A 72,089-nucleotide genomic window follows, 5' to 3' on the forward strand; every position below is an offset into this window, starting at 1 on the left:
ATTATTTTCTTACCTTTATTATTGCATCTTATATAGTGCGATGGTTTTGGTATCTGCCCCCGTCGGCCCTCGTCCTGTCTATGATTCGGATGTGGTATATATTATCTTTTCATAACTATTGGTTCATTTATTGTTTATGAAAATTATGCCGACCAACGTGACATAGATTTTATTTATCTAGGAGGTTGTTGAACCGGAAATTCCAACCGACCCTATTGTCGAGAGGTTAAATTTAGTTGAAGAAGAAAACAATTTCTTGAAGGAAAAAATAAAAAAACTTGAGGAGGAGAAGATGATATTGGAGTTGCATGTTGCAGATGTCGTCGATGATCACAAGATCAAGATGGATGCAATGCGCTTGAAGATGAGAAAGATTAGAAAATATGCCATCATACCGAGGCTTGATATCATTATGCCGTTGGATCAGTTGTTACCTTGGTTGCGATTATGATCGCATTTGTCTTCGCATTGAAATGTTTTACATAGTTTCAATGTATGGTTTAATTAATTTAGGTGCTCTGCAGAGCTTTATGTTGTTAGATGAGAACTATGTATGTACTTTGGTTTTTATGTGATGATGAACTTCTATTAATTTGGTCACTTAATTATCTATTCATGATGTTCTGTAATGATTTTTGACACACTTAATTATATATAATGCACGCAGATGAACCGGCAATGGATGTACGGTGACAGACACACCTCCGAGTACATTAAGGGCGTGCATGATTTTCTCGAAGTGGCTGAGGCAAACAAGAAGAATGGTTTTATGTGTTGTCCATGCCCTATATGTGGGAATACGAAGTCTTACTCTGACCGGAAAATCCTTCACACCCACCTGCTTTACAAGGGTTTCATGCCACACTATAATGTTTGGACGAGGCACGGAGAAATAGGGGTTATGATGGAAGACGGCGAGGAAGAAGAGTATGATGACAACTATGTGCCCCCTGAATACGGTGATGCTACTGAAGATCAAGATGCACCAGACGATGTGCACGATGGTGCTGAGCTGCTGAAGATCAAGAGGAACCAGACAATGTGCCCGATGATGATGATCTCCGCCGGGTCATTGTTGATGCAAGGACACAATGCGAAAGTCAAAAGGAGAAGCTGAAGTTCGATCGCATGTTAGAGGATCACAAAAAAGAGTTGTACCCAATTGCGAAGATGGCAACACAAAGCTCGATACCGTACTCGAATTGCTGCAGTGGAAGGCAGAGAATGCTGTGCCTGATAAAGGATTTGAGAAGCTACTGAAAATAATGAAGAAGAAGCTTCCAAAGGATAACGAATTGCCCGACAGTACATACGCAACAAAGAAGGTCGTATGCCCTCTAGGATTGGAGGTGGAGAAGATACATGCATGCCCTAATGGCTGCATCCTCTACCGTGGTGCCTACAAGGATCTGAACGCATGCCCGGTATGCGGTGCATTGCGGTATAAGATCGGACGAGATGACCCTGGTGATGTTGACGGCGAGCCTCCCAGGAAGAGGGTTCCTGCGAAGGTGATGTGGTATGCTCCTATAATACCATGGTTGAAACGTCTGTTCAGAAACGGAGAGCATGCCAAGTTGATGCGATGGCACAATGAGGACCGTAAGAAAGACGGGAAGTTGAGAGCACCCGCTGACGGGTCGCAGTGGAGAAAAATCGAGAGAAAGTACTGGGATGAGTTTGCAAAGGACCCAGGGAACGTATGGTTTGCTTTAAGCGCGGATGGCATTAATCCTTTCGGGGAGCAGAGCAGCAATCACGGCACCTGGCCCATGACTCTATGTATGTATAACCTTCCTCCTTGGATGTGCATGAAGCGGAAGTTCATTATGATGCCAGTTCTCATCCAAGGCGCTAAGCAACCCGGCAACGACATTGATGTGTACCTAAGGCCATTAGTTGAAGAACTTTTACAGCTGTGGAATGGAAATGGTGTACGTACGTGGGATGAGCACAAAAAGGAGGAATTTGACCTAAAGGCGTTGCTGTTCGTGACCATCAACGATTGGCCCGCTCTCAGTAACCTTTCAGGACAGACAAACAAGGGATACCACGCATGCACGCACTGTTTACTTGACACCGATAGTATATACCTGGGAAGCTGCAGGAAAAATGTGTACCTGGGCCATCGTCGATTTCTTCCGACCAACCATCAATGTCGAAAGAAAGGCAAGCATTTCAAAGGCGAGGCAGATCACCGGAAGAAGCCCGCCATGTGTACCGGTGATCACGTCCTTGCTATGGTCAATGATTTACACGTAATCTTTGGAAAGGGTCCTGGCGGACTAGCTGTTCCGAATGACGCTGAGAATCACGCACCCATGTGGAAGAAGAAATCTATATTTTGGGACCTACCCTACTGGAAAGACCTAGAGGTCCGCTCTTCGATCGACGTGATGCACGTGACGAAGAACCTTTGCGTGAACCTGCTAGGCTTCATGGGCGTGTATGGGAAGATAAAAGATACACCTGAGGCACAAGATGACCTGCAACGCTTGCACGAAAAAGAGGGCATGCCTCCGAAGCAGTATGAAGGTCCTGCCAGCTACGTTCTTAAGAAAGAAGAGAAAGAAATATTCTTTCAATGCCTGCTCAGTATGAAGGTCCCGACTGGCTTCTCGTCGAATATAAATGGAATAATAAATATGCCAGAGAAAAATTTCCAGAACGTAAAGTCTCATGACTGCCACGTGATTATGATGCAACTGCTTCCGGTTGCATTGATGGGGCTTCTACCGGAAAACGTCCGATTAGCCATTGTGAAGCTATGTGCATTCCTCAATGCAATATCTCAGAAGGTGATCGATCCAGAAATCGTACCAACGCTAAGGAGTGATGTGGCGCAATGTCTTGTCAGTTTCGAGCTGGTGTTCCCACCATCCTTCTTCAATATCATGACGCACGTCCTAGTTCATCTAGTCGACGAGATTGTCATTTTGGGGCCCGTATTACTACACAATATGTACCCCTTTGAGAGGTTCATGGGAGTCCTAAAGAAATATGTTCGTAACCGCGCTAGGCCAGAAGGAAGCATCTCCATGGGCCATCAAACAGAGGATGTCATCGGGTTTTGTGTTGACTTCATTCCTGGCCTTAAGAAGATAGGTCTCCCTAAATCGCGGTATGAGGGGGGACTGACTGGAAAAGGCACGCCTGGAAGGGACTCAATAATATGCAGGGACGGATATTCTTGGTCTCGAGCACACTACACAGTTCTACAGAACTCTACCTTGGTGACCCCGCATGTCGATGAACACAAGAACAGTCTGCGCTCCAAACACCCGGAGCAGTGCGACGACTGGATTACATGTGAACACATCAGGACTTTCAGCAGTTGGTTGGAAACACGTCTCAGAGGTGACAACACTGTTTGTGATGAGTTGTACTTGTTGTCCAGGGGACCATCTTCGACTGTAATGATTTGGAAAGGATATGAGGTAAATGGGAATACATTTTACACGATTGACCAAGATGAAAAGAGCACCAACCAAAACAGCGGTGCCCGCTTTGATGCAGCAACCGACAAGGGAAATGACACATATTATGGTTACATAGTGGACATATGGGAACTTGACTATGGAGTAGATTTTAAGGTCCCTTTGTTTAAGTGCAAGTGGGTCAATCTGTCAGGAGGCGGGGTACAGGTAGACCCACAGTACGGAATGACAACAGTGGATCTGAAAAATCTTGGGTACACTGACGAACCGTTCATCCTAGCCAATGATGTGGCATAGGTTATCTATGTGAAGGACATGTCTACCATACCGAGGAAAAGAAAAGATAAGGAAGCGAATACATCATACAATGAGCCAAAGCGCCATATAGTTCTTTCAGGAAAAAGGGACATCCTGGGAGTGGAGGGCAAGACAGACATGTCTGAAGAGTATGAAAAGTTTCATGAAATTCCCCCCTTCAAAGTCAAGGCTGACCCAAGCATCCTGATAAACGATGAAGATTATCCATGGTTACGGCGCAATAAGCAAACGACACAAGCGGAGAAATAGTGAAGACTTTCTCCCGCAACTATTATGATGATACCATGCCAACTTTGTAACAGACGAGTATGATACCATTTTCCGTTTTGTACATGCACATGCTATGCCAACTTTTTCAGAGTTCATTTGAAAACTATGAATTTGAAAACCTCGCCAACCGAAGGGCGCTCACACCGGTTTGTAAACCCGTCCCTCTACACGCCTTGTTGAGCTCACAAACTTGTGATTGACACAAATTTCAAAGAATTCAAATTTGAAAACTAATGGCACAAACAGAAAGTTTATAATTTTGCTGACCTAAAAGCAAAAAGAATTAAAAAATAAAGCAAAAAAACCAAAAGAAAATAAATAATGCAGAAAACAAAACAAAAAAAACTTGAAAAAAAATAAAAATAGCAACAATAAGTATTTTGTTGTAAGTAGAAACAAAATAAAATAAATAAAGCAACAAAGAAAACAAAAAAAGTGTTTTCAAATTTGAAAACTAATGGCACTAACAGAAAGTTTATAATTTTTCTAAAACTAAAAGCAAAAAGAATTAAAAAATAAAGCAAAAAACAACAAAAAATAAATAATGCAGAAAACAGAACAAAAAAACTGAAAAATAATAAAAATAGCAACAATAAGTATTTTGTTGTAAGTACAAACAAAATAAAATATATAAAGGAACAAAGAAAACAAAAAAGTGTTTTCAAATTTGAAAACTAATGGCACTAACAGAAAGTTTATAATTTTTCTAAAACTAAAAGCAAAAAGAATTAAAAAATAAAGCAAAAAACAGCAAAAAAATAAATAATGCAGAAAGCAAAACAAAAAAACTGGAAAAAAAATAAAAATAGCAACAATAAGTATTTTGTTGTAAGTAGAAACAAAATAAAATAAATAAAGCAACAAAGAAAACAAAAAAACAAAAAAAAGTGCCACCTACTGGGCCCCCACGACCTGAATACGACTAGAAACCCTACCATGGGCCAGGATTCAGGCCCGCGGGAGGCCCAGTAGGCCCACAGGCACAGATTGCAGGTTTAGGCCCGAAAGCGTGCTTGAGAGAGGAGTTCGAGAGGGAAGGCGCACCGCACCTTATAAACAGGTGCGCCTCCCTCTCAACTAGCGAGGTGGGACTAAATATTTGGGTTCGGGGCAGCACAGGCCTTTGGTCCCGGTTGGTGGCACCAACCGGGACTAAAGGGTGCATTAGTCCCGGTTGGTTCTACGACCCGGGACTAATGCCCCCCTTTAGTCCCGGTTGGTGCCACCAACCAGGACCAAAGGCTTTGCTTCCCGCCCTTTGGGCTGCTGAAAAGAGGCCTTTGGTCCCGGTTGGTGGAACCAACCGGGACTAAAGGGGGGCATTAGTCCCGGTTTGTGCCACGAACCGGGACCAATGGCTTTGCTATATAAGCCAGCACTTAGGAAATTTCAGATTTCCCTCGCCAGTTTCCCCCCGACGACGCCGAGCACATCGACGCCGCCAGGCTGCCCTGACGCCGCCCGTCGCCCCCGTCGTCGCCGTCGCCTCGCCCGTGCCCGTCGTCGCCGTCGCCCATGTCCTCGCCGTCGCCCGCGCCCCTGCCCGCCCCTGCCCCGACGCGCTCCGCCCCGGCCCACCACCGTCGCTGTCGCCCGTGCCCCTGCCCCGACGCGCGCCGCCCCGGCCCGCCCTCGCCGTCATCCGCGCCTCTGCCCCGACGCCATCCTCGCCGCCGACCCCGCCATCCTCTCCTCAGCTTGGTCCGGCCGCCGGCGCCCTCCTTTTGCATTTTTTTTCATATATATATGCTTGTTTTATATATTTTTTGTATGAATGTATGTATTTTTTCAATTGTAATATGCATGGTGTTTTAAAAATACATTAATTTTAGTACATTAATGTTCTCTGATTTAGTACATTAATTTTAGGTTAGTTTCATTTTTAGAAAAGTTTTATATATTTAGGAAGAAGGAAGAGAAGGAAGAAGGAAGAAGAAGAAAAAGTTTTATATATGCAAAAGTTACATTTTTAGAAAAGTTTTATATATCTAGCTAGAAAGAAGGAAGAAGAAGAAAAAGAAGGAGAGGAAAAAGGAAAATAAGAAGAGGAAGAAACGAGAAGAAGAGGAGAGGAAGAAGAGGAGAAATAAATAAGAAGAGGAAAAAAGAAGAAAAAGAAGAGGAAAAGAAGAAAGAAATAGAGGAGAAGAAGAAAAAATAGAAAATATTCTATTTTTTCTTCTTCTCCTCTATTCCTTTCCTCTTCTCCTCTTTTTTTTCTTTTTTTTTCTTCGATCTTCTCCTCTGTCATCGTCAATATACCCCTCCCGATAACTTCAACACGAGGGGGGGGGTCCATATACCCCCTCCCGATAACTTCAATTCGTGGGGGGGGTCGATATACCCCCTCCCCGATAACATTAATTTCCCATGTATGTATCTCGTCGTTTTCGATATTACCCCCTTGAAGCGTTGTCGATATTATCCCGGGTCGAGGGTTCTAGGGTCGAGGGATCGAGGGTTCCAGGGTCGTCTAGGGGTCGAGGGTTCCAGGCTCGTCGAGGGTTCAAGGGGTCGAGGATCGCCGAGGGGTCGAGAGGGTTCCTAGTGTCAAAGTATTGAAGAAATCCATGGCTTCATCATTAGCCGGAAGTAACCATGGCATGATGGTACGAAGTCCTCCAAAGTTATTCTGGAATGGAGTCCCGGATAGGATAATTTGCCTTTTTGTACGAATTTCAGGAAAGGCCTTCCAAATAATGATAATCGGAAGGTTCTTGCTGAACTTTGTACCAAAAAGCGAATTATCCTATCTAGGACTCCGTTCCAAAATAACTTTGGAGAGCTTCGTACCATCATGCACCTGTTACTTTCGCCTAATGATGAAGACATGGTTTTGTTGAATCCTTTGACACTAGGCAACCTCCCGACCCCTCGGCGATCCTCGACCCCTTGACCCTCGACCGCTAAGCGATCCACGACCCTCTACCCTACCGCGGGCGTCGATGCCCACGTCACTTGTGGGACATAGATGTAGTGTTCAACGCCGACCCCCTCCCGATAGCTTCAACACATGGGGGGGGGGTCGATATTACCCCCTCCTTGAAGCGTTCTCGAGGCCAACCCCTAACCCTTGAAGCGTTGTCGAGGCCACCCCAAACCCTAGAGAAGCAGCATCGAGGCCACTAATATATCCATATCTGTCATGTTTGAATCATAATTGCCATGTTGTAAATATTTGTAGAAACTATGGACACCCCCCGAGACAAAGCACAAGAAGCGCTGTTGAGGGACATAATCGCACAAGGAAGTGATGTCGTCTGCTCGTTGATGTTTCTCAACGACAACGATGGTCTGGAAGGAGAGGGTGAAGAAGCAGCTGGCTATGATTTACATGGCTCCGATGACCCAATGCCGGTGCAAGAAGGAGAGGGTGAAGAAGTAGACCGTGAGGACGGCTTCGGTGATCACCAAACCGAGTCCGGCCAGGTATATATTAGTTAAGCCTGTGCTGACTAGCTAATTGATGCATTCATTGTTTTGGTATGTACACATATTAATTAACTCTCTTCTTTGTTCTTTTTCTAGCCCTCCGGATCGAGCACAACTTCGATAAAGAGACGAGGCCCGAAGAAAAAGTTGAGCTCGGATGAAAAGTTTGAGATCATACAAATCGTGTGCGACGGCCAACCGATTGAACCCTACCGGACAAAGAAGGCATTTGTTGCTCAGTGCGGGGTTCTAGTTAGGGACAAGATCCCGATCAGCATCCACCAATGGTATAGGCCTAAGAACGAAGACCCTGAGGTGTCTTATGTCAATGATATGCAGAAAAATGATCTTTGGACTGAGCTGAAGTCAAATTTCACCCTACCGCCAGAGGATGATCCGGAGAAGCCAGTTATAGAGCCATTAATCAAGTCTTTTGCTCTGAAGAAGATCGCAGACCTATTCAGGAATTGGAAGAAAGACCTCAATAGGTATGTCGAAAAAAATGAGACACCAGAATTCAAGGGCAAATATGAGAAGATCAGAGATGACTGGCCCGCATTTGTGGCCCACAAGACATCGGAAAAGAGTAAAAAGATGTCGGCGACAAACAAGAGAAATGCTCCGAAGAAGAAGCTTCACCATCTCAGGGGGTCAGGTGGCTACCTCGTAGCCTGGCCTAAGTGGGCCAAGGATTGGAATGATCTGCTTGATAAAGGGATCGAACCAGAGACAATGAACTGGCCAGACCGTTGCCGGACTTGGTTCTTCGGGGCCGGCGGATCCTTAGACCCTATAATAGGGAAGTGAATTGGACGGACGAACAATTGGACATACCAGTCAAGAGGCTTCAGCAATATATCGAGGCAGCACAGCAAGGGACGTTCGTTCCAGACAGGGAGAAGGACGAGCTCACAATGGCCCTCGGCAATCCTGAGCACCTTGGACGGACACGAGGCACACCACGCTCCGTTTCGTGGAAGGCTGGATTTACGGAGGCACTGGGTTACAAAACCCAGGAGAGGAGGAAGAAACTGGAGCAGAGCCAACTGCAGGCGCTGCACAAAAGGGTAATGGGGCTAGAGGAACGAGAAGCAGATCGCAGCAAACGACCTGCCGTAGTTTCCCCCGAAGCTACCCCGCCATCTCAGCGGAGAAGCAGCGTGGCTTCCACCGAGCTACTTCAGCCAGAGCATGCCTTGACGGCTCCTGCCAGCTATCCCGTGGATGCTATCACGGATGCTAAAAATTGCCACCTTATGGCGCAATGGATGAATTTGAAGGTCAAGGCGGCTGTTGGCTCTGTTTATCCTACTAAACCCGACTCAACTTTTCACTGCCGGCCGATTCCAGAAGGATATGCTAAGGTGATGGTCGATGAAATAACGGAGGGATTTGAGGACCTCCGGCTTGACCACCCTACCGGTGAAGGGGAGTATCGGCTAGGTTCTGCTCTGAAGACTCCATGCCTATGGCGGAAGGATCTCATCAACCTTCCGAACTGGACGCCTCCGCCTCCTCCTCCTCCTCCGGCGAGTCAGGGCACTGCGCCTCCTCCACCGCCTCCTCCTTCGGCGAGTGACCATCAGGGCACTCGGCCGGCTCCTTCTCCGGCGCGTGGCGGCACTCCGCCTCCTTCTCCGCCTGCGCCGGCGCGCCCGAGCAGCCAGCCTCCTCCTTCTCTGCCTCGTCAGCAAGGGCGGAAGAGACCCGCCGCCGCTCCGGCTGCTCCGGCGCGTCGTAGTCCTTCTCCTCCGCCTCGTAAGCAAGGAAAGAAGACATCCGCTCCGTCTGCTCTGCCGGCGTCTAGCAGTACAGCCAAAGGCGGGAGGAGATACAGATTCGGTCCTTCTCTGAAGACTCCAGAGAAGTTACCGTACGAGAGGAGCGAGGAGGAAAACGCGAAGATCGCGCAGACCGAAGTGGATGACTGGTTTCAAGGGTTGAAAGCAAAGAGACATCCACCTCCGGAGGAGAAGGTAGATCCGGTGAAAGCGAAGCGCACTCTGGCTGCCCTGACAAAACCACCCAAGTCTGCGCCGAAAGGCAACTATGAGCGCATTATTGGAAAGGCATTTGCCCAAGCGGAGAGGTCGGGAAGTACTAAAAGTGATCAAAGGATGAAAGAACGACGAGCTGGGAAACAAATTGCCCAGCTCGGCGAACAAGCGAAGCAATCGTGCCCCCCCGCTCAAGGTGCCTGCTAGCGACATCGTCGATCCGAGGATGGTGCCCGGTTATGGCAATCCTGCAGATTACCTGCCCGACGATGTACATTATGATTTCTTGGAGGTGCAGATACAAAGATGCGAGTACGGGAAGCCTCTCATCAAAGATGAAAGTTCTCTATCAACGATGATGCGAAGATTGCATGATTGGTACATGAAAACCTGCAAAGAGTCTGAGGGGAGGAGTACTTTGTATGTGAGAGTTAAAAACAAGCATGACCTCCTTGGAATTGAACTATTGCCTATTCCATTTGAGGAGTTCTATTAGTTTGTCAATCAATTGGCCATCGATAAAGCAACAGTCACCTGCTACTGTCTGTAAGTAGTACTACTTCTGTCATTAAGTCTCTCTATATAACTCAGCCCTTTCATTGCATGTATTTATAATTATCCTCACTATATTATGCAGATTGAAGATCGCCGAATTGAAGAAAAGACAAGTGGGTGATATTGGGTTCATTAACACATATCTCATAGATAAAACTGAGGTTGAATTTCGTAAAGAAAATACCGAGGCCAACTTGCTACAATCGTTGGTAATAAATGAACACAAAGATATAATACTCTTTCCTTACAACTTCAAGTGAGTGTTACTGTCTTGTGGCATATTCGGTTTCCTTATTAGTCCAGGTTATAGTAATGTAATATTGATGAGTTATGCATGTGTGCGCCGCTACCACTATATTCTCCTAGAGATTAAGCTTGAGAAGGGAGTAGTAACTGTCTTAGACTCCAAGCGAAAAGATCCCAAGGAGTATGCAGACATGACTGAAATGCTCGAGAAGTAAGTTAAATCGATCATTATCCACCATATCAGCAACTTTGTTCATTTCTGATATCAAGTAATTGTTTTCTTTGTATGGCAGGGCTTGGAGAAAATTCACCAAAAAAGCTCCGGGACTACCGAAGAAGCTGCAATTTAGACACCCGAAAGTAAGTACTATATAGTAGCATATTCCACGCATCTCCTAGTGATTCAAGCGCTAGTTTCATCAATACCATTTAGCATGCTTGCTAATTATCAGTTTGATTGACCTCTATTTCTTGTAAAGTGGTTGTGGCAGGAACAAGGGAATGCTTTCTGTGGATACTACATTTGCAAGTCCATCCGCCACACGACCTGTGAGCGGGGCTACTCCGACAAACAATATGAAGTGCGTAAATAAAAATATTCACAATTTTATTTTATTACCATCATTTGTGTTGAGTTTCATTCATTCATATATATATATATATATATACATATATATATATATATATATATGTATGTATGTATTGACCCCCTTCTTAAAATTAGATGTTTCGGATGCGGGATGAACTCCTAGCACCAGATCGCATGCGAGCAATTCAAGAGGAATTGGCGGCATTCTTTCTTGACCACGTGATCGCTGAAGACGGAGAATACTATGTGGACCACGCGTCCGTATGTTCGGAGATTATATATTTGTAAAAGATAATTATTGTATATATGTAGCCGGTAGTGTCGGATAGATATACGAGAACTTGTTGTTCGACCAATCTCTCGGAGAAGGAGAGGTGGTCGATATCACTTCTCTCTGTATGCATATATGTTCATGACGATCTTCTGTTTTCTTAATTACTAGCTAGCTAGCGTGTCTAGCTAGTCCTCTCTATACGTATGTATAGTACGTAGTGTCGACCAAGCACGGACAAAAGAGAGGACACTTTTCTCTATTAATTAGCTAGCTATAGCACAATATATGAAACACCTAAATTAACCCCCCAAAACCCCCCAAACCCCCCCCATTTAAAAAAAAACAAAAACCACAGCCATAGAAATGCTGACGCGTGGATGCCTATTGGTCCCGGTTGGTGCCACCAACCGGGACCAAAGGCCCTCCTGCCTGGGCTCAGCGGACAGGCCACGTGGAGGCCCATCTGTCCCGGTTCTGGATTGAACTGGGACTAAAGGGTCAGGGCATTTGTACCGACCCTTTAGTCCCGGTTCATGAACCGGGACTAAAGGCCCTCACCAACCGGGACTATAGGCCCTTTTTCTACTAGTGTCACCTAAATTAGCTCTTAAATGATCCATTTCACCTAAGTTAGCTCAAAAACGATCCATTTCACCTTAGTTAGCTCAAAAACGTGGCATTTCACCTTAGTTAGCTCATAAACGACCCATTTCAACTAAGTTAGCTCATAAAAGCTCATAAATGATCCATTTCACCTAAGTTAGCTCAAAAACGATCCATTTCACCTTACTTAGCTCAAAAACGATGCCCTTCACCTTAATTAGCTCATAAACGACCCATTTCAACTAAGTTAGGTCATAAATGATCCATTTCAACTAAGTTAGCTCATAAACAACCCATTTCAACTTAGTTAGCTCATATATGATCCATTTCACCTAAGTTAGCTCATAAATGACATATACTTCTTGTTCTAGTCTTCTTCTTGTTCTAGTCACCTATTTCTAACTTTCTTATTTACCATTTTGCAGATTTCATTGACTTCATGGAAGCTAGCTTGCTATGATGGAGTGCTTGATTTTCCTTTGATGAAACTTTGCATTGTATCTAGCTTGCTGTGATGGAACTTGCTATCTTGATGAAACTTTGCATTGTAATATGTATATGGATGGAACAATGTGTATAGATGGAACTTGCTTATGTATGAACAATGTGTATGGATGAAACTGATGTGATATGGGATATGTGATATGAAACTTGTGTGCTGGATATGTGATATGGAAATATATCTATATATGTCATATATATTTGCTGTGAAAATTGTTGCATTAAAAAATAGAAAAAAAGAGACAATATGCAGGCTCTTTGCCGTCTGCCACCGACGGCAAAGGGCTCTTTGCCATCAGCAGTGGACGGCAAAGAGGCCATGTGGCAGGCAACTATGCTTCCTGGGAGGCTGACCAATTTGGTCAGTTTGCCTACAGTGGCTGAGGGCAAAAGGCTTTGCCGTCCGCAGCAGACGGCAAAGAGTAAAAACTTTGCCTACATCGGCGGACGGCAAAGGCCTTCCGAAGTTTGCCATCAGCGGGGGACGACAAAGGCCTGCCGTTAACCACCTAACGGAGTAATAGTGCATTTATTGCCGTCTGCATTCTTTGCCGTCCGCTGCTGATGGCAAAGGCCCCTTTGCCGTCAGCCGCCCGAAGCGGACGATAAAGTAGCTCTTTGCCGTACCTTACTTTGCCGTCCACTTTTGCCGTCCGCCATCCATGCCTTCGCCGTCTACCGTGGCAGATGACAAAGTAGCTGATTCCTGTAGTGTTACCTGTTAAAATTGAATAGCTGTTAAGTATCTGGTTAAAACTTTACGATTGGTAATGTAATGTGAGGATTGTCCTCAAGAGTGCCGAGAAGGACTTTGTCCTATCGCATGCTTTCCGTATACTCCCACTAAATGCTATGGATGATGAGACTCTCGTCCTTCAATCCAAAAGCTAGAATTCCGTTGCGGTCAAGTGCAATACGTTTGCTTCCATGAAACTCGAACTTCGGAAGTTTGGGATAGTTATGTGATATTCATGGAACTGAAAATTAATTTTCAGATACAAACAAAGGCTAAAAGATATGAAATATCCAAAGCAATGTTTGTTTGCAAATTATTAGTAAAGTGTTTACTATGCATTAGACTGATAAGAGAGGGATCCAGAAGAACACATGTCATATGATGAAAGGTGAATAAAACAACAACTTAAAGAGAAAGGAAGTGTCCAAAGGGTGTTAGTATGACTTACACACCTAGGAAGTCCGGGGCTCACGCAACTCTTAAAGTTGGGTGCTTCTTTTGCGAGTAGGAGAAATACAAAAAGTTAAACTGTTAAAAGTATAAAGGCAGAAAGAAAGATGACTGGAATATCCAGCTCATGTTTGAATGGCATACAAGTTTTTGATCTATAGTAGGCTAGTCAAAGATATAGTTCTCGGGAATTTTGGTTAAACATGTTAATCACTAATTCTAGGGTATAGTGAGTTAATCACAAAGATACCTGCTCGATTGCATTCTGTTACGAATTAATGTAAGATCTACTAAGGCCTAAAAGGCTAGCCGGAAATGATGTTAAGGTATACACAGGGAACATAGTAAATGTTACTATACCCTCCATCGGTGTATTGACGTCTGTATTCATTTACATAATTCATTTAGAGTTTTACAAACTCTAGCCCATTGCATAAGGTATCTTGCAAGAACGTTGTTCATAAGAGAACTTTTTATGTTCGATGTTATGAATAACACAAGGGCCATACTTTCATTATGAATGAGATGTATGTTATAAATATTGATAATAATACAATACCTCTGGGTTTACTTTCATAATTCTTTTTAGAGTTCCATACACTCTAGCCCATTGCACAATGTTTGTTGCAAAAGAGTTGTTCATAAAAACAACAATTTTTGTTAAGTATTATGAATAACATGAAGGGCCATGCTTCCATCCAAGATGGGATGTATGTTATGAATATTGATGGTAATATGATACATCCATAACATTGACCCTAAATGTCGCAAGACTAAAAGAATACCACACAAGTGTGGCACAACATTTGGTCACACTGGAGAAACCCGCATGGAAAATTCCATTATGATGGATTTTGAAGTCTTTTTTATTTTGAATCATCTGACACTTGCAACTTTCCTCCAAAAAGTGAAGTGACTAAAATACCGTTCATAGGCCATAAAGAAAGAACAATAAACTTATTAGTGATCATACATTTGATGTGTATAGTACGATAAGTGTTGTTAGTGGTGGATTTATTTATCTTCAGAAATGACTCAAGTAGATATATGGATATTTACTTGATGAGACGTAAGTCTGGATCTTTTGAAATCATTCGAAAGGTTTTCAAAAATGAAGTAGAAGTTATTGTAACAAAAAAATTATGTTTCTGCAATTTGATTGCACAAAGGAATATTTGAGTTACATGTTTAGCGAATGTCTGATGAGTTGTAAAAGGGGCTTCATAACTTGCACCTCCCGGAACACCACTGCAAGTGAAAAGTCCGTGAAGATGTAATCAAACCATTTATGACATGGTAAGATCAAAGATGACATAAATAAATTTGCCATTATCACTTTTAAAGAGTAATGCTTTAGAGACTGCGGCTTTTACACTGAAAAGAGCTCCATCGGGTTTGTCGAAATGAAGCCATGGTATGGTATGCCCGACCATGTTATATCTTTTCTTAACATTTGGAATATGGGGCTTGTGTAAAAGGATACAAACCTATTCCAAATCAGACAAGTGCTACTTTGTAGGTGATACCAAAATGTTGGGTATTCCCCCCTCACTATACCGAGGCAAATAGTTTTGCCGCGAAACAGTGTGCTTTTAAAGAGAATGGTTCTTTCGAAAAGGTGAGTGGGAGAATAGTGCAACTCGACGAGATAAACAGATCAAAGGAAAGAGACCTTGGAAGTAATTCCAGAGTTTCCTACTGCGACTGATACGGAAGTCTCTACAATAAAATGTATGAGCTTCAGTCGAACTTGCAGCTGAACCATGTAGGCAAGGCTCGTGCAAACCTCTCAGGTGCGCAAACGAGATATTGTTGTTAGACAACATTATACCTACGATACACAAGGAAGCGTTGATGGGCCCTGACTCCGGAATTGGCTAAATGCCAATACAACCGAGTTAGTTTCCATATAAGTGATTCAAGATTAAAACCTTGATACACCTTTCGGAAGACTTAGAGTCTAACGAATATTTACGGAACTTAAAACTGATACAGATAAAAATGGTTTATCCATAAAGCTCGACTTGTTGAAATAACAAGTTCAAGAGTTGACTACGATGAGGTTGTTTTCATAGTAGCGATGCTTAAAGTCGGTTTGGGTTGAACTAGCAATTAATACATATTTCAATCATGAGATATGAACATGGATGACAATAGGATCTCCATCTGATGGAAATGAAACCAAGAACTTGCATGTGTTACAGTCCAAGGCATTTTTGTCTATCCAGAGGATGCTAGTAAGGGTGCAAACTTCAGAGTTCCAGCGATGGACAGAAGAGAGCAAAATGGAGTTGGAATCTTCGTGCTTTGATGAAATGGTCAAAGGGGTTTGACTTCATCAATGGGTAACGAAGATGCTTGTAATTCAAGAAAGTAAGTGGGAGCGTAATAATATTTCTAAAAACCTTGTGTGCTTGACACATTGTTAATTGGAAATAAATTTCTTGACATGAATTAGGACTTCATTTGAAAATAGTTTTTTGATGAAGTGCTTAGGCTAAATAGCCTCAATATTAGGCATAATGATCTATGGAGATAGATTTACCTAATAGGGCTAAGCAATGAATACATATCGATAAGGTGCTAAAACCTTTTAGCATTTAAAACCGCCATGGAGTGATTCTTGCCGGAGTCACATGGAAGAGTTTTTTGCAAGACTCGGTGTCCCAAAACACTGATGAGCAAAATACATGATTCCACACACTTTTGTGCTTGGATTAATCATGTATTCCATGGTATGTAAAACAAGCAGATATGTCCAATACTCCCAAGCTGTTGCGAGTATAGATACCAAAGTGATCAAAAGTGCTGATCATGGGACAACAATGAAAAAGGGTGAATGAGTACTAAAGTAGTACTGATGACATGTTTTCTCGCAAGTGGATATCATGAAGAATTCGTTGTAAAAGGTGACGTCGATACAGTCTTCATCATTTCTCCATGCGATTTTTGATTTGAATTGAGGGTTTTGTGTAGCACACAATATGGTGGCACAGTTAGTTGGAAATTGTTCCAAACAAGTTACTGTGGCGAATTCTATTACAGAGGTGAAGTATGTTGCCGCTTTAGAAGCGACAAACAAGATGTTGAATCATATAGTTCATTCAAGAACTTAAGTATGGTTCCAAGAAGGTTTGGTCAATGGGACACTATTGCAGATAGTTGCTCCATAGCTCAGTCTGAGGAATCAGGTTTCGACCAATGATTCACATATATACAAAGCCAGGTCCGCAAAAAATATGAATTTTGTGAAAGTGTGAAAGTGCGAGGATATACACAGATACATACGTTGCTGAAGTCGCCAGTTCCGTTGGACATCAGGCTATACCACAAGCGAAGCATATTTACACCGGTGTGCAACAGGTGTGAAGTGCATTAGCATTAAACTAGATTATTGACTCTAGTGCAAGTGGGAGTCTGTAGGAGATATGCCCTAGAGGCAATAATAAATGCTATTATTTATCTCCATGCTCATAATTATGTTTATGTTCCATGCTATAACTGTTGTGGTTCCCGAGCCTGTATATCCATAAAGGCTCTGGGGAAACCCATGTGCACGTGTGGAATAATAAATGGGAAAATGTATCCTAGTCATGCCTCTAAGACTAGCTCAAGTGTTGCATGATGATTATGTTTTCCCAATCATGGGCATGTCTATGCCAGCAACTTTGAGGGCACAATATTAAGAGATCATTTGTGTTGAATCGACCCGGTTGTATGTTATGCTATGAGATTCATTCGTCATAAGTTAATGGTAAATAACAAAAAGATGGTTAACGTTCGAATGATTCCTTAGACCATGAGAGTATTGAGTTTCTTCATGCTTGCTTCATGAACTTTGGGGTTTGTTAAACGTCATCCGTAAATGGGTGTCTATTACGGCGGCTTACGGGTTCATGGAAAAGTATGTCAAGTAACTTAATAGCTCAAGATTGGGATTTGCTCCTCCGATGATGGAGAGATATCTCTGGGTGCTCTTGGCGTTACGGTATCCATCATTGTCTGGCCAGACACTTTGTGATTTGATCACGAGGATGCCGGAACAATACCGGTAACGATGTAACTGGCATAGTGGACAAGTTGTTGATACACGGGAATGCCAACATGTCTCACCTCGGGTATTTGTAACATATCGTGAAGCAACGGGAATAGCACACGACAACTGGAGGTTCACTCGAATATTCATTCGTGTGGGTATAGGGGTCAATATGAGTGTCCACGGCTCCGATGTTGATCATTGATCGGAAGGGGTTCCGGGTCATGTCTATACTTCACCGAACCTATGGGGCACACACTTAAGGGTCATCTATCTGCTGAATACTAGAAAGGGAGTCTGAGAAAAAATCATCGAAAATGTTTCGGACATCGGAAAAGTTTGGGACAGCGGAAAAGGTTCCGCAAAGAGAGTTCATCAGATGAGTTTCGGTGAAACTCAAAAGTTGTTTCAGGGGATACCATTAAGTCAAATTGGTTTCGGTACATGCCTGATAATTCTTGGAGGGTGCCAGAATCATTCTGGAAGCTTTCTGGAATTTTCCGGGATAATAACCAGATATGCTCCGGAGCTGCCGGAACCACTTCAGATGCTTTTCGCAGATGAAAATCACTAAACCGAAATTGTTTCGGAACGCGTTGAAAATCATTTTGGTGGGTACTAGAAATGTTCTAAGCCCACATAAATATTTTCAGTTCGAACGGACGCTGAAAAATGTCGTCGTGAATAGTGGAAGTGCTTTTCGGGATATTTATGGAAAGCCACTTTTTGGGGCTTTTCCCAAATGGCTTCTAGAAGGACTTGGGGATCAAGGAAGCCCCTTTGGGGGGCCCCGTGAAGGTGGGACATTGGAGGGTGCAGCTCCTACATGGGGCTCCACTTGACATCCCTTTATGCCCTTTATGTGTGACATAAAGTGTGGTCATTTTGGGGTTTTTCATGTGCCCCTACCCCTTGGATTTTTCCTATAAATAGAGGTGGAGAGGCACTCTCCACACTCATCCCTTGCTCTCATACAAGTGCCATGCAATGATCTGGCTTCTTCTCTCCCTCCCAGCCAAATAGTTTCGTAGAGCCGAAAGGCTGTCTGGGTTCCGGCAGGAACTAGTTCTGGACGGCGAAGCCCTGCCGGATAGATGACACCATATGTGTGCAACTCTGTAGAGTGATCGTAGTTTCGGTCTTAGTTCGAGAGTGCCTCCCGAAGGGCTGTCCGAGTGACCGTCCGAGTTTTGAGGGTCCTCCCGAAGGGCTGTTCGCCATACCATCTGAGGGACTGTTCGACTGCCTCATAGAGGGCTGTCCGTGCGGCGGATGAGGGTATACATCCTCGTGGTTGGGAGGTTGTAAATCCTAGCTGCGGGGATCTGTATCGCCGATCGTCATCGACTCTACTTCCCGCTGCGCTACGAGTCGGTAACGAAGAAGATGAAACCATGTATGCAGTCTCCATAGTGGTCCTGGGCTGGTGCGTAGGTTGGAATTTTTTTGTTTGCTGCTGCGTTCCCCTACAGTGGTATCAGATCCGTGCTATGCATAGGTGCTGGTTACGATCTAGAAAACATGGAGATGTATGGGTATTGCATAATATAATTTTGGAGTAGATGAGATCTATTGATGAAAATTATTTATGCGGGTGACAGATGAAATCTGTTACCCGACGTTCTTGTTGCTTCCCTAGTATTTGTGTTTGCTCAATCTCGAGACAGCATGGTGGAATTTGACAAAATTCTGGCAATTCGTGATCCTGAATGATCATGGAAGTGCTATCAGTTCTTTGGGTTCTGCCGTAGTCAAAAGAATGATGAAATTCGCAGATGAAAGGGCATTGCAGATATGATCTGCACGGGGGTCATGCATATGACGTAGTTTAGTATGGGGCTCAAGATTTAATTATCTCATGTTTCATACACCCTGAGATGTTAATCTAGGAACTTGAATAATCATACTTGGTGATAAAACGTTGGTAGCTGCGGTTTAAGTCAAAAGCTTAGAAGCCACGAAAAAACAGTTTTTGCATGAACCGATTAGAAACGTCTAACTTGGTTTTGCAGGAGGGCTTGCATGTGCATGTGATGTTGTATAGCAATGCTCATATTCAATTTGATTATGTATGAGATGACTATATGATGTAATTAACATGACCTGCGTGTCATGATTCGGCATGATGGCTGGAGCCATATGATTGCACTTTAATGAGCTGCGTGTCAACCTTAAGTAATGCATTTATTTCATCCTTTATGAAGATAGCGATATTATATGGTGCATCGACAAGGTGGTGGCAATCTTCGCGAAGGTGAACACCGACGCGAATGCCAAAGATGAAGAAATGAAAGAATCTTCTCCGTCAGAAAGGGTTATACCATATCATGCTAATTATTAATTTCCTGAGATGTTAATCCCTTTGGTGCACCCTTCTTGATTGCGCGGTAGTTGCTTTTTATTAGGGTGATCTCTCACAAAAATATCAAAGTAGTTAGTGTTCACCCAAGTGTAGCACCATCTGTAATTCATATCTTTTCGGGGTGCGCCATGTCCAAATGGGTACGAACGAATCGAGAGGAATGAGGTGGGTGAGGTCAGACCTCGCAACAGGATCACTTGGTTGTCTTTGACCACTGTCGCGAGTATTCACATGAAGATTGGGACTTTTGGGAGCGCATGGTGCCCGCCCACTCGGTTCCCTATAAGAAACGCATGACGACAGTGATGCGAGAGGCACTACAGTTCAAGTTCAGGCGCCCCAGCGGACCTGCGCTCGGCGTGGCACGCGCAAGGTGGCCGGTGGCGGAGTGCCAACGCACTACATACTGCGGCCGAGGGACTATGTGAACGGCAGCTAGTTGGTGTCGTGTGTGCCGCAGCAGAGAGAGATGTTGCGGAAGTTAGATTAGTGACGCAAGGGCAGGCCACACGCGATGGAAGGAGACCAGGCCTACCGCGCGACAAGGCGAAAGCTACGCCTTGGGGCAAAGGTGCTTGTGGAGACGGGGCACTGCAGGTGCAGATGCAGGCGGCTCAGCACGACGGCACACTCAGACAGCCGGAGGTGCGTGCGTGAGGGTGCAGCACCTTTTGCCAGAGATGGCTCGCCGTATGCTTGACTGTGGAGGTGCGCCGGCGGGTTGGGGGTGTCGCCACGCCGGCGCGGAGAGATGCAGGGCGGTGGCGCGTTGTAGGGTAGAGGGGCGGCGGCGGCGAGATGCAGGAGGCGGTGGGAGGCGATCTTGGGATGGAGAGAGGCTCGCTAGGGCCGGGGCGACAACGGTGAGAGGCGCATCGAGGGATTGGGGCCGGCGGTGGGAGGCACGCCAGTGGCGGGGCGATGGTGGTGGGAGGCACCGGATCCATGGGAGGGACGCGCCGTCGCGGTGGATCGAGGGGCAGGGGATCGTTGGAAGTTGGGGACGAGGGGTCGTGCGGTGGGATTTTTTTTGCAGCGGGTTTGGTAGTTCGGGAGGATCTCGTCGGGCCCTTAAAGGGCTGGCTGTGATCCAAATAACTATTCTGATCCTGGGATTAGAATAGTGCTGTCCTATATATATTAATCCAATATATGAAAGCTGTGTTCCTTATGCATTTGAGAGAAATATTAATTCAAATGATTTAAGTTGGGATGTGTGCATGTTGAAAGAGTATAAATAGCCATTTCCATGCACGTTAAGAGTAATAATTAGTGGGGTGACCAGGTGACATGTGTTGTGAGGCGGCATATGTGCATGTTCGGAGTGTAGGTCCATATCATAGAAGGTTGTAATCATGATGCATGCTTTTTTTGTAGTACCATTCTGATGGTTCCGACTTTTGTGGTGACTAGATGATTACCCCGCGCTTTGCTGCGGGAATCTCATTTACATGTATGAAACACTTTTGGGAAATTACTTGGATGTACTAAACAGTCATTGGAAAACGAAGAGATGTGGCCAGTGTGTCAAATAAGATTGTATCTGTTCTAGGAAAATGTATCTATAATAGTTTGTCCTGTTAATTAGAAAGTGTAGTCTTCAGTACACCATTGAATAGCATGAATAATCTAGACATGATTGCATAGATAATTCTGAAACTGACAACGCATGCACCATCACTAAAATAAATGACACATACAAATTGCTGTTCTCATGGAATTTCAATCACCAAGCATATGAGATATTTATGCATATAACAAAAGATTTATTCCTGCAAGCAAAAGCAAGCAGAACTGAAGAAGTACACTGATTCAAAATTATTGGAAGGCAGCCTGTGTATTTATTTTTTGATAAATGTCAACATGAGATCTAGCAGATACATAAGATAGTAACAAAAAGCTTTGTTTTTCAACATGACAACAATATATGAAGGCTAGTCAGTGACAATGTTGGCCAGATGTCAAACGATGGTAACATAGAACAAAAGTGAGGATTCCTCTAAGAGGACGACAAACAACAAATAAGCCAGAAAACTTATGTAAACCTTCAATTGAAGAAGTAGAGGGGGGATACGAAGGATCAAATTGCTTGATATACAAATTAGCTAGAAGTGGATTTACGCCACAGCATTTAGTCAAAGCCTTGCTGGGCATGAGGAGCGTCACCAATAAACAGATTGCTGTCATCAGATTGATAGGCATCGGCATGAATGAGTTTCAAAGTAGAAAGAAGACAAAATAAATATTTGAGCACACACGCGCACAGAGAGAAGGAAGAGAATTTTGGAGCCTTGCAGTATGCTATCGTCGCTAGTGCTTCACCAACGTTGAAGCTGGTGACCACTTGAGTTCGTGCAGGCAAACCATGGATTGATGTGATGAGGCGATTTCGATTTGAGCTTGGAACAAGGCGCAGACAACCAACTATGGCGGAGAGGACAATGTATTGGAGCAACTACGCTTAAAGACAATAGCAGTAGCTATAAGCGCACACATCCATCGGTTACTCTTGGTTGAAGAACATGAAGAGGCAGAACAATTATCAATGTCTATTAATTTTATCCGTCAGTGGAACAGTAGGAGACAAAGAGATAGAGGATCGCATTGGATGAAAAGGAAATTAATTTTCGATGTGCCTTGATGGCGGTGGCGAGGAGGCCAGTGAGCTTCTCCTTCCCGATTCCGCTGGAACACGGGCCGCGCCGGGGATGGCCATGTCCTGTCCGTCCGAGGCCGGCGACACGAGGACGGTATGGAGTGAGCAAGGACATGAGGGGGCCCCTCTGACTCTCCGGCGCAAGGAGGGTTCGGAGCAGACCATCATCATGAGCGACCTCCTATGTGTCCGACCGCCGGCGTGGGGAAAGATCTGGGAGAAGATGGATCTGGGAAAGGCTAGCAGTCCTTTTTTGAGAGAAAAATTAACTCCATCGGTTCTGGGTGGGCTGAATTGAGAGATAGAGGTATGTAGGGGTGGCGAGCATGTAGTCCGGCCTTGTGGCTGGTAACTGAACGCTCACGTGGCCCTTATCATGGAAGTCTACGCTGGTCAACCTATGCTTGGTCCCTCCTGTAAGCCAGTAGAGAAGCAATGATGTGGCTGACCTGATGATCTGGATAGGCTGCATGTCAAGAGAAATAACATAGTGGGGATAAACTATTTAGGTATTATGTCCGTCCGAGGCCGGCGGCACAAGGACGGTATGGAGCGAGTAAGGACATGAGGGAGCCCCTCTGATTCTCCAGCGCAAGGAGGGTTCAGATCAGACCATCGTCATGAGCGAGCTCCTATGGGTCCGACCGCCGGCGTGGGGAAAGATCAGGGAGAAGATGCATCTGGGAAAGGCTAGCAGTCCTTTTTTGGGAGAAAAATAACTCGATCGGTTCTGGGTGGGCTGAATCAATGGATAGAGGTCTGTAGCGGTGGCGAGCATGTAGTCCGGCCTCGTGGCTGGTAGCTGAACGCTCATGTAGCCCTCGCCACTGGATTCTTGTTTGGTCACCCAACTGCATGTCTGTGCCCGGGATTTAGGAGCTGAAGTCCAAAGGATCGCGACCATGCCATGTGGGGTTACATGGTCTCCCCGTCAAAGAAAAGGGTTTATTCACTAGTAGAAAAGGGGGCAATGGTCCGGCCGGGTCAGCCCATTAGTCCCGGTTCAATCCAGAATCGGGACCCATGGGGGCATTGGACCCGGTTCGTGAGCCCCGGGGGCCGGCCGGCCCACGTGGGCCATTGGTCCCGGTTCGTCTGGATCTTTTGGTCCCGGTTGGTGGGATGAATCGGGACCAATGGGCCTCGCTCCTTGCCCACCACCATTGGTCCCGGTAGGTGGCTTGAACCGGGACCAAAGGCGGCCCTTTAGCCTCGGTTCATGCCATGAACCGGGACCAATGAATTGCCTATATATACCCCTCGCCCGCGAGCAGAGCACTTCACTGCTCTGTTTTTCTGCCAGGTCGTTGGAGAGCTTTAGGGTGCTCTAGCTCACCTCCTATGCACACGAGGTGTTCGATGGAATGCTCGAGCCACACTACTTAACTTTCTCCTCTCCAAGCTCGACCTCCAAACTCCATTTTCTTCAATATTTTTCTAGGTTTAGCGGTCTGTCACGTCCCGTCTCTGTCTTCACCGCCGTCGATCGCCCGTGCCGATCTCATCGCCGGCACCATCGTGGTGAGCCTCTTGTTCTTATCTTCTTTCTGAAAAGAAAAATATTCTTACTTGTATGTTTAAATAGATACTTGTGTTATTTTTTTACTTTTACTATGTATGTACTTTGGTTTTAATGTGATGATGAACTTCTATTAATTTGGTCACTTAATTATCTATTCATGATGTTCTGTAATGGTTTTTGACACACTTAATTATATATAATGCACGCAGATGAGCCGACAATGGATGTACGGTGACAGACACACCTCCAAGTACATTAAGGGAGTGCATGATTTTCTCGAAACGGCTGAGGCAAACAAGCAGAATGGTTTTATGTGTTGCCCATGCCCTATATGTGGGAATATGAAGTCTTACTCTGACCGGAAAATCCTTCACACCCACCTGCTTTACAAGGGTTTCATGCCACACTATAATGTTTGGACGAGGCACGGAGAAATAGGGGTTATGATGGAAGACAGCGAAGAAGAAGAGTACGATGACAACTATGTGCCCCCTGAATACGGTGATGCTACTGAACATCAAGAGGAACCAGACGGTGTGCACGATGATGCTGCAACGGGCGAAGCTGCTGAAGATCAAGAGGAACCAGACGATGTGCCCGATGATGATGATCTCCGCCGGGTCATTGTCGATGCAAGGACACAATGCGAAAGTCAAAAGGAGAAGCTGAATTTCGATCGCATGTTAAAAAAGGGTTGTACCCCAATTGCGAAGATGGCAACACAAAGCTCAGTACCGTACTGGAATTGCTGCAGTGGAAGGCAGAGAATGCTGTGCCTGACAAAGGATTTGAGAAGCTACTAAAAATATTGAAGAAGAAGCTTCCAAAGGATAACGAATTGCCCGAGAGTACATACGCAGCAAAGAAGGTCGTATGCCCTCTGGGATTGGAGGTGCAGAAGATACATGCATGCCCTAATGACTGCATCCTCTACCACGGTGCGTACAAGGATCTGAATGCATGCCCGGTATGCGGTGCATTACGATATAAGATCAGACGAGATGACCCGGGTGATGTTGACGGCGAGCCTCCCAGGAAGAGGGTTCCTGCGAAGGTGATGTGGTATGCTCCTATTATACCACGGTTGAAACGTCTGTTCAGAAACGGAGAGCATGCCAAGTTGATGCGATGGCACAGTGAGGACCGTAAGAAAGACGGGAAGTTGAGAGCACCCGCTGACGGGTCGCAGTGGAGACAAATCGAGAGAAAGTACTGGGATGAGTTTGCAAGTGACCCAAGGAACGTATGGTTTGCTTTAAGCGTGGATGGCATTAATCCTTTCGGGGAGCAGAGCAGCAATCACAACACCTGGCCTGTGACTCTATGTATGTATAACCTTCCTCCTTGGATGTGCATGAAGCGGAAGTTCGTTATGATGCCAGTTCTCATCCAAGGCCCTAAGCAACCCGGCAACGACATTGATGTGTACCTAAGGCCGTTAGTTGAAGAACTTTTACAGCTGTGAATGAAAACGGTGTACGTACGTGGGATGAGCACAAACAGGAGGAATTTGACCTAAAGGCGTTGCTGTTCGTGACCATCAACGATTGGCCCGTTCTCAGTAACCTTTCAGGACAGACAAACAAGGGATACCACGCATGCACGCACTGTTTACTTGACACCGATAGTATATACCTGGGAAGCTGCAGGAAGAATGTGCACCTGGGGCATCGTCGATTTCTTCCGACCAACCATCAATGTCGAAAGAAAGGAAAGCATTTCAAAGGCGAGGCAGATCACCGGAAGAAGCCCGCCATGCGTACCGGTGATCACGTACTTGCTATGGTCAATGATTTACACGTAATCTTTGGAAAGGGTCCCGGCAGACTAGCTGTTCCGAATGACGCTGAGAATCACGCACCCATGTTGAAGAAGAAATCTATATTTTGGGACCTACCCTGCTGGAAAGACCTAGAGGTCCGCTCTTCGATCGACGTGATGCACGTGACGAAGAACCTTTGCGTGAACCTGCTAGGCTTCTTGGGCGTGTATGGGAAGACAAAAGATACACCTGAGGCACGAGAGGACCTGCAACGCTTGCACAAAAAAGAGGGCATGCCTCCGAAGCAGTATGAAGGTCCTGCCAGCTACGCTCTTAGGAAAGAAGAGAAACAAATATTCTTTCAATGCCTGCTCAGTATGAAGGTCCCGACTTGCTTCTCGTCGAATATAAAGGGAATAATAAATATGCCAGAGAAAAAGTTCCAGAACATAAAGTCTCATGACTGCCACGTGATTGTGACGCAACTGCTTCCGGTTGCATTGAGGGGGCTTCTACCAGAAAACGTCCGATTAGCCATTGTGAAACTATGTGCATTCCTCAATGCAATATCTCAGAAGGTGATCGATCCAGAAATCGTACCAACGCTAAGGAGTGATGTGGCGCAATGTCTTGTCAGTTTCGAGCTGGTGTTCCCACCATCCTTCTTCAATATCATGATGCACGTCCTAGTTCATCTAGTCGACGAGATTGTCATTCTGGGGCCCGTATTTCTACACAATATGTACCCCTTTGAGAGGTTCATGGGAGTCCTAAAGAAATATGTTCGTAACCGCGCTAGGCCAGAAGGAAGCATCTCCATGGGCCATCAAACAGAGGATGTCATCGGGTTTTGTGTTGACTTCATTCCTGGCCTTAAGAAGATAGGTCTCGCTAAATCGCGGTATGAGGGGAGACTGACTGGAAAAGGCACGCTTGGAAGGGACTCAATAATATGCAGGGACGGATATTCTTGGTCTCAAGCACACTACATAGTTCTACAGAACTCTACCTTGGTGACCCCGTATGTCGATGAACACAAGAACAGTCTGCGCTCCAAACACCCGGAGCAGTGCGACGACTGGATTACATGTGAACACATCAGGACATTCAGCACTTGGTTGGAAACACGTCTTAGAGATGACAGCACTGTTTGTGATGAGCTGTACTTGTTGTTCAGGGGACCATCATCGACTGTAATGATTTGGAAAGGATACGAGATAAATGGGAATACATTTTACATGATCGACCAAGATCAAAAGAGCACCAACCAAAACAGCGGTGTCCGGTTTGATGCAGCCACCGAGAGGGGAAAGGACACATATTATGGTTACATAGTGGACATATGGGAACTTGACTACGAAGTAGATTTTAAGGTCCCTTTGTTTAAATGCAACTGGGTCAATCTGTCAGGAGGCGGGGTATAGGTAGACCCACAGTACGAAATGACAACAGTGGATCTGAAAAATCTTGGGTACACCGACGAACCGTTCGTCCTAGCCAATGATGTGGCAAAGGTTATCTATGTGAAGGACATGTCTACCAGACCGCGAAAAAGAAAAGATAAGGAAGCGAATACATCATACGATGAGCCAAAGCGCCACATAGTTCTTTCAGGAAAAAGGGACATCGTGGGAGTGGAGGGAAAGACAGACATGTCTCAAGATTATAAAAAATTTCATGAAATTCCTCCCTTCAAATTCAAGGCTGACCCCAGCATCCTGATAAACGATGAAGATTATCCATGGTTACGGCGCAATAAGGAAATGACACAAGCGAAGAAAAAGTGAAGACTTTCTCCCGCAACTATTATGATGATACCATTGTCCGTTTTCTACATGCACATGCTATGTGGGTGAAATTATGAGTCCATGCCAACTTTCAACTTTTTCAGAGTTCATTTGAAATGCTTTATTATGAATTTAGGTTCAATTTTCTCTATAGGCGCACCTATGTTCATTTTTTAGTAAAGTTAATCACAAACTTGTGATTCACACAACTTTCAAAGAATTCAAATTTTAATTATTCAAATTTGAAAACTAATGGCACTAACAGAAAGTTTATAATTTTTCTAAAACTAATGGCAGTAACAGAAAGTTTATAATTTTGCTGACCTAAAAGCAAAAAGATTTAAAAAATAAAGCAAAAAACAAAAGAAAATAAATAATGCAAAAAACAAAACAAAAACTTGAAACAAAATAAAAATGGCAACAATAAGTATTTTGTTGTAAGTAGAAACAAAATAAAATAAATAAAGCAACAAAGAAAACAAAAAAAGTGTTTTCAAATTTGAAAACTAATGGCACTAACAGAAAGTTTATAATTTTACTAAAAATAAAAGCAAAAAGAATTAAAAAATAAAGAAAAAAACAAAAGAAAATAAATAATGCAAAAAACAAAACAAAAAAACTGGAAAAAATACAAAAAACTGCCACATGGTCCAGGATTCAGGCCCGCAGAAGGCCCAATAGGCCTACAGGCAGCACAGTGTAAGATTAGGCCCGTAAGCCTGCATTTGAGAGGAGCTCGAGAGGGTAGCCGCAGTGGGGCTTATAAACCACTCCGAGCCCCTCTCAACTAGCGAGGTGGGACTAAACTTTTGGCCGCGGGCAGCGCAAGGCCTTTGGTCTCGGTTGGTGGCACCAACCGGGACTAAAGGGGGCACTGATCCCAGTTGATGCCACGAACCGGGACCAATGCTCTTGGTATATAACCAGGACTTGTGAAAATTTAATTTTCTCATCTCCATTTGCCCCCGACGACGTCGAGGTCATCGCCGCCAGGCTGCCCCGACGCCGTCCGCCGCCCCTGCCGTCGCCCCCGCCCGACCGCGCCGTCGCCGTCGGCCGTGCCTCGCCGTCGCCTTGTCGTCGCTGCCTCGCCCCGCGTCGCGCCCCGACGTCGTCGCCGCCCCGCGCGTCGCCCCGACACCATCGCCGCCCCGACGCTGGCCCCTGCCCCGCGCGCCACCGCCTCTGCCTCAGGCCGGCCCCGACCTCGCCGTCGCCGAGGCCGCCCATTGTGAGCCCCCGCGCCCTGCCCTGCCCCCTGCCGCCACCGCCGCCCTAGTGATGCTTTTTTTGCATAATGTTGATGATATTTTTATGTATGTATGCTTTTTTGCTAGCTAGGAAAGTATGTATGCTTTTTTTGTATATATGTATCTATGTATGCTTTTTTGTATGTATACATGTATGTATGTATGTATGCTTTTTTGTATGCATATATGTTGATGAAATATGAACAATGCATTAGGCAAAACCTTTACTTTTTTTGAAATTTTCTGTTTGAACATTTTTTTAAAAACAAGCAATACTAAAAGAATGAGATCAAAATGGAAAATAAGAAGAGGAAGAAAGGAGGAGAAGAGGAGAAATAAATAAGAAGAGAAAAAAGGTGAAAAAGAAGAGGAGAAGAAGAAAGGAATAGACGAGAAGAAGAAAAAAATATTCTATTTTTTCTTCTTCTCCTCTATTCCTTTCTTCTTCTCCTTTTTTTATTTTTTTCTTCGATCTTCTCCTCTATTCCTTTTTTCTTCTCCTCTTTTTATTTCTTCTTCGTTTTCTTATGTTTTATCGGGTCTGTCGTCGTCGATATACCCCTCCCGATAACTTCAATACGGGGGGGGGGGTCGATATACCCCCTCCCTGATAACATTATTTTCCCATGTATATGTATGTCGCGTCATTGTCGATATAACCCCCTCCCGGATAACTTCGACATGTGGGGCGGTCGATATATATACCCCCCCTCGACCGTGATAACTTATACCACGACAGCACCCCCCTCGGCCCTCTCGCTCGACCAAAACTCTCGAGGACACCCAAACCCTAGAGAAAAAACAATGTTGGTCTCCTACCCCCTCCCGCCGCGCCCCTACCCGACAAACTCTCTCGGGGCCACCCAAATTTACCAAATTAAAAGAGCGTTGTCGTCGAGGCCACCTCAAACCCTTGAAGCGTTGTGTCGAGGCCACCCCAAACCCTTGAAGCGTTGTCTAGGCCACCCCAAACCCTAGAGAAGCAGCGTCGAGGCCACTAACATGATTCCTTATTGTGATTAGCTAGCTAGTTCTACGTTTGCCACTTATATATATATATATCCATCTGTACCATGTTTGAATAATAATTGACATGTTGTAAATATTTGCAGAAACTATGGAGCACTCCCCAGACGAAGCAACAGAAGCGAAGTTGGGGGACATAATCGCACAAGGAAGTGATGTCGTTGCGTCATTTCTCAACGACATCGATGGTCAGGAGGGACTGGGTGAAGAAGAGGGCTATGTTCATGATGGCTCCGGCCCATTAATGCCGGTACAAGAAGAGGGCTATGTTCATGATGGCTCCGGTGACCCAATGGAGGTACAAGAAGGAGACCGTGCTGACTATTCCGGTGACCGAACCGAGTCCGGCCAGGTATATATATATATATATATATTAGTTAAGCCCGTGCTGACTAGTTAATTGATGCATTCATTGTTTTGGTATATGTACACATATTAATAAACTCTCGTCTTTCTTCCTTTTTCTAGCCCTCCGGATCGAGCACAACTTCGGTAAGGAGACGAGGCCCGAAGAAAAAGTTGAGCTCGGATGAAAGGTTTGAGATCACAGCAATCGCGCCCGACGGCGAACCGATTGAACCCATCCGGACAAAGAACGCATTTTCTGCTCAGTGCGGGGTTCTTGTTAGGGACAAGATCCCGATCAGCATCCAACAATGGTATAAGCCTAAGGAGGAAGACCTTGGGGTGTCTTATGTCAATGATATGCAGAAATATGATCTTTGGACTGAGCTGAAGGCAAATTTCACCCTACCGCCAGAGGAGGATCCGGAGAAGCCAGTTAAAGAGCAATTAATCAAGTCCTGTGCTCTTGAGAAGATGGCAAGCCTATTCAGGAGGTGGAGGAAAGAGCTGAACAAGTTTGTCGACAAAGAAGAGATACCAGAATTCTTCGACAAATATGAGAAGATCAAAGATCACTGGCCCGCATTTGTGGCCCACAAGACATCGGAAAAGAGTAAGAAAATGTCGGAGACAAACAAGAAAAATGCTGTGAAGAAGAAGTTTCACCATCGCACGGGGTCAGGTAGCTACCTCAAAGCCCGGCCTAAGTGGTCCAAGGCTGAGAATGATCTGCTTGATAAAGGGATCGAACCAGAGACAATGAACTGGCCAGACCGTTGCCGGACTTGGTTCTTCGGGGCTGACGGAACCTTGGACCCTGTATCAGGGAAGTGCCGTTGGACGGACGAGCAACTGAAAATACCAGTCACCAAGCTTCGGCACTATATTGATGCAGCGCAGCAATGGACGTTCGTTCCAGACAGGGAGAAGGACGAGCTCACAATACTCCGGGGACATCGTCGCTAACGCTCCGAGGACGGTGGCCGGTTATGGCAATCTTGCAGATTACCTGCCTGACGATCAACTTCTTGATTTCATGGAGGTGGACATACACAGATACGAGTACGGGAAGCCTCTCGTCAAAGATGAAAAATCTCTAACAACGATCATGCGAAGATTCCATAATTGGTACATGAAAACCTGCAAAGAGTCTGGGGGGACGAATACTTTGTATCTGAACATTAAAGAGGAGCACGACCTCGTTGGAACTGATCTGTTGACTATTCCATTTGAGGAGTTCTTCGAGTTCTTCAATCAAAAGGCCCTCGATAAATTAACAGTCTTTTGCTACTGTCTGTAAGTACTATTTCTGTCATTTAGTCTCTATATATAGCTCAGCTCTTTCATTGCATGTATTTATAATTAATTATCCTTACTATATTATGCAGATTGAAGATCGTCGAGTGCATAAAACAAGAAATGTTTGATATTGGGTTCATTAACACAAATATCATAGATGAAATTCAGGTTAAAAAGCACGCCGAAGAGGCCGAGGCCAACTTGCTACAATTGTTGATCAAAAATCAAAACAAAGATACCATACTCTTTCCTTACAACTTCAAGTGAGTGTTACTGTCGTGTGCATATTCGGTTTCCCTTATTACTCGAGCGAGGTTATAGTAATGTAATTGATGAGTTATGCATGCGTGCGCAGCTACCACTATGTTCTTCTGGAGATTAAGCTTGAGCGGGGACTAGTAACCGTCTTAGACTCGAGACGAAAAGATCCTGAAACCTATTCGGACATGACTAAATTGCTCAACAAGTAAGTTCAATCGATCGTTATCGCACCATATCGGCAACTTTTTGTTCATTTCCTGATATCTCAAGTAATAATAATTATTTTCTTTGTCTTGCAGGGTTTGGAAACAGTTCACCGCAGAAGCTCCGGGACTGCCGAAGGAGCTGCGATATACATACCCGGACGTAAGTACTACTGGCTAGCTAGTTGCGTGCATCTCCCATTGATTCTATAGCTATACTTTCATCAATGCCATTTATAATGCTTCATTATCAGTTTGATTGACCTCTATTTATCGTAAAGTGCTTGTGGCAGGAACAAGGGAATGATTACTGTGGATACTATGTGTGCGAGTTCATCTACAACGCGACTTTGAAAAATAAGCGGGGCTACTCTAAAAGACAATATGAAGTGCGTAAGCAATAATATTCACAATTTCATTTTATTACACCATCATTTCTGTTGAGTTTCATTCATATATATGTATTAACCCCCTTCTTCAAATTAGACGTGGCAGATGCGGAAAGAACTCCTATCACAAGATCGCATGAAAGCAATTCAAGAGGAAGTGGCAGGATTCTTTCTTGACCACGTCATCAATAAAGCCGGAGAATACCATGTGGAAGTTGATTTCAAATGCTAGGAGATTGTAAGAGATCTTACATATTGTATATGTATGTAGCCAATAGCGTCGGATAGATAATACGAAAACTTGTTGTTCGACCAATCTCTCGGAGAAGGAGAGGTCAATCGATCACTTCTCTCGGTATGCATGACGAACTTCTGTATTTAATGGTTTCCTTCATTTTCTTACTAGCTAGCGTGTCGAGGGCCTCTCTATGTATATAGTACGTAGCGTCGACCTAGCACGGACATAAGAGAGGACACTTCTCTCTCTATTAATTAGCTAGCTAACACAATATATGAAACACCTAAATTAACCCCCCAAAACCCCCAACCCCTCCCCCCCCTTTAAAAAAAACAAAACCCCAAGCCACTGAAATGCTGACGCGTGGAATCCTTTTGGTCCCGGTTTATGTGACGAAAGGCCCCCTGCCTGGGCTGCCCGCAGCGGCCACGTGGATGCCCATCTGTCCCGGTTCGTGTATGAACCGGGACTAAAGGGGGAGGCAATAGTAAAGGCCCTGACGAACCAGGACAAATGCCCTGTTTTCTACTAGTGATTTCTTCCTGTAGACATAATCAAGAAGAGAAGGTGTCCGTCTTTGTTCTCGCACCCGAGCTTGTTCTCACGTGGTTCCACCCGTAATGAAAGAACAATCATTAATTCTGACAGACATAGTGATATCTGAAATCAAAATTGAATTAGTTGAGATCCACACTCTGTTTTTGTGCAACATTGCTCAGCAAAAGCTAGAAAAAGTATTGCAAGGCTCACTGAATGATCTACACTCATTGTTCCCACGATGAGCGCGTGAATTCTGACAAGGTGATATCTGAAATCAAGATCGAATTAGCTCTAATCTACAGTCTGTTTTGGTCCAACATTGCTAAGCAAGGTCGGGCAATTCTTTTGCCAAATGGCAGCATGTAAAATCCAACTCCTACTACAATTCTACACACGTGCAGAGATGGTAATTTCGTTCTCTCATCGCTATCTTTCTCGTCCTCATATAGTACTAGTTTTCTGGCAGGGACTGAACACGCACCGGAAAGCAGAGCCGGAAGTTAAAATTTCAACGTTGTGTTAAGTAGAGCCACACCTCTTAATTGCATTGCTCGTATGACAAGCGTGTGCAAGATATAGTCAGAAAGGCAGACTGACTGAATGATCTACATGAACCTGCAACCGAAGACATAAGCTGATACAATCGAATCGAATGAACAAAAAAACAACACAAGCCCAGGTCCGCGTCAAGCATTCTAATTTCTAACTGATCTGAGTTCTATACATACAGATCAAATTCCAGAATATGAAATGCTTAATGCATGACGACGGTGTCGAAGCAATTGAGTCCATCGAATGCGAGCTCGAACCCAGCACGCCACTGCGCCGACAGCTTGCCAGAGAAGAAACCCTGCTCCTTCTCAGCGTCCCGCTTGTTAGCCACCGCCGGCTTCGTCGCGTTACCTCCGCCAGAAACCAGCCTCTTGACCGTGCCGGCGGTGAACACTGACGTGCCATAGCTGTCAAGGGGCGCCTCGCAGAAGACGAGCGCGGTGAAGAACGTCTCCATGGCCATGGATCCTCTGACGGATGCTTTGAATAGGCAGTCTGGCACCAAGGATTCCTTGCTGATCGAGCTGGACGTGGGCGGTGTGGATTTTATAGGGTCACCCCGTGCGTGCCGGTCTCTGGATGGAACTCGGAGGCCACGCGGAAGCCGAGTACGCACGTGCACGACCGGACTTGAAAGGATTGCGACTGTGCCGTGTGGGTTAGAGGAGTCTACTCTGTCTCCATGCCTGCGCGTGCGGACCAGGACACCTGGGTTTGACCTAATCCGACACTTCTTCTTTGGTACAACCCCTGGACACATCAACGGTCGAGATTAGAAGATACCCCTTCATGAGGATAAGTGAGTAGGGGTAGGATGGGAAATTTAGTTTGGGGCGGCGTACCGCGGCGTAGCGAGGCGCATGACCGTACGTGGCCGTACGGCCCGCTGTACGCCCCTACGTGGGCGGTGTACGCCGCGTGAGGAGGAGGGCGGGCCCACAGGTACTGACCCTAATTAGATTAATACATAAATCCTGGCGCGGTACGGCATGCGAATCCATTAATGCCGGCGCAGTGAGACGTCCCGTCGGCGGCGTCGGTCCGCGGGCGGCGCCGATTCACACGCCACCGCCCGACGCCCGCCTGCGTACGCCACCGCCTGACCGCCCGCGCACGCCGACGCCTGGCCTCCTGCGCCTTTGACAGCTCGGCATTAATCGCCGGCGCTGATTCGCACGCCGCCACCTGGCTTCTGCGCCCTTGACCGCTCGGCTGGCCCGGCATTGATCGCCGGCACCGACCCCGCCCACCACGCCTATAAAAAGCGCCTCGCCCCGCCGCGGCTCGCACACCGCCCCTCGCCTCCCCTTTCCTTCTCCCCCTGCCGCCGGCGTCGCCCCTCTTGCGCCCTACCTCTCCCTCCCGCCGGCGATGGCCCGCTCCACCTTGACCCTCGAGGAGGCGGAGGAGCTCGCCCACTTCGTCATCCCCGCCGCTCCCAACATGCGCCTCCCGGCGAGGTGGCGCCTGAGCGTCGACGGCGTGCCGGTGGCGCCGGTGCCCAAGGTCGGCACCCACCTCTTCGCCCACGCCGTCGGCCTGTACCGGGCGCGCCTCTCGCTGGAGGAGCTCGCCGACCCCCAGTACGCACCCAATAACCCCGGCTGGGCGGACCGCCTCGCCGACGACCACCTGCGCCGCCTCCACGCGTACGCCGGCCCACGCCCGCCGACGAAACACAACCGCGCGCGGCGGCATCAGCTCTGGGACGGGCGCACGTTCGAGGAGGTCGTCGCGCCGTATCGCGCGCAGGCGGCCGCAGGCGCCGTGCCCGCTCCGCCGGGGCACGGCTACACGCTGTTCCGCCGCGGCGAGCCTCAGTCCAGCTGCGAAACCGTGGGCGCGCGCATCAACGTCGGCCCGCGCCCGGCGCCGTGCGGGCCCCTCACCGGTGACTGCAGCGCTGACCGCCTCGGCAGCGGGGATCGTCGCACGCGCGCGCGGGACGGCGCCAGGTCCAGCCGCGCCCTTCCGCCAGAGCCGGCGCCGGAACCTGAGCCGGCGTTGCTGGCCGAGTACAGGCGGCTAGCGGCAGAGGCCGGCGACCCGGAGGACATGCCGGGCTACCTGACGGTGATCCGGGAGTCGGAGATCGCGCCGATGCCGCCACCCCTCGTGCAGGAGTACATGCAGCTCGCCCCGGTCGCCGTCCACCCGGAGGACCCGCCGGACTTCCCCGGCTACCACGCCGCTGTGGCTGGCTCGATGGCTGCGCAGGCCGCGCCAGCCGCGCCGGTGGTGGACCTGGACGACAGCAGCAGCGACGACGCCGATGACGGCGACGGGCTCTATGACAAGATGGACTTTGGCGGCGTTGAGGACGAGTAGTTTAGTTTAGGTTATTTTTGAAAGAACGTTTAGTAATGTTTAATTATTTTCCTAATGTTGTTTAGTTTATCAAGTTTAATTTCTAGTATTATGTAAAATATTTATGAAAACTATGATGAAATATCGAGTGTGTTTGCATGGTTTTAAATTATTGTTTGCAAATTGAATGTTCGAATTAATACTATTATGTTTGCAAAAAAAGTTTGAAAAAATGAGTAATGTTGAATTGAAAAAATTATAAAAATGAAACAAAATAAATTAAAATGAAGGAATAAAAATATTAAATAATATTAGGAAAATAGATTGAATAAAATAAACTTTTAGAAAAATGAGTTAAACTTTGAATGCAAAAAAATATATAAACATTAGGAAAGGAAATAAAAAAAGAAACAAAGGTGGAAAATAAATAATAGTGCCAAAAATAATGAAAATGTTCGGTTAAAAAATTAAAATTAAAACAGAAGTAATGTTGAACTGAAAAAATTATAAAAATGAAACAAAGTACATAAAAATGAAGCAATAAAAATATGAAATAATATTAGCAAAATAGATAGAATGAAAATAATTTGTTAAAACAAAAATTAGTTAAACATTAGGAAAGAAAATAAAAAACGTAACAAAGGGCGTAGAGGGACGTTGTGGGCCGGCTGGGCCGCCTTTGAGAGGCGCGCACGGGCGGTACAGGGCGCAGAGGCGCAAGGGGCGGTGTGCGCCGTAGTTTTTAGTCCCGTCGAAGGGCGCCCTGACCGGCTTAAATAGGCGGTTCTATGCACCCTAGCAGATAAGATAGTTACTAAAAATATGGATTGAATTTGCACCGCCCGGGCAGCGCTACCGCCACTGCCCAGACAGTGTTACACTGTCCGGACAGCTGTGGTAGTTTTACCTGAGCATTGTAAACTCAAATCATATATTTACTATGTATCTTATTTTTGATAGTTTAACACTTTACGCAAGTTTGTTTCATTAATACCTACATTTTTACAAAATTTGTCACACCTGATTTAAATTGGGTTTATTTGAAGTTTGTCAGAAAAAACTCCTTTCCGAACGGGGCCTTTGCTCCTACCTGAACGGTGTCCTGAGAACGAGGTCGATTTTTTGACATCTTCAGAATGGCCTGAAATTTTGTATGTGAGTCAGTATGCCCACTTCCACACGGAATCCAATAAGTGAGCGTATTTCGAAACGAAGAGCACGTTGCTTCACGTCCGGTCAGTGTTTTAGGATTTTTACCAAAAAAGTTATAGAAAAATCTAAAAGTGGCAAAAAGCCACGAAACATGTCATGCATCCTAGTCATGATGATACAACATTAGAGAAAAAAAATTGGGCTCATTTGAAGGATGTCGAAAAAATATTCATTTTCAAACAGGGCCTTTGCTCCTACCCGAACGGTGTCCGGAGAACGAGGTCGATTTTTTGACATCTTCAAAATGGCCAGAAATTTTGCATGTGAGTCAGTATGCCCACTCCCACACGGAATCCAATAAGTGAGCGTATTTCGAAACAAAGAACACGTTGCTTCACGTCCAGTCAGTGTTTTACATTTTTTGACCGAAAAAATTATAGAAAATTCTAAGAGTGGGAAAAAGCCACGAAACATGTCATGCATCCTAGTCATGATGATACAACATTAGAGGAAAAATTGGGCTCATTTGAAGGATGTCGAAAAAATACTCATTTTCAAACGGGGCCTTTGCTCCTACCCGAACGGTGTCCGGAGAACGAGGTCGATTTTTTGACATCTTCAGAATGGCCTGAAATTTTGCATGTGAGTCAGTATGCCCACTCCCACATGGAATCCAATAAGTGAGCGTATTTCGAAACAAAGAGCACGTTGCTTCACGTCCGGTCAGTGTTTTAGGATTTTTGACCGAAAAAATTATAGAAAATTCTAAAAGTGGCAAAAAGCCACGAAACATGTCATGCATGCTAGTCATGATGATACAACATTAGAGAAAAAAATTGGGCTCATTTGAAGGATGTCAAAAAAATACTCATTTTCAAACGGGGCCTTTGCTCCTACCCGAACGGTGTCCGGAGAACGAGGTCAATTTTTTGACATCTTCAGAATAGCCTGAAATTTGGCATGTGAGTCAGTATGCCCACTCCCACACAAAATCCAATAAGTGAGCGTATTTCGAAACGTAGAGCACGTTGCTTCACGTCCGGTCAGTGTTTTACGTTTTTTGACCGAAAAAATTATAGAAAATTCTAAAAGTGGAAAAAAGCCACGAAACATCTCATGCATCCTAGTCATGATGATACAACATTAGAGAAAAAAATTGGGCTCATTTGAAGGATGTCGAAAAAATACTCATTTTCAAACGGGGCCGTTGCTCCTACCCGAACGGTGTCCGGAGAACGAGATCGATTTTTTGACATCTTCAGAATGGCCTGAAATTTTGCATGTGAGTCAGTATGCCCACTCCCACACGGAATCCAATAAGTGAGCGTTTTTCGAAACGAAGAGCACGTTGCTTCACGTCCGGTTAGTGTTTTGCGTTTTTTGACCGGAAAAATTATAGAAAATTCTAAAAGTGGCAAAAAGCCACGAAACTTGTCATGCATCCTAGTCATGATGACACAACATTAGAGAAAAAAATTGGGCTCATTTGAAGGATGTCAAAAAAAACTCATTTTCGAACGGGGCCTTTGCTCCTATCCGAACGGTGTCCGGAGAACGAGGTCGATTTTTTGACATCTTCAGAATGGCCTGAAATTTTTCAGCTTATTAACAAATATTAATGAATTTATTGGTATAACTAATAATTTGGAAACGACCGTTCATAAAAAACACTATTTCACATAGAATTATTAAGTAGTTAAACTAAAAACACTAGTTAATACAGAATTTATTAAGTAATTATATTAAAAAAGAGTACTTAATACAGAATTTATTTCATATTGACATTATACGTAAGAAAACTTTACTATTGTTATTTCTGCGCGAATTGACGAGCTGATATTAAAAAATAAAATAGAAATAATGTCAGTTGACTTTAGTTAAAGTCATATGACATTATTACTACCTTATCTAATAAATCACTCAAAGGCGGCTATATAAGCCAGTCCCGGCGTCCCTCGGCGCGCGAGGTGGGACTAAAAAAGCGCCCCTTCCACCTTCCCCCGCGCCGTGAATCGTAGAAGGCAACAAAATAGTGTTGAAAAAACATAAGCCCGCCCGTGCGGGCCGCAACTATGCCTAATTGGTCCGGCCCGACGAGCCGGGTGGCGAAAGGGCCGGCCTTTCGGCCCAGCTACGGCTGGCAGCACAGGCCAACGGGGCAGCGGCGGGAGGGGGCGGGGATCAGAGGAGTTCGGTAAGGGCGGTAGGAGGTGGGCACATAAGGCGGTCGCGGGTAGTTCGGCGGGCGAGGTGGGACTAAACTTTAGTCCTCACCACCCCCGACCCTTCGCCCGCACCGCCCGCACACTCAATGGGCCGGCCCACGCGCGCTGTCGCGCACAGTCACTGGGCCGGCCATCACACGGCGTTGTTCGGCGGGCGAGGTGGGATTATTTTTTTTATATTTTTTGTTTAAAAAATAATATTAAGTGGTTTAATAAATGTTCTATAATTAATGAAAGGCCCTACGTACTGTATAAATGTTCTATAATTTATGTAATGTTCATTATTTATTTGTTTTAGTGGCTACAGTTGTTTTCATAATAGTGAAGTGTTTTTTGTTATAATTTAAAATTCATAATAATTTGGAAAATACTCTTCTTAAAAAACACTACTCGATATGGAATTTATTAAGTACTTATGTTAAAAACAATACTAAATATAGAATTTATTATGTAATTACATTAGAAAACTACTTAATATAGAACTAGTTAATCACTAGTAGAAAAGGGGGCAATGGCCCAGGCCAGTTCAGCCCATTAATCCCGGTTCAATCCAGAACTGGGACCAATGGAGCTATTTGCCCCGGTTCGTGAGCCCAGGGGGCCGGCCGGGCCACGTGGGCCATTGGTCCTGGTTCGTCCGGACCTTTTGGTCCCGGTTGGTGGGACGAACCGGGACCAATGGGCCTCGCTCCTGGCCCACCACTATTGGTCCCGGTTGGTGGCATGAACCGGGACCAAAGGCTTCCCTTTAGCCCCGGTTGATGCCACCAACCGGGACCAATGGTGGTGCCTATATATAGCCCCTCGCGCAAGAGCAGAGCACACTGCTCTGTTTTTTCTGGCCGAGGGGGAGAGGGCTTGGTGGTGCTCTAGCTCACCTCCTATGCACACAAGGTGTTCGATGGAATGCCCGAGCCACACTACTTAAGGTTTCTCCTCTCCAAGCTCGACCGCCAAGCTCCATTTTCCTCAATATTTATCTAGGTTTAGCGGTCCGTCACGCCCCGTCCCCGTCTTCACCGCCGTCGATCACCCGCGCCGATCTCATCGCCGGCACCAACGTGGTGAGCCTCTTGTTCTTATCTTCTTTCTGAAAGGAAAAATATTCTTACTTGTATGTTTAGATAGATACTTGTATTATTTTCTTACTTTTATTATTGCATCTTATATAGTGCGATGGTTTTGGTATCCGCCCCCGTCGGCCCTCGTCCTGTCTATGATTCGGATGTGGTATATATTATCTTTTCATAACTATTGGTTCATTTATTGTTTATGAAAATTATGCCGACCAACGTGACATAGATTTTATTTATCTAGGAGGTTGTTGAACCGGAAATTCCAACCGACCCTATTGTCGAGAGGTTAAATTTAGTTGAAGAAGAAAACAATTTCTTGAAGGAAAAAATAAAAAAACTTGAGGAGGAGAAGATGATATTGGAGTTGCATGTTGCGGATGTCGTCGATGATCACAAGATCAAGATGGATGCAATGCGCTTGAAGATGAGAAAGATTAGAAAATATGCCATTCATACCGAGGCTTGGTATCATTATGCCGTTGGATCAGTTGTTACCTTGGTTGCGATTATGATCGCATTTGTTTTCGCATTGAAATGTTTTACATAGTTTCAATGTATGGTTTAATTAATTTAGATGCTCTGCAGAGCTTTATGTTGTTAGATGAGAACTATGTATGTACTTTGGTTTTTATGTGATGATGAACTTCTATTAATTTGGTCACTTAATTATCTATTCATGATGTTCTGTAATGATTTTTGACACACTTAATTATATATAATGCACGCAGATGAACCGGCAATGGATGTACGGTGACAGACACACCTCCGAGTACATTAAGGGCGTGCATGATTTTCTCGAAGTGGCTGAGGCAAACAAGCAGAATGGTTTTATGTGTTGTCCATGCCCTATATGTGGGAATACGAAGTCTTACTCTGACCGGAAAATCCTTCACACCCACCTGCTTTACAAGGGTTTCATGCCACACTATAATGTTTGGACGAGGCACGGAGAAATAGGGGTTATGATGGAAGACGGCGAGGAAGAAGAGTACGATGACAACTATGTGCCCCCTGAATACGGTGATGCTACTGAACATCAAGATGCACCAGACGATGTGCACGATGGTGCTGCAACGGGCGAAGCTGCTGAAGATCAAGAGGAACCAGACGATGTGCCCGATGATGATGATCTCCGCCGGGTCATTGTCGATGCAAGGACACAATGCGAAAGTCAAAAGGAGAAGCTGAAGTTCGATCGCATGTTAGAGGATCACAAAAAAGGGTTGTACCCCAATTGCGAAGATGGCAACACAAAGCTCGGTACCGTACTCGAATTGCTGCAGTGGAAGGCAGAGAATGTTGTGCCTGATAAAGGATTTGAGAAGCTACTGAAAATAATGAAGAAGAAGCTTCCAAAGGATAACGAATTGCCCGACAGTACATACGCAGCAAAGAAGGTCGTATGCCCTCTAGGATTGGAGGTGGAGAAGATACATGCATGCCCTAATGACTGCATCCTCTACCGCGGTGCCTACAAGGATCTGAACGCATGCCCGGTATGCGGTGCATTGCGGTATAAGATCAGACGAGATGACCCTGGTGATGTTGACGGCGAGCCTCCCAGGAAGAGGGTTCCTGCGAAGGTGATGTGGTATGCTCCTATAATACCACGGTTGAAACGTCTGTTCAGAAACGGAGAGCATGCCAAGTTGATGCGATGGCACAGTGAGGACCGTAAGAAAGACGGGAAGTTGAGAGCACCCGCTGACGGGTCGCAGTGGAGAAAAATCGAGAGAAAGTACTGGGATGAGTTTGCAAAGGACCCAAGGAACGTATGGTTTGCTTTAAGCGCGGATGGCATTAATCCTTTCGGGGAGCAGAGCAGCAATCACAGCACCTGGCCTGTGACTCTATGTATGTATAACCTTCCTCCTTGGATGTGCATGAAGCGGAAGTTCATTATGATGCCAGTTCTCATCCAAGGCCCTAAGCAACCCGGCAACGACATTGATGTGTACCTAAGGCCATTAGTTGAAGAACTTTTACAGCTGTGGAATGGAAACGGTGTACGTACGTGGGATGAGCACAAAAAGGAGGAATTTGACCTAAAGGCGTTGCTGTTCGTGACCATCAACGATTGGCCCGCTCTCAGTAACCTTTCAGGACAGACAAACAAGGGATACCACGCATGCACGCACTGTTTACTTGACACCGATAGTATATACCTGGGAAGCTGCAGGAAGAATGTGTACCTGGGCCATCGTCGATTTCTTCCGACCAACCATCAATGTCGAAAGAAAGGCAAGCATTTCAAAGGCGAGGCAGATCACCGGAAGAAGCCCGCCATGCGTACCGGTGATCACGTACTTGCTATGGTCAATGATTTACACGTAATCTTTGGAAAGGGTCCCGGCGGACTAGCTGTTCCGAATGACGCTGAGAATCACGCACCCATGTGGAAGAAGAAATCTATATTTTGGGACCTACCCTACTGGAAAGACCTAGAGGTCCGCTCTTCGATCGACGTGATGCACGTGACGAAGAACCTTTGCGTGAACCTGCTAGGCTTCTTGGGCGTGTATGGGAAGACAAAAGATACACCTGAGGCACGAGAGGACCTGCAACGCTTGCACGAAAAAGAGGGCATGCCTCCGAAGCAGTATGAAGGTCCTGCCAGCTACGCTCTTACGAAAGAAGAGAAAGAAATATTCTTTCAATGCCTGCTCAGTATGAAGGTCCCGACTGGCTTCTCGTCGAATATAAAGGGAATAATAAATATGCCAGAGAAAAAGTTCCAGAACCTAAAGTCTCATGACTGCCACGTGATTATGACGCAACTGCTTCCGGTTGCATTGAGGGGGCTTCTACCGGAAAACGTCCGATTAGCCATTGTGAAGCTATGTGCATTCCTCAATGCAATATCTCAGAAGGTGATCGATCCAGAAATCGTACCAACGCTAAGGAGTGATGTGGCGCAATGTCTTGTCAGTTTCGAGCTGGTGTTCCCACCATCCTTCTTCAATATCATGACGCATGTCCTAGTTCATCTAGTCGACGAGATTGTCATTCTGGGGCCCGTATTTCTACACAATATGTACCCCTTTGAGAGGTTCATGGGAGTCCTAAAGAAATATGTTCGTAACCGCGCTAGGCCAGAAGGAAGCATCTCCATGGGCCATCAAACAGAGGATGTCATCGGGTTTTGTGTTGACTTCATTCCTGGCCTTAAGAAGATAGGTCTCCCTAAATCGCGGTATGAGGGGAGACTGACTGGAAAAGGCACGCTTGGAAGGGACTCAATAATATGCAGGGACGGATATTCTTGGTCTCAAGCACACTACACAGTTCTACAGAACTCTACCTTGGTGACCCCGTATGTCGATGAACACAAGAACAGTCTGCGCTCCAAACACCCGGAGCAGTGCGACGACTGGATTACATGTGAACACATCAGGACTTTCAGCAGTTGGTTGGAAACACGTCTCAGAGGTGACAGCACTGTTTGTGATGAGCTGTACTTGTTGTCCAGGGGACCATCTTCGACTGTAATGATTTGGAAAGGATACGAGATAAATGGGAATACATTTTACACGATTGACCAAGATGAAAAGAGCACCAACCAAAACAGCGGTGTCCGCTTTGATGCAGCAACCGACAAGGGAAATGACACATATTATGGTTACATAGTAGACATATGGGAACTTGACTACGGAGTAGATTTTAAGGTCCCTTTGTTTAAGTGCAAGTGGGTCAATCTGTCAGGAGGCGGGGTACAGGTAGACCCACAGTACGGAATGACAACAGTGGATCTGAAAAATCTTGGGTACACTGACGAACCGTTCGTCCTAGCCAATGATGTGGCACAGGTTATCTATGTGAAGGACATGTCTACCAGACCGAGGAAAAGAAAAGATAAGGAAGCGAATACATCATACAATGAGCCAAAGCGCCACATAGTTCTTTCAGGAAAAAGGGACATCCTGGGAGTGGAGGGCAAGACAGACATGTCTGAAGAGTATGAAAAGTTTCATGAAATTCCCCCTTCAAAGTCAAGGCTGACCCAAGCATCCTGATAAACGATGAAGATTATCCATGGTTACGGCGCAATAAGCAAACGACACAAGCGAAGAAAAAGTGAAGACTTTCTCCCGCAACTATTATGATGATACCATGCCAACTTTGTAACAGACGAGTATGATACCATTGTCCGTTTTGTACATGCACATGCTATGCCAACTTTTTCAGAGTTCATTTGAAAACTATGAATTTGAAAACCTCGCCAACCGAAGGGCGCTCACACCGGTTTATAAGCCCGTCCCTCTACACGCCTTGTTGAGCTCACAAACTTGTGATTCACACAAATTTCAAAGAATTCAAATTTGAAAACTAATGGCACAAACAGAAAGTTTATAATTTTGCTGACCTAAAAGCAAAAAGAATTAAAAAATAAAGCAAAAAACCAAAAGAAAATAAATAATGCAGAAAACAAAACAAAAAAACTTGAAAAAAAATAAAAATAGCAACAATAAGTATTTTGTTGTAAGTAGAAACAAAATAAAATAAATAAAGCAACAAAGAAAACAAAAAAAGTGTTTTCAAATTTGAAAACTAATGGCACTAACAGAAAGTTTATAATTTTTCTAAAACTAAAAGCAAAAAGAATTAAAAAATAAAGCAAAAAACAAAAATAAATAATGCAGAAAACAGAACAAAAAAACTGAAAAATAATAAAAATAGCAACAATAAGTATTTTGTTGTAAGTAGAAACAAAATAAATATATAAAGCAACAAAGAAAACAAAAAAAGTGTTTTCAAATTTGAAAACTAATGGCACTAACAGAAAGTTTATAATTTTTCTAAAACTAAAAGCAAAAAGAATTAAAAAATAAAGCAAAAAACAACAAAAAATAAATAATGCAGAAAGCAAAACAAAAAAACTGGAAAAAATAAAATAGCAACAATAAGTATTTTGTTGTAAGTAGAAACAAAATAAAATAAATAAAGCAACAAAGAAAACAAAAAAATGTTTTCAAATTTGAAAACTAATGGCACTAACAGAAAGTTTATAATTTTTCTAAAACTAAGAGCAAAAAGAATTAAAAAATAAAGCAAAAAACAACAACAAATAAATAATAATGTAGAAAACAAAACAAAAAAACTGGAGAAAAATAGTGCCGCCTACTGGACCCCCACGGCCTGAATACGACTAGAAACCCTACATGGGCCAGGATTCAGGCCCGCAGGAGGCCAAGTAGGCCCACAGGCACATAGCTAGTGACAGATTAGGCCCGAAAGCCTGCAGTTGAGACGAGCTCGAGAGGGTGGGCGCAGCAGCGCTTATAAACAACTCTCGAGCTCTCTCAACTAGCGAGGTGGGACTAAACTTTTGGGCGCGGGGCATCACAAGGCCTTTGGTCCCGGTTGGTGGCACCAACCGGGACTAAAGGGGGCATTGGTCCCGGTTCGTGGCACCAACCGGGACTAATGCCCCCCTTTAGTCCCGGTTGGTGGCACCAACCGGGACTGAAGGGGGGCATTAGTCCCGGTTTGTGCCACGAACCGGGACCAACACTTGTGAAAATTTTCAGTTTCATCGCGCATTTGCCCCCCGACGACGCCGCGGACCTCCTCGGCGCCGCCGGGCTGCTCCGCCGCCGTCGCTGTCGCCCGTGCCCCCGAGCCCACGCCGACGCCGTCCGCCGCCCTCGAGCCCATGCCGTCGCCGGCCGCGCCCCTGCGCCACGCCCCGACGCCGTCCCGCCCCGCCCCGGCGCCGTCGCCGCCCTCGACGCCATCTGCCCCGACGCCGGCGCCGCTCCCCGCGCCCCGACGCCGCCCGCCGTGCCCCGCCGCCCCCTTGTGAGCACCTGCCCTGCCCTGCCCGCGCCCCTGCCCTGCCCTGCCCTGTCCCGCCGGCGCCACCGCTGCCGCCACGCCCCAGTTTTTTTTTGTTTAAATTTTTTTCATATATATATATATAATGTATGTGTATGTATGTGGCTATATGTTTTTGTTCATATGTTGCAATATGTTTATTTTATTTTTATTAGTTTATTTTTTTGTTCATATGTGATGTATATGTGTATGTGGCTATAATGTATATGTGTATGTGATGTATGTGATGTTTTTTTGGTTCATATAAAGTTTTATGTTCATATATAGAAAGTTACAATTTTAGAAAAGTTTTATATATGCAAAAGTTACAATTTTAGAAAAAGAAGGATAGGAAAGAAGAAAGTATAAGAAGAGGAAAGAAATAAGAAGAGGAGAGGAAAAGAAGAGGAGAAATAAGTAAGAATAAGAAAAAAGAAGAAAAAGAGAGGAGAAGAAGAATGGAATAGTGGAGAGGAAGAGAAAATAGAATATTCTATTTTCTCTTCTTCTCCACTATTCCTTTCTTCTTCTCCTCTTTTTTTTTTCTTTTTTTTCTTCGATCTTCTCCTCTAGCTATTCCTTTCTTCTTCTCCTCTTTTTTTTTCTTCTTCTTCTTCCTAATTTTTATCGGGAACGAGGGTGTCGAGGATCGCTGAGGGGTCGAGGGTCGGGAACTAGGGTAGAGGGTCGAGGGTCGTTAAGGGGTCAAGGGTCGAGGGTTTCAGGGTCGAGGGTTCGAGGGTTCTATAGGGTCGAGGGATCGAGGGTCGAGGGTACCAGGGTCGTCTAGGGGTCGAGGGTTCCAGGGTCGTCGAGGGTTCGAGGGGTCGAGAGAGGTTTCCTAGTGTCAAAGTATTGAAGAAATCCATGGCTTCATCATTAGCCGGAAGTAACCAGGGCATGATGGTACGAAGTCCTCCAAAGTTATTCTGGAATGGAGTCCCGGATAGGATAATTTGCCTTTTTGTACGAATTTCAGCAAAGGCCTTCCAAATAACGATATTCGGAAGGTTCTTGCTGAACTTTGTACCAAAAAGCGAATTATCCTATCTGGGACTCCGTTCCAAAATAACTTTGGAGAGCTTCGTACCATCATGCACCTGTTACTTTCGCCTAATGATGAAGACATGGTTTTGTTGAATCCTTTGACACTAGGCAACCTCCCGACCCCTCGGCGATCCTCGACCCCTTGACCCTCGACCGCTCGGCGATCCTCGACCCCTTGACCCTCGACCCCTCGGCGATCCTCGACCCCTTGATAAAAAAAGAAGAGGAAGAAGAAAAAAAGAGGAGAAGAAAGAATAGAGGAGTTCTTCTCCTCTATTCTTTCTTCTCCTCTTTTTTTCTTCTTCTTCCTCTTTTTTTATCGGGAACGAGGGTCGTCGAGGGTCGCCGACCGGTAGAGGAAACCCTAATTAAATAGCAAGTATCGTCGGTGTGAGATACATGTGGCCACCCCCTCCTTGAAGCATTCTCGAGGCCACCCCCTAACCCTTGAAGCGTTGTCGAGGCCACCTGAAACACTAGAGAAGCAGCGTCGAGGCCACTAATTAATATGATTCCTTATTGTGATTAGCTAGCTAGTTCTACGTTTGCCACTAATATATCCATATCTGTCATGTTTGAATAATAATTGCCATGTTGTAAATATTTGTAGAAACTATGGACACCCCGCCACGAGACGAAGCACAAGAAGCATTGTTGAGGGACATAATCGCACAAGGAAGTGATGCCGTCTGCTCGTTGATGTTTCTCAACGACAACGATGGTCTGGAAGGAGAGGGTGAAGAAGCAGCTGGCTATGATTTACATGGCTCCGATGACCCAATGCCGGTGCAAGAAGGAGAGGGTGAAGAAGTAGACCGTGAGGACGGCTCCGGTGATCACCAAACCGAGTCCGGCCAGGTATATATATTAGTTAAGCCTGTGCTGACTAGCTAATTGATGCATTCATTGTTTTGGTATGTACACATATTAATTAACTCTCGTCTTTGTTCTTTTTTCTAGCCCTCCGGATCGAGCACAACTTCGGTAAAGAGACGAGGCCCGAAGAAAAAGTTGAGCTCGGATGAAAAGTTTGAGATCATACAAATCGCGCGCGACGGCCAACCGATTGAACCCTACCGGACAAAGAAGGCATTTGTTGCTCAGTGCGGGGTTCTGGTTAGGGACAAGATCCCGATCAGCATCCACCAATGGTATAAGCCTAAGAACGAAGACCCTGAGGTGTCTTATGTCAATGATATGCAGAAAAATGATCTTTGGACTGAGCTGAAGTCAAATTTCACCCTACCGCCAGAGGATGATCCGGAGAAGCCAGTTATAGAGCCATTAATCAAGTCTTTTGCTCTGAAGAAGATGGCAGACCTATTCAGGAATTGGAAGAAAGACCTCAATAGGTATGTCGAAAAAAATGAGACACCAGAATTCAAGGGCAAATATGAGAAGATCAGAGATGACTGGCCCGCATTTGTGGCCCACAAGACATCGGAAAAGAGTAAAAAGATGTCGGCGACAAACAAGAGAAATGCTGCGAAGAAGAAGCTTCACCATCGCACGGGGTCAGGTGGCTACCTCGTAGCCCGGCCTAAGTGGGCCAAGGCTGAGAATGATCTGCTTGATAAAGGGATCGAACCAGAGACAATGAACTGGCCAGACCGTTGCCGGACTTGGTTCTTCGGGGCCGGCGGATCCTTGGACCCTATAACAGGGAAGTGCATTTGGACGGACGAACAATTGGACATACCAGTCAAGAGGCTTCAGCAATATATCGAAGCAGCGCAGCAAGGGACGTTCATTCCAGACAGGGAGAAGGACGAGCTCACAATGGCCCTCGGGAATCCTGAGCACCCTGGACGGACACGAGGCACGCCAGGCTCCGTTTCATGGAAGGCTGGATTTCCGGACGCAGGGGGTTACAAAACCCAGGAGAGGAGGAAGAAACTGGAGCAGAGCCAACTGCAGGCGCTGCACGAAAGGGTAATGGGGCTAGAGGAACGAGAAGCAGATCGCAGCAAACGACCTGCCGAAGCTTCCCCCGAAGCTACCCCGCCATCTCAGCGGAGAAGCAGCGTGGCTTCCACCGAGCTGCTTCAGCCGGAGCATGCCTTGACGGCTCCTGCCAGCTATCCCGTGGATGCTATCACGGAGGCTGAAAATTGCCACCTTATGGCGCAATGGATGAATTTGAAGGTCAAGGCGGCTGTTGGCTCTGTTTATCCTACTAAACCCGACTCAACTTTTCACTGCCGGCCGATTCCAGAAGGATATGCTAAGGTGATGGTCGATGAAATAACGGAGGGATTTGAGGACCTCCGGCTTGACCACCCTACCGGTGAAGGGGAGTATCGGCTGGGTTCTGCTCTGAAGACTCCATGCCTATGGCGGAAGGATCTCATCAACCTTCCGAACTGGACGCCTCCGCCTCCTCCTCCTCCTCCGGCGAGTCAGGGCACTCCGCCTCCTCCACCGCCTCCTCCTCCGGCGAGTGACGATCAGGGCACTCGGCCGGCTCCTTCTCCGGCGCGTGGCGGCACTCCGCCTCCTTCTCCGCCTGCGCCGGCGCGCCCGAGCAGCCAGCCTCCTCCTTCTCCGCCTCGTCAGCAAGGGCGGAAGAGACCCGCCGCCGCTCCGGCTGCTCCGGCGCGTCGTAGTCCTTCTCCTCCGCCTCGTAAGCAAGGAAAGAAGACATCCGCTCCGTCTGCTCTGCCGGCGTCTAGCAGTACAGCCAAAGGCGGGAGGAGATACAGATTCGGTCCTTCTCTGAAGACTCCAGAGAAGTTACCGTACGAGAGGAGCGAGGAGGAAAACGCGAAGATCGCGCAGACCGAAGTGGATGACTGGTTTCAAGGGTTGAAAGCAAAGAGACATCCACCTCCGGAGGAGAAGGTAGATCCGGTGAAAGCGAAGCGCACTCTGGCTGCCCTGACAAAACCACCCAAGTCTCCGCCGAAAGGCAACTATGAGCGCATTATTGGAAAGGCATTTGCCGAAGCGGAGAGGTCGGGAAGTACTAAAAGTGATCAAAGGATGAAAGAACGACGAGCTGGGAAACAAATTGCCCAGCTCGGCGAACAAGCGAAGCAATCGTGCCCCCCGCTCAAGGTGCCTGCTAGCGACATCGTCGATCCGAGGATGGTGCCCGGTTATGGCAATCCTGCAGATTACCTGCCCGACGATGTACATTATGATTTCTTGGAGGTGCAGATACAAAGATACGAGTACGGGAAGCCTCTCGTCAAAGATGAAAGTTCTCTATCAACGATGATGCGAAGATTGCATGATTGGTACATGAAAACCTGCAAAGAGTCTGAGGGGAGGAGTACTTTGTATGTGAGAGTTAAAAAGGAGCATGACCTCCTTGGAATTGAACTGTTGCCTATTCCATTTGAGGAGTTCTATCAGTTTTTCAATCAATTGGCCCTCGATAAAGCAACGGTCACCTGCTACTGTCTGTAAGTAGTACTACTTCTGTCATTAAGTCTCTCTATATAACTCAGCCCTTTCATTGCATGTATTTATAATTATCCTCACTATATTATGCAGATTGAAGATCGCCGAATTGAAGAAAAGACAAGTGGGTGATATTGGGTTCATTAACACATATCTCATAGATAAAACTGAGGTTGAATTTCATAAAGAAAATACCGAGGCCAACTTGCTACAATCGTTGGTAATAAATGAACACAAAGATATAATACTCTTTCCTTACAACTTCAAGTGAGTGTTACTGTCTTGTGGCATATTCGGTTTCCTTATTAGTCCAGGTTATAGTAATGTAATATTGATGAGTTATGCATGTGTGCGCAGCTACCACTATATTCTCCTAGAGATTAAGCTTGAGAAGGGAGTAGTAACTGTCTTAGACTCCAAGCGAAAAGATCCCAAGGAGTATGCGGACATGACTGAAATGCTCGAGAAGTAAGTTAAATCGATCATTATCCACCATATCAGCAACTTTGTTCATTTCTGATATCAAGTAATTGTTTTCTTTGTATGGCAGGGCTTGGAGAAAATTCACCAAAAAAGCTCCGGGACTACCGAAGAAGCTGCAATTTAGACACCCGAAAGTAAGTACTATATAGTAGCATATTCCACGCATCTCCTAGTGATTCAAGCGCTAGTTTCATCAATACCATTTAGCATGCTTGCTAATTATCAGTTTGATTGACCTCTATTTCTTGTAAAGTGGTTGTGGCAGGAACAAGGGAATGATTTCTGTGGATACTACATTTGCGAGTCCATCCGCCACACGACCTGTGAGCGGGGCTACTCCGACAAACAATATGAAGTGCGTAAATAACAATATTCACAATTTTATTTTATTACCATCATTTGTGTTGAGTTTCATTCATTCATATATGTATTGACCCCCTTCTTAAAATTAGATGTTTCGGATGCGGGATGAACTCCTAGCACCAGATCGCCTGCGAGCAATTCAAGAGGAATTGGCGGCATTCTTTCTTGACCACGTGATCGCTGAAGACGGAGAATACTATGTGGACCACGCGTCCGTATGTTAGGAGATTATATTTGTAAAAGATAATTATTGTATATATGTAGCCGGTAGTGTCGGGTAGATATACGAGAACTTGTTGTTCGACCAATCTCTCGGAGAAGGAGAGGTGGTCGATATCACTTCTCTCTGTATACATATATGTTCATGACGATCTTCTGTTTGCTTACTAGCTAGCTAGCGTGTCTAGCCAGTCCTCTCTATACGTATGTATAGTACGTAGCGTCGACCAAGCATGGACAAAAGAGAGGACACTTCTCTCTATTAATTAGCTAGCTAGCACAATATATGAAACACCTAAATTAACCCCCCAAAACCCCCAACCCCCCCCCCCTTTTAAAAAAAAACAAAAACACCAGCCATAGAAATGCTGACGCGTGGATGCCTATTGGTCCCGGTTGGTGCCACCAACCGGGACCAAAGGCCCTCCTGCCTGGGCTCAGTGGACAGGCCACATGGAGGCCCATCTGTCCCGGTTCTGGATTGAACCGGGACTAAAGGGTCAGGGCATTAGTACCGACCCTTTAGTCCCGGTTCATGAACCGGGACTAAAGGCCCTCACCAACCGGGACTATAGGCCCTTTTTCTACTAGTGAATAAAGAAAACGTCACCCCAATTTTATTATTTACTTTATAAGTAAGAATAATAAGTTGTTTATTATAAATTATAAGTACTAATAATCAATTATTTGAAAATAATTGATTATGACTTTTTCGTTACTGCCTAACATTTTTGAGTTTATTAAAAAATTATAATGAGATAGTTGCTATATTAAAAGAACTACTTAAGGTAAAACGTATTGTAACCCCGGTGTCGGTGTCAAACGGCGGATCTTGGGTAGGGGGTTCCGAGCTGTGCGTCTAGGTGGATGGTAACAGGAGACAAGGGACACGATGTTTTTACCCAGGTTTGGGCCCTCTCGATGGAGGTAAAACCCTACTCCTGCTTGATTAATATTGATGATATGGGTAGTACAAGATTAGATCTACCACGAGATCAGAGAGGCTAAACCCTAGAAGCTAGCCTATGGTATGATTGTTGTTCGTCCTACGGACTAAAACCCTCCAGTTTATATAGACACCGGAGAGGGTTAGGGTTACACAGACTCGGTTACAATGGAAGGAGATCTACATATCTGTATCGCCAAGCTTGCCTTCCACGCCAAGGAAAGTCCCATCCGGACACGGGACGAAGTCTTCAATCTTGTATCTTCATAGTCCAAGAGTCCGTCCAAAGGTCATAGTCCGGCCATCCGGACACCCCCTAATCCAGGACTCCCTCAGTAGCCCGTGAACCAGGCTTCAAGGACGACGAGTCCGGCGCGCAGTTTGTCTTCGACATTGCAAGGCGGGTTCCTCCTCCGAATACTTCATAGAAGATTCTGAACACAAGGATAGTGTCCGGCTCTGCAAAATAATTTCCACATAACACCATAGAGAGAATAATATTTACACAAATCCAATCCGTTGACGTATTCCGCAGCGTGTCATCACACCACGGCCAAGCCTTTATTCGAATCGTTTTTACTGTTCTACCTCAGTGCGTTTAGCGAGGCGGTTTCCTTGGGATGTCTTGTCAAAGCGGAGATCGTGTCCCCTTATTCCGGGATTCTCATCAATACGGACGTGGGTAACCCAATCGCGCCCGTTGGCACATCTCCTCTATCGAAGGAGAGTCCCCAAACGATCACGGGGGAGGGCTCTTGGTATTCAACCTCTTTATAAAGAGACCAAGGCTCTACTCCTTTCTTTCAATCTCAATCGAGTCCGCCCCTCGCCTTGAGTTCCAACACCCAAACCTCCAGATTTAGGCGCTTCGGACCTTCGATGATGTCCGGCTCCGAGCTTCAAGGCCGGTGGATGCCTTCCTTCGTTACGGAAGAAGACGTGCTGAAGCTGAGAGATGCCAGGTATTTAACCGGCGAAATCTCGCATAGGCTGCCTGCTCAAGGGCAAGTTATTCCCACTCCCAAGCCTGGTGAGAGCATGGTGTTCGCGTCTCACTTCCTTCGGGGGTTTGGCTTCCCGACGGACCCCTTCATGACGGGGCTCATGTTTTATTATGGGTTAGAATTTCACGACTTGGATCCGGAGTCCATCCTCCACATCTCATCGTTCATCGTCGTGTGCGAAGCCTTCCTCCGCATTACCCCTCACTTCGGATTGTGGCTCAAGACCTTCAAAGTAGAGCCGAAGATGATCAAGGGGCGGCAAGCAGAGTGCGGAGGGTCTGTTATAAGCAAGAATGCTGAGGCTCCATGGCCCGAGGGCTCTTTTCAAGAGGAGTTCAACTTATGGCAACAAGAGTGGTTTTATATCACAGCGCCCAGGGGCACCAAGTGGGTGGCGCCTCCTGCCTTTCGCTCGGGTCCTCCCCCACGGCTGGCGTCATGGGTCAATAAAGGGCTCGACTGGGGGCCGTCCAAGGACATGCCCTTGTTGCAGGGCCGCATTCAAGATCTCCTGGAAAGAGACATCAACCTGGCCATAGTGGCACAGGTCATGTTGATTTGCCGCACTTTGCCCTGCAAACGCCGCCCCTCCGCCTGTGGGAGTTTAATCCGGAGGGACCACGAGCTCTCCAACACTTTACGGGCATGACGCCCATGGAGATGCATGAATTGTTCTTCGGATCGCAAGCAATGTGTCCGGACTTGACAGAGGACGCAGGTCTAAGCTGCAATCGCCTGGGTACTCAAGTAAGTAGCCATGTACCCGGACACGCTATCCGTATATTCGTCATAAAATTGCCCTTAAAGGAGCCGTCCCTTTAAACAGGAGTGGATAGCGAAAGCAAAGCTGATCAGGTGTCCGGCCCCCCTCCCCGAGACCACACCGGATCCCATGTTAACCAGGATGCTGGAGGTTGCGCCCTTGGAAGAAGGCGAAGGGGGGAACAAGGAAGCTACCGTCTCCTCGAAGGAGGCTATCCGGAAAGGAGGGATCGAGAATCCCTCCATCCAGGGAAAGAAGAGGACCGCCTCTGAAGACCCAGAGACCATGGTATCAAAGCGGGGGAAGAGATCTTCGTCAGAGGGTCCTGCGCCGGGAAGTGCCTCGGCCGCACTGTGCCCTCAAGGGGATCAGCCCTCCAGCGAGCCGTAAGTAGAGAGGGGAGCTTCCAAATAAGAGACGTCCCTATTTTATTTCTGAGAAAGACAACTGAATTTTTACCTTGTAGTTCGGATCTCAGCCCTTCGCAGCAGAGCTCATCTTCAGGGGATTTTCGTCCGGAGATGATGTAGAGCGGAATGCCCCCTCCTGCCGTACCGCCTTGCGAGGAGGGTGACCCTGAGGTGTCGTCGCGGAGGGTTTCTCCGAATCCGGCAGGGCCGGAAAGCAGCCGTATGGCTCCCCAGAGCCCTCCGTGCCAGACCTTCGAAAAAGGCCATCAGACGAGTCCGGCACCATCCGGTGCACGGTCGGAGGATTTGAAGGACCTGCTCGGGCGAGCGTCTATCTCAGAAGAACATCGTGCATTGATGGGCACGATGATTGAAAGGATTTCATCCGAGGAGAGTGGGTTGCACGAGGCCGTCAGGAGTTTACTGACAGGTTTTGAGGTACGCGAAATGATGTACCTTTTGACGGTTCCGCATATAAAAGGATGCGCCCTGTATAGATAGTAGCCCCTGAGACTCAGTGCATTGTCAAAGATGATAGCGCGCCGAGGATCATAATCCCAGGTATAACATGTCGCTCTTCTTATGTAGGTGGCGAAGTGTCTGGTGGCACGCCGGACTGATGAATTTGTGGAGCTAAAGCGGCAACTTAACATGGCGGATGCCGACATCGCGCTTGTCAACAAGTGATTGAACGAGTCGCAAGGAATGAAATTTTCTCCGCGGACACCTGGTAAGGGGGCTTGATAACCTTGCCTTACAACATGTATGCTTGATGCAGATGGTGCTGCTGCCATGGAGATCCTTCGGGCGGAACTCGCCCGAGCCAAGGAGCAGGCCAGAAAAAGTGATGTGGCTGCCTTGAAGGCGGCCGAAGGGCTCAAAGCCAAAAAGGCTGCTCACTTCTGAAGCAGGAAGGACATGGCCGAGATGGCGGTGAAGTTGAAGGATGCTGCCGACCGCTGCAAGCTTCTTGAAAAAGAAGATCGGGCAGAACAAAAGGACCTAGAGAAAGCCACTACCGAGGCCAAGGATGCTCGCTCTGCAATGAGAGCCATGAAGCAGGAGCTACGTCAGGCCGGAGATATCGCGGCGGGAAAGCCCTTTATGCTGCGGATGAAGTTCGGGGATCCTAAGTATGCTCAGTTGGACCAGCTGTGGAGTGCGGCGGATACTTATCTGGATTTGGCGGCAAGTGCCGCGGACGCGGCCGAGCACTTCCGGGATCAAAAGGATCACGAAGTGGAAAAGCTTTTCTGGTCGCAGTTCCACAATCCAGAGCGTCCACTTCCATTATCCAAGCGATTGGCCGAATGGGCGGAGCGGAATTGGTTATCCGGACTCGCCATGAAGGGAGTCGTGAGTCATCTATGGCCGGAGGGGCCTGAGCCGAAGAGTTATTTTGGTTTGGTGCAACAGTTCCTTGGTGCGGTGCCCCATATCAATGCAATGAAGAGGTCAGCATCCATAGAGGGTGCGCGGATGGCTCTAGCCCGTGTCAAGACATACTGGGCGGAGATGAAGACCACCAACATTGCATCCCAAGATTCGGACGGGATCCGCATACCTGTCGAGCACTATTTTCAGGAAGTTCTGCAGGGCGCTCGTTTAATAGAGACGTAGTGCTCGAAGGACATCATGTTCAAATAACATGTGTAATTGTAAGACAATGTTTCGATGGAATATAAAAGCTTTTTATACTTGTGCCTGCAAGAATTAAAATACCTCTTGTGCGGCCGTTAATGTATATGTGTATATAACCTGAAAGATGGCAGTCTTCGGCTTCAGCTGTGACGCCCCCGATTCAATCGTACACTAATCCTACACGCAAACGTGTACGATCAAGATCAGGGACTCACGGGAAGATATCACAACACAACTCTAAAATAAAAATAAGTCATACAAGCATCATAATACAAGCTAGGGGCCTCGAGGGCTCGAATACAAGTGCTCGATCATAGACGAGTCAGCAGAAGCAACAATATCTGAGTACAGACATAAGTTAAACAAGTTTGCCTTAAGAAGGATAGCACAAACTGGGATACAGATCGAAAGAGGCGCAGGCCTCCTGCCTGGGATCCTCCTAACTACTCCTGGTCATCATCAGCGGGCTGCACGTAGTAGTAGGCACCTCCAGTGTAGTAGTCGTCGTCGACGGTGGCGTCTGGCTCCTGGGCTCCATCGTCTGGTCACAGCAATCGGGTAAAGAAAGGGGGAAAAAGGGGAACAAGGCAACCGTGAGTACTCATCCAAAGTACTCGCAAGCAAGGAGCTACAGAACATATGCATGGATATATGTGTAAAGGGCCATATCAGTGGACTGAACTGCAGAATGCCAGAATAAGAGGGGGATAGCTAATCCTGTCGAAGACTACGCTTCTAGCAGCCTCCGTCTTGCAGCATGTAGAAGAGAGTAGACTGAAGTCCTCCAAGTAGCATCGCATAGCAATAATCCTACCCGGCGATCCCCTCCTCGTCGCCCTGTTAGAGAGCGATCACCAGGTTGTATCTGGCACTTGGAAGGGTATTTTATTAAGTATCCGGTTCTAGTTGTCATAAGGTCAAGGTACAACTCCAAGTCGTCCTGTTACCGAAGATCACGGCTATTCGAATAGATTAACTTCCCTGCAGGGGTGCACCACATTACCCGACACGCTCGATCCCATTTGGCCGGACACACTTTCCTGGGTCATGCCTGGCCGCGGAAGATCAACACGTCGCAGCCCCACCTAGGCACAACAGAGAGGTCAGGACGCCGGTCTAAACCTAAGCGCACAGGGGTCTGGGCCCATCGCCCTTAGCACACCTGCACATTGCGTACGCGGCCGGAAGCATACCTAGCCTAGCAGGCGTTCCAGTCCAATCCGGCGCACGCTGCTCAGTCGCTGACGTCACGAAGTGCTTCGGCTGATACCACGACGCCGGTTGCCCATATCTTGTCCCACGTGGCGGTTAGTGCGTATAAGTTCAGCGACCCAACTCAGATCAAATACCAAGATCTCGTTAAGCGTGTTAAGTATCCGCGAACGCCGAACAGGGCCAGGCCCACCTCTCTCCTAGGCGGTCTCAACCTGCCATGTCGCTCCGCCACAAAGATCCACTCGCGGGTGCTCCTACGAGCCGACCCGTCTTTAGTCACCACATGTATCATGTATAGTATATAGATATATACCCATGATCACCTCCCGAGTGATCACGGCCCAATAGTATAGCTCAGTAGACGGACAAGAATGTAGGGCCACAGATGGAAATACTAGCATCCTATACTAGGCAAGTTGGAATGCAAGTAAGGGTATCAACAGAAGTAGCAAAGACAGGCTCTGCATCAGGATAGGAATAACAGAAAGCAGTAACATGCTACACTCACTACAGGAAACTGCTAGTTTGCCGTCTATGAGCAGCTTTGCCGTCAGCTTTTCATCGGGGTAGACGGCAAAGAAAGGTTTGCCGTCATCAGCAGACGGCAAAGAAAACAATGACATGAAAGTCACTTTGCCGTCTGCGAAAAAAACCACAGACGGCAAAAAACTAACTTTGCCGTCTGCCAAAACAAACATAGACGGCAAAGACACTTTGCCGTCTGCGAAAAATAACTCAGACGGCAAAGAAATCTCTGCCATCTGTGTTTGTTTTGGTAGACGGCAAAGTGAGCTCTTTGTCGTCTGTATTTTTTTTGCAGACGGCAAAGAGAAAGCACATCACGCGGATCACTCACGCGGATTGATGACTTGGCAAGATCTTAAACGCATATCCCCACCAGGCCATCGAACGCACACAGCACCCACCCACCCACCCACGATGCACGCGCCCCGAGGACAGAACCCACGCGCCCCACGCTTGTTTCCCTTATCCCCACCCCCGCCGCTCGTTTCTATCTCTCTCTTCCTCACATACCTCTCCCTCTCGCTCCCAAATCCAGCACGCCGGCCGGTGCCTGCCACCACCTCGACCCCCGGCCCCGGACAACACCTCTCCCCTGTCCTGCCCTCGCCGGCCACCACTTGGCCCACGCGGCCGCGGCCACTCCCCACTTCGCCCCCATCACCACCGGCGCCTGCCAGTTTCCTCGTCGCCACCGTAGGCCCGCCGGCGCCCGTCACCACCTCGTCGGCCGGCCCCGACCTCACTGGCCGCCATCTTGCCCGCCGGCGCCCGTCACCACCTCGCCGGCCGACCCCGACCTCGTTGGCCGCCATCTTGCCCGCCGGCCCCGGCCTCATCGTCAATCGGCCCGGTGGCCCCAACCTTCACGACCCGTCGCTCGTCGTCCCCGACAGCCTTCGTGCCTCGTCGCCCTCGCCGGACTGCGGTGGCCCCGGCCCCGTCACCCCCGCAGGCCTTCGCCGGCCTCGACCTCCGGCGCTGGCCCCGGCCTTGAGGAGCGGCGGCAGCTCCTTAGGTATCCATGGTGTCTCCGTTGTGCCGTATCCTGGACGGGCGTAGCACGGTGTTCCTCTGTAAACGAGAGGAACTTAGTTGAAAAAGATCGTGCGAAAATGTACGTTACAAAAAATAAACAAAGTACGTTTTTCTTTTTTAAACATGAATAAAATTGAGCTTTATTGTCTCTTGTTGTACATGTACGGAGCCCCTTAAACGGGGGCATGCGGATAGTAAGCCCTTACGCCGGACTCGTCTAGCCATGTCTGGGGTCTGAACGACCTGTTTAGGTCGTTGCCTAATGAGGCCGGTTTAGTGTGTGGCTGTTAATGCAGCCGCACAATCTTCCGTGCTCGAGGAACACTCGATATTTCCCTTTAATGAAATGATGCCTCGTGGACCGGGCATTTTAAGTATAAGGGATGCATAGTACGGTATTGCATTGAAGCGGGCGAAAGCTTCGCGTCCCAGTAGTGCTTGATAGCTGCTTGTAAATGGTGCGATGTGGAAGGTTAGCTTTTCGCGGCGGAAGTTGTCGGGTGAGCCAAACATAACTTCTAACAGGAGAGAGCCCATACAATGGGCATCTGGGCCTGGCGTCACCCCTTGAAAGGAAGTGTTGCTTTGGCGAATTGTTGTTGGGTCTATCCCCAGTTTGTGGATTGTGTCCTGATATATCAGGTTTAAATTACTCCTGCCGTCCATTAGGACTTATGTCAAGTGGAGTCCGTCAATTATCGGATCTAATACCAAGGCAGTCCAACCTGCGTTCCAGATGCTTCTAGAGTAATCCTGATGGTCGAAGGGGATAGGCCGTGTGGCGCGTATCTCTATGAGCGCCACTATTTTCTCCCTTTTTGTCACGTGAAGTGAATTTACTATTTTGACTTCTTGTGGGAAGTTCTTTTGTTTTCCGGTGCTCTGCTTGTGGGGTTCGTCATCGTTCTCACTTGGTGTGTCGAGCCCCTTGTGTCCGGCGTTGGGTTTGCTGGATTGCTTGAAGACCCAACAATCTCTGTGGGTATGGTTTGCAGGCTTCCCGGGAGTACTGTGTATTTGACATATCTTGTCCAAGATTTTGTTTAAGTTAGCTAGCTCGTCCCTGTTATCTTTGGGGGGCAGCATTTTCTGATTCTGTCGAGGGCTTTTGAATCCGGCGTTGACTGCCGTGCTCTTCGGGCTGTTTCCCTTGGTCCGGCGCTGGTCCTTGCTGCGTCGCGGTTTCCCGTTTCCATCCCTAACTTCGGATGTACTTGGGTCGCTGGTACCGCATCTTGCCAACCAGCTGTCCTCTCTTGCGCAAAAGTGGGTCATGAGGCTTGTTAGTGCGGCCATTGTTCTTGGCTTTTCTTGGCCGAGGTGTCTGGCGATCCATTCGTCTCAGACGCTGTGTTTGAAAGCTGCTAAGGCTGCGGCGTCCGGACAGTCGACTATCTGGTTCTTTTTAGTAGGAAATCTATTCCAGAGTTTCCGGGCTGACTCTCCGGGTTGTTGAGTTATGTGACTTAGATCATCTGCATCCGGAGGTCAGACATAAGTCCCTTGAAAATTTGCCCGAAAAGCATCCTCGAGCTCTTCCCAACTTCCAATGGTGTTTTCGGGAAGGCTTTTGAGCCAATGCCGGGCTGGCCCTTTGAGTTTGAGTGGTAAGTATTTTATGGCGTGGAGATCATCTCCTCTAGCCATGTGTATGTGGAGAATGTAATCCTCAATCCAGACTGCAGGGTCTGTTGTTCCGTCGTATGCCTCTATATTTACGGGCTTGAATCCCGCTGGAAATTCATGATCCAGCACCTCATCGGTGAAACATAGGGGGTGTGCGGCGCCCCTATATCTGGGCGTACCGCGATGTTCGGATATTTGATGTGTTGCATTGCTTGCTAGAGCTTGCTTTCTTGGCCCATAGATAGATCTGGCTGGGCCATCATTTTGATGTGAATCCTTGTGCGGATCGCGTGCCGGCTTGTGTGCGGCGTCCTTTGCCGCACTGTGTTGGCCATGGGGTCGTTTGTCCGACCGGGTGGCTTCCTTATTATTTTTTGATTGCGGGGCTCTAAGGCCTCATCATCGAATTCCGGCAATAATTTTTGCTTCGGATAGCTCTTTGTGCGACGACTGTCGCCGTATTTGTCTGCGGTCTTGAGTACTTTGCTCCATCTAATTCTGAGTGCATCTTCCGCTGTTTTGAGCTTCCGCTTCTACTTTTTGAGGCTACGGGCAGTGGCGACGAGCCTTTTTTGGAGGTTCTTCTGCTCCAGCAATTTGTCCGGCGTGACGTCGTCCGGACTGCTGTCTTCGTCGGGGACGGGTTGTTTATCCAAGTTGCCCTGTTCGGGCGGTTGCTCGATTGCATGTTCTTCGTCCGCTGGTTCGCCCTGCTCTATGGCTGGGTCTGTATGGCTGTTTTCTCTGTCGAGGTGGGGTTTGGAGCGGCGCTTACGCCGCCGCTTTGATTGCTTTTCGAGGGAACGGTCCCTCGTTGCGTCCCTTTTTTCCTCATCATCGTTTCCTTTAGGTGTAGCAACCATGTATACATCGTGAGATGGGGTGGTTGTCCAGTGCCCTATAGGCGCTGATTCCTATTCGTCTCCTACATCGTCGTCCATACCGTCGATGTCTTCGGAGTCAAAGTTAAGCATGTCGGTTAAATCATCGATAGTGGCTACAAAGTGGGTGGTGGGTGGGAATTGAATTTCTTCGTCGTCCGCATCCCAACCTTCCTGACCATAGTCCGGCCCGGGCTCTCCTGATAAAGAGAGAGACTTTAGTGAATTCAGAATGTCGCCGAAGGGCGAGTGTTGAAAAATGTCCGCGGCGGTGAACTCCATTATCGGCGTCCAATCAGATTCGATTAGCAGGGGCGCGGAAGGTTCGGAGTCCGGCACCTCGGAGTCACGAGCTTCGCAAAGGACAGGTATGGTGTTCGGCTCGATCGCCGTAGAGATTGTAGCCCCCGAGGCGGTGTCCAGCCACCCGTCATCTATAGGAGCAGTCGGCTCCGAGCTAAGGGTCGGAGCGGACACTGGTGCGGCCTCCAGGACACTGTTCGGCGGCAGAGCTAGATGATGCCCATCGTAGCAGTGCGGCGCGCTTGGCTGTGGCTCGAACCCGTCGAAGATCAAGTCTCCGCGGACGTCGGTCGTGTAGTTCAAACTTCCAAATCTGACCTGATGGCCAGGGGCGTAGCTTTCAATCTGCTCCAGATGGCCAAGCGAATTGGCCCGCAGTGCAAAGCCACAAAATACGAAGATCTATCCGGGGAGAAAAGTCTCACACAGGACCGCGTCGTTGTTGATGATCGAAGGAGCCATCGGGCCTAAAGGTGACGACACAGAGGAACTCTCAATGAAAGAACCAATGTCGGTGTCAAAACCGGCGGATCTCGGGTAGGGGGTCCCGAACTGTGCGTCTATGCGGATGGTAACAGGAGACAAGGGACACGATGTTTTTACCAAGGTTCGGGCCTTCTCGATGGAGGTAAAACCCTACTCCTGCTTGATTAATATTGATGATATGGGTAGTACAAGAGTAGATCTACCACGAGATCAGAGAGGCTAAACCCTAGAAGCTATCCTATGGTATGATTGTTGTTCGTCCTACGGACTAAAACCCTCCGGTTTATATAGACACCGGAGAGGGTTAGGGTTACACAGAGTCGGTTACAATGGAAGGAGATCTACATATCCGTATCGCCAAGCTTGCCTTCCATGCCAAGGAAAGTCCCATCCGGACACGGGACGAAGTCTTCAATCTTGTATCTTCATAGTCCAGGAGTCGGGCCAAAGGTCATAGTCCGGCCATCCGGACACCCCCTAATCCAGGACTCCCTCACCCGGACCGACACCTTTTTGACGGTCAACATGGACGAAACGCACCAACTTTTGCGTGCGCGTGTGAGTGACCCCCACCGGCTCGCACGCCTATTTTGGACGGAATTGGAGTACGAACGCAAGTTGCGTCACGTCGGGAGACCTTTTTTGGGTATTTCGACGGAGAAAAACGTAGAAAATGCATCGACTGTCGAAACGCACCCCAATTTTGCAGGCGTGCTTCCGTGGCATCATGTTGCGTGTCAAAAAAACATGGCAGCGTTTCATGGCTTTGCGAGAGGGAACACCTACTTCAGTCATGTAACCCCTGACCGACACCTTAGGTTTGTACTGTGACTATGTGCCAACATGGACGAAACGCACCCAACTTTTGCGTGCGCGTGTGAGTGAACCCCCCGGCTCGCACGCCTAAATTAGACAGAATCGGAGTACGAACGCAAGTTGCGTCACGTCGGGAGACCTTTTTTGGTATTTTGACGGAGAAAAATGTATAAAATGCATCGACTGTCGAAACGCACCCCAATTTTGCAGGCGTGCTTCCGTGGCATCATGTTGCGTGTCAAAAAAACATGGCGGCGTTTCATGGCTTTGCGAGAGGGAACACCTACTTCAGGCATGTAACCCCTGACCGACACCTCAGGTTTGTACTGTGACTATGTGCCAACATGGACGAAACGCACCCAACTTTTGCGTGCGTGTGTGAGTGACCCCCACCGGCTCGCACGCCTATTTTCGACGGAATCAGAGTACGAACGCAAGTTGCGTCACGTCGGGAGACCTTTTTCGGTATTTCCACGGAGAAAAACATAGAAAATGCATCGACTGTCGAAACGCACCCCAATTTTGCAGGTGTGCTTCCGTGGCATCATGTTGCGTGTCAAAAAAACATGGCGGCATTTCATGGCTTTGCGAGAGGGAACACCTACTTCAGGCATGTAACCCCTGACCGACACCTCAGGTTTGTACTGTGACTATGTGCCAACATGGACGAAACGCACCCAACTTTTGCGTGCGCGTGTGAGTGACCCCCACCGACTCGCATATCTATTTTCGACGGAATCGGAGTATGAACGCAAGTTGCGTCACGTCGGGAGAACTTTTTTGGGTATTTGCACGGAGAAAAACATAGAAAATGCATCGACTATCGAAACACACCCCAATTTTGCAGGCGTGCTTCCGTGGCATCATGTTGCGTGTCAAAAAAACATGGCGTTGTTTCATGGCTTTGCGAGAGGCAGGACCTACTTCAGGCATGTAACCCCTGACCGACACCTCAGGTTTGTACTGTGACTATGTGCCAACATGGACGAAACACACCCAACTTTTGCTTGCGCGTGTGAGTGACCCCCACCGACTCGCATGCCTATTTTCGACGGAATCGGAGTACGAACGCAAGTTGCATCACGTCGGGAGACCTTTTTTGGGTATTTCCATGGAGAAAAACGTAGAAAATGCATCGACTATCGAAACGCACCCCAATTTTGCAGGTGTGGTTCCGTGGCATCATGTTGCGTGTCAAAAAAACATGACGGTGTTTCATGGAAAAAATAAATAAAATAAAAAACAAAAATATAAAAAGTCCCATATTGCGGACGGAGTTACTTAAGAAGATTAATGTGAATTATTGCTGTGACACTCCATGATTATGGAGTGCCAGAGCATAATTTACGTTAACCTCCTTAAGTGATACTGCCACACTAGAGGACATGACATTGCAAGCACAGTACGGTATTTAAACAGGTGAATTAGCATGACAAGAAGCAATGTGGGACTAAACATTAGCATGTTCGGCGGTGGCCGCCGTCGCTATAGGTTCGACGGTATCGGGCCTGGCCCAGTCGGCGAACTAATTTATTTTTTCCTTATCCATCGCCGTATACGGCCACACACGGCGGAATCCTATCCAAACTACTTGCCCCCGTACGCCGCCCCGTGCCCCCAGTCGCCCTACCATGATCGCCCTAAGGCGCAATGACCTCGCCGCACGTGCAGCGCCCTCCATCGCCGTCCACAGTCAACGGCGCTCGTTGGCACAGACTGCCCCACGCCCGCAGGCGCATATCGCCGACGCTCGGCTGCCTGCCTTCGGCTCCGCCACAGCCGTTGTTCGGCGGCTGTCGCCCGGATTAAGATCATGTGTCCCGCCTCGAACTATTTCTGTCGATGCTATTGCGTAATCATATCTATTAATAGGAAAATATTAACATGCAGTATGGACATCGATGGTGTGATTCCATGTTCCATAGAGAAGTGGATAAGTCTCGTTGAAAAATTTACTATCGCTTAGCGATTTAGGTTCTACGAAACAGGCTTGGAAGAGATGTTGATCATTCCGTCAGTAGCCATGATAGATTTTTTGCTGCATTTTATGATGTTAGGTTATAACCCAAACAGCAAAAAATTCATTATACAAGAAGATAGTGGCAGTAAAGGCCTTATTTCACTTAGACCGGACGATGTGTTTTCAATATTTAGGTTTAAGAATGAAGGTGAGGATGTTTTTGGCATTCTTGCGACGGAAGGAAAAGAGTTAATAAAGAAAATTCCTATTTACTACGTTCACAAAAAAAATGGTCACATAATGATAGATGACTTGATTCAAAAAATTGTGAGGAATAAATCCGATGACGATGAATTTCTTCGGATGGCTGTTCTTGTTTTGCTGGGGACCATTATTGCACCCATTTTCGGCTGTCTCCATACCAAAGGAGTACTACGCGTTGGTGCATGACGTGAAGCGGATAAGCACGTTGAATTTTAACGTGTTCACTTTGCGAACTTGTTTGACGGAGATTCGTAAACTCAAGCAGGATGGCCGTGTGAGGCAATGGCCATGTGGCAACCTAGCCCTACTCCGGGTATGCAATTAATTAATGCTATTTCATATTCCTTTAATTTATGCGTTCGTAACTTATTTTGTCATGTGTTTTCTAGTACTTATATTGGGAGAAGGTGCAGCCAACCACCAGCCCGAAAAATGACCCGTTGTCGTTGCAAGTTCCCCTAATGAAAAATTGGACTGAATCTAAAGCGGAGAAACGAGACAAGTACGACCTGGAAAATGGTCGTGGCCATGGATTGGTAATATTATAATGCTTATTTAGTAGTACATCGATTATGCATTGAGAATGTTCTGTACTGATGTTGTCATTGTATACTCACTTTGAAGATTGATGACTGCATTACGAAGGAGTATAGAATGAAAAAACTTGCAGATGAACATGCTGAAAGCAGTAAGAAACATAGTAGCCGAAAGTCATCCGTTACGGGAAAGAAAAAAGTGGACAATGTGTCCGAGGTCCCTGCTAATCTAAAGCCTTTTATGGACCGGGTTATGAATGATATGAAGGAAATTCGTAAGGAATTGTTTCGTATGCCGGAGTTATGCGCACAGGTAAAAATGTAACAACTCTGGTATGCACTTTATTAAACTCGATAAATTGATAAAAAGATATAACATATGTCTGAGGTTACTTTTGCAGAGATTGTTAGAGAAAATGAATAAAACAGGTGTACGGTACAAACTGGGCACAATGGCAGAGGAGGAAGAAATTCTGTATGGACAAAATAGTGAGTCCAGGTATGAAAACAAGTATCCCAAAAAAGAATTTCAGTATGATGACAAACACACACCTAATGGCCGAAATGGCAGTGGGCATTATGATTTGGATTCTGAAGAAGGGGATTCATTCATATTCAGTACTGATCACTTGAGTAGCTTTAAAGGTGAGAAGGAGGATCCTATAGATGTCTCAGAGCAGTCAGAAAAAAAAGAAGCATCATCTCTAAAAACCGATGAAATAGAAGCTACAAGATGGCAAGTGCAACAAAATGAGCAAGAAGTGTCACAGGCCGTGTCAGATGGTAATAGCGAGGTAGAAGAGAAGAAGGACGTGATTCCAGGGAAGCGAAAGCGGTGTGCGTCAAAGTACACGAAATCTCCTTATGTTAAAAAGACTCCAAGAAAACTTGCGAAACGTTCCGCGAAAACGAGTAAGTTAAACATGCTATGAATATATTTTTGAAAATTATGTAATACAAATTTGTCCTTTAACTTTATTGACTTGTGTTGTAGAACTGTTTAATGAAACAACCCTCAATTTGATCATTCTGTGGATGATATGGTGCGTGTCGTTGTGCAGTACATGAAAGCGTACAAGCACTCACCAAAACATAAGAACCATGAAATATTCAACAACGGTAACGATGATGGACTTTCTGCGGCAAGAGTTTGCCAGATACTTAACCATGCATGGATATCCGGTGATGTATGTATTTTTATTCTCATGCTTATGTTATGCGTTAAGTATGTTGCATCAATGTTAAATTTAGTCATTTATTTCAGGTAATTGACGCTTATGCGACGTACATATCGGATTCAAGTATCGTCAAAGACAGGTATCTTGTACCCACACATAGATCTTATTGGTTATTGAACACTCAGTCAAATGAACCTCTCAACAGATGCATGACATTATTTTGCATTAAATAAGGATAAAAACCATTGGATTATGTGTGTTATGCACACTAGAAAGAAAGAGTTCCAAATTCTTGATTCTTTGAGGGGGAAGAAAATATCTCTAAAGCTACCTGGAAATTTGTTGAAAATTTTGTAAGTTTCGTATTCATGTGTGTACAATTAACCATATAATATGTTTATCGTATGTAGTCAACGTGTTCATATTTTTTTGTCAGAGAGAGGAACTTGCAGGAGATATTCAAGATGCAAATGACAGTGCTATTATGTCGTTCCCGGATGTGTCCGCATGGCCTATAGTCCCCTACGACATGCCTCAACAAGAAGATGGGTGAGTTACATGTAGCATGTGTTTTTCAAATACATTAAGTGATCAAGTGCTATCTTACTTAACGTGCTTTCAAAATTGCACTTATGTTTTGTTAACACAGGAAATCATGTGGACTGTTCGTCCTTCGCTGTTTAAAATACTGGGACGGAGAAAAATTCATTACTGCTATTTCTCAGGTGGGTACATTTTTAGTATGAAAAATTAGTACATTATATCATATATAAGTGATGAAAATAAAATTATTGTTATTACTTTTCAGGAATATATTGATAGTTTGAGAGAAAGAATGATAGCTGGATTTATTATGTCCCCCGAAAATAAGCTTACAGAAGTGAAGAACAAAGTAATTCGACTTGCAAAGAGGAAACAAAAATAAAAATATCATACGACTATTCTACGTGATTGTCGAAATATTATTTGTTCATGACTGAGGATTGTGTGTGGATATTTTATTTTTTTATGTGAGTTTCAAATATTTTTAGCGTGTCAAGTTTATGTACCCTGGCAAATTTATTAAAAATGCATTTTAATCATTTCTTATTTTATTATTTAATTTATATTTTATGTCCAATGAGTGTTATCGCGAATGTACGATTTGGGGTTTTAAAATACTCAGATGATATATGAAGACGATATCTGACAGGCGAGCGCCGCGCGCGCCGGACGAGGCGAGCGTCGCCCGAGCCACACGTTCGCCGCTACATGGCGCACGTGGGCCGCATCATCTGGCCAGCGGGCCCGCGCCGCGCGTCGCCCCAGGGTTGGCCGTTGCCGGCCCTGAAGTTGATTCTGCATCGGCCCTTGTGCGCCCCTCTGCGCTCGAGGGCGCCGTCAGCCTCGGGATCGCCCTCCGCGGCTGGATCCTCCTCGTACATGCGCCCCTCTGGGGCCGAGGGCGGCGTCAGCCTCGGGATCGCCCTCTGCGTCGGCTCCTGAAACCTCCTCGTATGCACCACCTCTTTGCGCCCGCTGGCACCACTCGCGGGCCAGCCGCGCCTGTTAACGTTATTTTTTTAAATTAAAGCAACCGGCGGCTGTGCAGCGTCTCTGATCGCCCAACATGCATGATTTATACACAAAATCATATATGTGTACGAAAAAAATGTATACATTACATATCATGTTAAAAACAATGCCTATAGCGCCAAGAAATATATATTATAACGTAAAATCTGTATGTCGCATATCATATTAAGAACAACGAGTATAGTGCCAACAAATATGACATAAGTAAACACCAATTACAAGTCTCCCGTATCAATGTAACGAAACAAATATGTAAGTACTATTCTTTAAGACAACCAAATAAATCGACAACTGTAATCAGAAGTTGTTCTTTTTATTCAGACATTTCTTTGCTATGATCATCATGCCATGTTCCTGCATAGAAAGATTGTAACATACGTCAAAATTTTGTAAAGTATTAACTAAACAAAAAAAGAACGTTAATGAAATGGTGTGCACATACTTTGGATTCTGAGGACAATTGTTTTTGAAATGACATTTTCCTCTGCATAAACTGCATAGACGTACAGGAGGTTTCTCATCAAAACCTTTGGGTCTGCCGTTTGTAGTCACACTAGGTTCCTTACCACGGCCTTTGTTATTCCGCCCTTTCGGTGCTCCTTTCGTATTGATTTTTTCTGGATCACCAACAAAAACATGATTTTGATTCGGCACAAAAGCATCATCATGTGCAACTCTATGCTGTCTCACATAATCTTCCTCCTGAACATCCTTGTTTGCTATCACATCCTCCAGAGCTGCCTTCAGTTTATCAAATAAAAATGGTTTATGGCATGCCGCATGATTTGCTTCCGCAGACAAAATAGTCAACTCACTGTACTTAGTTCTCTCCTCAGTACCTGCCCATCCCCATGCGAAGAGATCGCTAGTGCGTTTCACGGGCAGTCCACCTCTAGCATTCTTGCTGAATCTTCGCAGCACTAAGCACCCAGGTAAGTCCTGCACGTTCAACCTGGCTAAAACATAAAGAACATGCTTGCATGGAAGACCTTTACGTTTCATACTATCAGAACTGCACTTCACAGTTTCTTCTGAATTACTAGGTGTATAGTCCACTTTGAATCTTAGTTACCTGTTATTTTTCCATGCCACTATGTATCTCCTAGTGACGGCTCCACTCAGTCTATCTATGATCTCAAGATCCGCTGCCTTCTTCATTTCTTTCTGCAAGAGGTAAAAGTTCACCGCAGTGAAGTCACGGGCAACGGCTTTTTCAATGCATTTGAACTCGTCGAGTACTGCTACAGGGAGTATCTGTGTGGACATGCAGTCGTCGTGTGACTCGTTCTCACGGAGCCGAACAATGCAGTTCTCATAATGCACAACCATATCAATAATTGTCATGCCAGAGTCAAGATGCATATGAAGGCAAGAGTTCAGACTCTTGCTCCTCTGGTTACTCCGCATACCAAGGAAGAACCCACCGGTGAGATATGACGCAGCCCAAAGCCTTTTCTTCCGGTACATCCTACGCAACCATGTTTCAGTTTTCTCCGACTCCCATTTAGCTCCAAAAGCTGCCCATCTCGCCTCAAACTCATCATGTGTAGTGGCATAATAAATAAGAGACCTGAAATCCTTAAGGGACTTGTGGTGGAGGTGTTTCTGCATGTTTTTCTCAATATGCCACCAACAAAGTCGATGCCACACGTCAGAAAGGACCTTCCCGAAGGCCCTTATCATGGTTGCGTCTCCGTCAGTAATAACAGACCTCGGCTTCTTCTGACAATGAGCTCTTAAGAATGTATGCAACACCCAAACGTATGTATCCTCCGTCTCATCTGACACAACAGCACAACCGAACACAGTGGTGCAACGATGATTGTTTAGACCAACAAAAGGTATGAATGGCATTCTGTACCTATTCATCTTGTAAGTGTTGTCGAAGACGATTACATCACCAAAGTCAAGGTAATCCCGACGTGACTGAGAATCACACCAGAACATGTTCTTCAGCTTTCCTTCTGCGTCAACAGTTTGCTCAAAGAAAAAGTCTGGATCCCTTGTCTTTCTCGTCATCATGATACCAATCGCAGTGTCCGCATCACCCTTTGCTAGCAACTTCATTTTCTCCCTATAACACATGTTATAAAGCTTCCTCCTCCCGAAACCAGCCCGTGCATATGATCCATACCTACTAACAAAGTTGTCATAAATCCAATGTTTTTTGAGCCCAGCACCTGCCATTGCTAAGATCTTGAGCTTCTGGTATTCCTTTATCTGATTATGAGATCGAAGATATATAACTTCATCTGGTCTAGCAAGAGTGTGACTATGATCATCGCTGAAACTGCGACATACCAAATGGAGCGCTCTCTGTCAACCTTCACAGTTAGATGGGCCTCGCAATAGCACCGAGTCTCCGCTCTTAGCCTGCGCTTCTTCCCTTCCATGGTACAAAACTTGGCCTATCGTTTCCCAGACCTTGAACAGAGAAACCTCCTCAACCGCCTACGTGCGTCGATACCCTTACTATATTTCAAGTTGTCCTTCCTAATGCTGAAGCCACGCTTTTTCGCATAGTCGTTATAGATATCATATGCCTCCTCGTCTGTCCTGAACGTCCTGGACATCACCGTCCAATGCCTGTCCAGTGATTCTTGCTGGTATTCATCGTACCCAGTGTCAAAATTACACTCATCACCATCGGAATCATCATCGTTTTCGCACGCGTCACCATCCTCTTCCTGAAAAAAGTACAAACAACCGTATATGTTAGTAAGTAGTTGTATAAGGACTATCATATGTATTCACTTTCCACTACTTATTTTGCTCGAGCTGTCATTATAAGATGCATCGACATCGTTTTCGTCATTGGCATCATCGAAAAAATTCCACTGATAGTACCCTTCCACTTCCATTTGCGGAAATTGTAAATATGATATGTAAGACTTGATGCTTATTTAATTTCACTTTAAAATAACCTACATAAATCTAAACTTACATGGCTTCCCCTTTCAGCATATGAATCATCTACATCCATATCCTCATTGTCATCATCCCCTCCTATCTGTGCACAGTCAAACATGTTATTGTCATCGCGCATGCTTGTATTTAATATGGTTGAGAACATGCAGACCACTTACATTGCCACTGTAAGACTCATCCAAACTCATATAATTTTCGTCATCATGTTCGTCTTCATCCAATGACAATGATCCGTCCTCGCTACCGCCATCGTCACCGTCATATCCTATT

The 72,089-nt window shown here is 46.3% G+C and overlaps 1 protein-coding gene across 1 annotated transcript; it reads right to left on the reverse strand.

The window, feature by feature from the left end:
• Nucleotides 1-33,641: 33,641 nt before the first annotated feature.
• Nucleotides 33,642-34,116, reverse strand: LOC123082855 (uncharacterized). The gene has a single exon (XM_044505090.1). It carries the CDS (start codon nucleotides 34,097-34,099, stop codon nucleotides 33,839-33,841), a length of 261 nt encoding a protein of 86 aa, XP_044361025.1. The 5' UTR covers nucleotides 34,100-34,116; the 3' UTR covers nucleotides 33,642-33,838.
• Between the last annotated feature and the right edge of the window lie 37,973 nt (nucleotides 34,117-72,089).

This window comes from Triticum aestivum, chromosome 4A (genome assembly GCF_018294505.1).
Source record: "Triticum aestivum cultivar Chinese Spring chromosome 4A, IWGSC CS RefSeq v2.1, whole genome shotgun sequence".
In the NCBI taxonomy this organism is placed as follows: Eukaryota; Viridiplantae; Streptophyta; class Magnoliopsida; order Poales; family Poaceae; genus Triticum; species Triticum aestivum.

What these genes read in the sequence shown, in the direction of transcription:
- LOC123082855 (XM_044505090.1), bottom strand. Translation starts at nt 34,099, where the DNA reads ATGGCCATGGAGACGTTCTTCACCGCGCTCGTCTTCTGCGAGGCGCCC.